Raw genomic sequence first — 70,664 nt, 5'->3', positions numbered from 1 at the left:
ACTGCCTGGCCAAAAAAAAGGTCACTGTTTGGATTTAAATAAGTAAATACTTAACAGCCTGTGATTGAATAATTACTGCAGTTATTAATATGTTTCAGCTGGCAACCATTCATATAACCCTAACTGAGTAACTTCTCATTTCTTAAAAAACATGTCGTAACACATATCCTATGATTGTGAATAGAATGTTACTGTGTTTCAGAAGGGTGAAAAAGGCCTGCATCAAGCAAAGAAAACAACTAAGGAGAGTGCTGAAATGACTGGAATTGGGTTAAAAACTCTCTAACGCAATATTAAAACCTGGAAGGATAATGATGAACCCTCAACTTAGAGGAATACATGTGGTCGGAAAAAAATCTTGAAAAACCATGGTCGGAGATGAACCATGGTCAAATTGTAAAACAACGTAGGTAGTACTCATGTTTAATAGACAAATAGAATTTCCACAAGCACAATGTGACAAGAACTCACAGGATTGGGACTAAAATTTGTGGCCACAAGGAAACCACTTGTTAGTGAGGCTAATCAAGAAAAAAGGATTTGATTTGTTAGGGAGCATAAAGATTGTACCCTGGAGCCATGGAAAAAGGTCACGTGGCCTGATGAGTCCAGACAAACTCTATTCCACAGCACTGGGCCCATTAGGGGAAGAAGGCGAAGAGCATTAAGCAATGAAGAAATCAACCCATGCATAGTGCCCACTTCACAAGACTCAGGAGGCAGTGTTTTGATCTGGGGTTGCTTCACTTGGTTATGTCTACGCTCAGCAATGTTATGTGGCAATAAAATGAAGTCAGCTGAGTATCTGAATGTACTGAATGACCAGGTTATCCCATTAATGGATTTTTTCTTACCTGATGGCACAGGCATATTCCAGGACAACAATGCCAGTATTCGTCTGACTCAAATTGTGCGAGAATGGTTCAGGGAGCATGAAGAATAATTTCCACACATTCATTGACCACCACAAAGTCCTGACTTTAGCCCCATTGAAAGTCTTTGGGATGGGCTGGAGAAGACTTCATGGAGTGGTTTGACTCTTCTGCCATCAGTACTCTGTACAGAAAAACTTTTTGGGATGTTGCATAAGGTTGTCTAAACGCCACGGCGAATGTGCACCATAATCACAGCTGAAGGTGGTCCAACGAAATATAAATGTACATCTTTTTTCAGCCAACCAGTGTATTTGCTTCATAGCCTCAAGTCCCTAGGATGCAGATACTGCTAAATAAATGAATTTTACAAAAGTATTCATCCTTTTGGACTGATCTACATTTTGTGACCTAATGAAATCAAAATGTATTTAATTATGAGCCTTTGCCACTGATCAACACCAAAAAGTGTATAATATTAAAGGGAAAAAACAAGATCTTCAAATTGTTCTAAATTAATCACAAATATAAAACAGAAAATAATTGATTGTATAAGTATTCCCCCCTTTACTCAATATTTTGTAGACAAAGTCATTTTTGCCCATTCTATTTGCAAAATATCAAGCTACATCAGATTGTGTGGGGACCTTTGATAAACAGCTCACAATCATAAATTCTGAATTGGATTGAGTTCTGGGCTTTGACCCTTTTTGTTTTTAAGCCACTTCAGTGTGGCCTTGACCGTATGTTTAAGGTCATTGCCCTGCTTATCAAACAAAAAGTAAAGTAATCAAATGAAACAAGTAAAAGTTTGAGTATCTCAATAAACCATGAACAGGGGATTGAACATTATAATTCACAAAAAACCCCAGGCCAGTTTTAGTCAGCTGATATTCACTTGATATTCACTGTGACATTTAAACTCTGGTTAAATGGATCTCCCTACACGTACAATACCAAACTTATTGGTACCAAATTATTTAATTCTCTATTAGGCAAATGCCCACCCTCTACCTTTTAGTTCACACCTGCTTCACTCAGTTAGATTTCACACTCTGTAAGTCACTGTATAAAAGCTACAGCTAAATTAATAAAATGTCAAATGTGATCATGTTTGATACTTTATGCCTACTGTAAATGCCACTATAATAAAGAACTGCAATTCAAATTGTAATATTTCAATAGCTGCATCAAAATATTTTGAGATAATGACTCTAAATATTTTGGAGTTATAGACTGTTAAGGCTATGAGATAGAGACCAGGTTTTTCAGGTAGAAAATTGCCTTTATAAGGAGCAGTGTTGGGATCAGTAGAAACAGCATATTGTGTCTGTATGTGGAGGCTGATCTGGGATCAGAACATGCCCTTCTTGTAGTTGTGGATCAGTTCTGACTGATCCACAACTAGTCCTCCTTACACACCTTTATCCAGCCATCCTTCTGCATGTGATACACTGGACACAGACACACACAGTCAACTCAAGAACTATTGTCTGCCTTCAGGAAATTGAGGAAAAGTGAATCCAAAAAATAAACAACACAAAAATCTGCCATATTTTGGTCTTGAACATAACTTTAAGAAAATATAATTTCTCACACAAAAACAACTTATTTTTCTGGAAAATACAGGATACAAAAGTATTGGGACCCGTATAAAATATTTTGCTGGACCGCATAAGCAAAAAACGACCAAGTAGAGTCGTAATTGATTTGATCATGGTAGACAAAAACTTTGTTGGCTAGAACCTTCAGTAGCTAAGTTATAGTAGGCCTAAAATAAAACTGTTGACGGTTATATTGCGACTATTTCTGGTGGGATTTTCGAAGTACGCATCCATGCATGCTTTTTGTGGTGATAGTCTATAGATCACAACCCCTTGTGCATTAAAAGAGTAGGGGTTTCTACGATTCTCTGTATTCACTTGACGAAATAGTCAGTTAACTTCACCTACATTGATAGTTATTTTATCAATGTAATTCACGAATGAAAGAGAAATGAACGTTGTGCCATGAAATGAAAAATCTTTAGCAGTGTAAACTTCATCTCCATCATCTGGTAAGGATGCCCCCAGGACGTCTCCCTAGGGAGGTGTTCCAGGCACATCCAGCTGGGAGGAGACCTCGGGGTAGGCCCAGGACTAGGTGGAGAGATTATATTTCGACACTGGCCTGGGAACGCCTCGGGATCCCCCAGTCAGAGCTGGCAAATGTGGCTCGGGAAAGGGAAGTTTGGGGTCCCCTGCTGGAGCTGCTGCCCCTGCAACCCGATACCGGATAAGCGGATGAAGATGAGATGAGAACTTCATCTTCAGTCTCACTAGCAATTGTTCAATTATTTTTAGGCCTATTACTGGCTAATAAAAGCAATACAGTTCATACATACTATTTGTGAGTGAAGTAAAGTTCATGAGAAACATTTAGACAGTTTAACACATTATTGATTGATTAGTGGTATCAAGCTAAATATTCAAACTTGGCATGATGTTAATGCGTGACAAAATGATCTCATGTCGAGACCATTTTCTGATGAAGTAGTATGTCCCCCGTGGTTCAAATAGCGTAGTGGTTAGCTACTCAACTGTTTTTGTATGGATGACCATCTACAGTAATCTTTTAACAAAAGTACACTTTTGTACAAAAAGTACAGTTCCGTTAATAAACTTTCTGTTGTCCACGTTGTTTCAGCAAAAATATAAGGGCTGGGATAAAAGTGGCATTTGGAGACCATAAGGATATGGACTGTCTATCAGCAAGCCCTGTGGTCTTGTGGCCTTATCCCTGATCTTCAATGTTTGGACCATGGTTTGATTCTCCTCTCAGACGTTCCAATATCTGTCTCTCAGAAATATTTATCCACTCTGTAATTTTCAGCCATCGCACAACAATATCCACCCTGTGAAACCACGAATCTCATATACTTAAAAGAGTAGTTGTATGACATGACCCTTTGTATACTGTTATTGTTTTCTAAAGAAACAAGCCAGCCATGGAGTGATTAGAGTCATTGTTTTTTATTATAGTTACTGTACTGTATAGCTATTAGCTAGCCATCTACAATAGTCTTTGTAGAATAATACATTTTAGTTTCATTAATAAAAGTTCTGTTGTACACGTTATTTCAGCAAAAATGTAATAGCTGGGATAAAATTTGCATTTGTAGAATATATGGAGGAGTACAGACCACCAGCAATCCCTGTGGTCTTGTGGGATAATCCCTGCTATTCAATGTCTTGACCCTGGTGCAATTCCCCTCTCAGGCATTGCAGTTTTAGTTTCTCAAAAATATTTATCCCCTCAAACCTTTTGGGCCATCGCACAACAGTATATATCCACTCACTAATACCATGAATACCATGAATCTCATATATTTAAAAAAGTTATTGTATTATGTGTGTGAGGTTCTGTTCCCTTTGGTGTTCTGTCTTTGCCTGTAGTCTGTTTTGTTTGGTTTTTGTTTTTCGTTTCTGAATGTGTTCTGTCCCTTCGGTCCTGATTGATTTAAAATGTTTGTAGTTTAGGTCTCGTTAGCTCCCTATAAAGTTTGCCCTCTTCTGTTAGCCCTTTGTCAGTCATTGTGTTTTTCTGCTAGGTTCATGTCAGGCTTGCCTGCTTGCTCGTTTCTTGTAGTTTTCTTGTTTTCGTTCCGTTATTAAAAGCCTATTTTAGTTCTGTTAATAAACGTTCTGGTGTCCATGTTATTTCAGCAAAAATGTAATGGCTGAGGTCAACATTGCATTCCCGCTGTTTAAATAGTGTAATGGTTAATGACACAATCTGCCACATAGGAAACCATGGATCAAAACCAGCCATGGACAACAACATTCATCTTTTCTAATCACAGGCTGGCTGAACTAGGCTTGCCTGGTTCCTTTTCTGGTTTAATAAAACCAAACAAAGTGGTGTCTGTTCTGAAATGCTTTTTAGGTGCTCCAGCTGTAACGTAAGAACATGGAGGCAGTAGACAAGCGCAGGGAGAAACGGAGAACATTTAAAACCTGAACCAAATAACAAAACAGAAAACAGGATAACCAACTGGGAACGACAGGAACAAAAGAAAACACAGGACGAACAATGTTATGTTTGGGGTAAACCAAAACAAAGACAAACAGGATTCAATGGGGAAGCAGGAATTTAAATGAGGTCCATGATGAGGGAAAATGGGTGCGGGCAATAATCAACGAAAACAGGTGTTGTTTATGAAGTGAGGGAGAGAGGGCGTTGGATTCATTGGCACGGCTAGCTGCCATGCCAGAACGAGACACCAGCAACTCTATTGATATACATTTTTGACACACAACCTCTGGCATTGCAAGCACCATGTTCCACCAACTGAGCTACACAAGCATGTTTGATGACCAAGGGGGACTGAAGGAAAAGCACCTGATACCCAAATTAAAATATGGTGGTGGATCATTGATGCTTTAGGGTTATTTTGCTACTAGTGATCCAGGGGCGCTTGTTCAAATTGATGGCATAATTGATTCCACTAATACCAAGATATTTTAGTCAAAAACCTGGTTGCCTCTGCCAGGAGATTGGGACTTAGCTGAAGATGGACTTTTCAACAAGACAATGACCTTAAGCACAAGGCTAAGTTGACCCTCCAGTGGTTACAGCAGAAAAAGATGAAGGTTCTGGAGCGTCCATCACAGTCTCCTGACCATAATATCATCTAGCCACTCTGAGGAGATCTCAAACGTGAGGTTCATGCAAGACCGCCAGACATTGCATGAACTGGAGGCATTTTGCCAAGATGAATGGGCAGCTATACCACCTGCAAGAATTTGGGGCCTCATGGACTACTATTACCAATGACTGCACGGTGTCATTGATGCTAAATGGGGCAATACCCAATATTAAGAACTAAAGGAATGCAGACTTTTGAACTGGCGTCAGTTAATTTTTTCTTTGTTGCCATGTTTTGTTTTATGATTGTGCCATTCTGTTATTATTACCAATATTACCAATTCTCCAAGGGTATGCAAACTTTTGAGCACAACTGTACATCCCAATCAACACAACTGGTTGCAGGAACACAAAATCAATCATGTTTTACAATGGCCATCTCAGTCTCCAGACTTGAATCCAATTGAAAACCTGTGGTATGAAGTCCAGAGAGGAGTCCACAAGTGCAAACCATAGACTATCAAGGATATAGAAATGTGCTGCATAGAAGTGGGGTCCAAGATCCCTCCAAAAGTGTCCGCCAACCTTGTCAAACTTCACACAAAGAGGCTCAGTGCTGTTTTCTACTCCAGGGTTAGCTTCCCAAAATATTGACTGTACGGGTGCATGTTTTTCTTAAAAATATATTACTTAAAGAAATGTTGACATAAATTTTTCAGCTCCCCTTCACTTTTGAGGCAAAAATATGACTTACTGTTTGTGTTGTTTATTTTTTGCAATCGCTTTTATTTAATTGGTATACATTACATGCATTTAAAATACTTTACAGCATTTTAATTCTATTGTATACTTCTTATCCATTTGCTGAAGCATTTGACTTATGAATGGAATAACTTTTTAAATAGATTTTACACTTTACTGGAATTGATATCACAAAAAACTATATTTCACACATCAAACTCCTTCCTGTATCTATGCTTTGCATGGTTTCGACACATCAATTAGAGTCAAATGAAAATCATTATAGAGTGTATATGGGTTCTAGACATGGTTACTCACGGTTGACCACTCCTCCAGAGTAGGCGTCTCTGTGCGTGGCGTGGGTGATGCCGCGGCGGCCCAGCTCATATGCCTCCTCTACCGTCATGTCCTCACGGTAACCGCTGTCAATCACTCCGTAAGCATAGCTGTTACCACAGCCGGTAGAGAACATTTGACCAGAGAGACGTGTGCCATTGTCATCCACATAATACAAACCAGGGCCCTGGATAGAAACAGACACAATACATTGATACTCATCCATCAACAGACATGAAAGACTGAGCCACCTTCCCTAGTGATGAGGCATAAACAAAGACTCTTTCCACTCTTCACTCCACCCACACACACCTTGTTGTCCCATCCAATGATCATACTTAGAGGCAGCAGAAACAAAGATCCTCTTCTTGTTCCTTAGTTTGTAAAGTTTGAGACACAATGGGCAGTCACTGTATAAGACAAGGTAGTCAGAGTGCTGGACCACTGATATATGTGCACATACATGTTACTCCTCCATACATAGGTATTAGTAGGGGTAGGAAGCAGAACAGGAACCCTAAGAAAGGGGCAGGGCTGGATTAGTCTTGATCAGGATTATAGCTAAAACGCTAAGCCACTACCTTATACTGATATGGTAGTGTGCTGCCTAAATTATGTCAAACTCATTTGTTTGGAGTGTATTGAAATGTGTGTGTATGTACATTACCTCACTTTTACCCTCCCTAGTCGTTCCTTTGCCCTGAAGCCTGGTTGACAGGCATTCAATGACATGTGATATTAACACCATGTAACTGGATAGCAGGACTCCATCCCACAGAGACAAGCACCAACAGACCTGCACTCCTTAGCCAGCAGTCTCTCCCAGTACTGGCAGTCAGCAGCACTACCAGACATGGTCCCCAGCAGGTAAGGATTGATCTCTATCACCTTGTTAGCCTCCTTTGACGCTACAAAGAAAATTCAGACACATGGCGAAATTGTGAGTGTGATTATCGTTTAAATTGTATTTTTTTGTGATTGTGTTTGCATGTGTGGAATGACAAATGTAAGACCCAAAGGGGGAAACACACTGAACGGTAAATAACATTAAAATGGATGTTTGGACATTTTAATTTGTTACTCACAACATTACCAGAGGTAGTAGTAAAGTTTGCGTATGCTTTTAATATTTTATCACTGAGTATTACTAGTTTATTACTTACTTACAGTATTGTCAGATGAATATAACTGTATGACAGAAAGGAAATTCAAACAGCTAATTCAATCAGAACAACATGTGGGTTATGTGCTTCAGTTACCAATGTAGCTTCCAGCTGAGGCTCTAGAGTCCACAGCCACAATGACACCATGACAAAATTTGAAGGCCAGTGTAATGGTACCATGGTTCAGATCTATAGAAACACCACCTTGACCCTCATGGCTGCATGACTTGAGGTACCCTGAGGGCTAGAGAGAGAGAACAGAGGAGAACAACTTGAAGAAATCCGTGCCTGTCTCTCTCTGGCTCCGTATATTTGCATAATGTACTTTCGTTTGAAGAGAGAACTTTGGACCACTGAGCAACAGTCCAGTTCATTTTCTCCTTCACCCAGGTAAGATGTTTCTGACATTTTCTCCGGTTCAGGAGTGACTTGACACTAGGAATGCAACACTTGTAGCCCATTTCCTGGACACATCTGTGTGTGGTGGTTCTTGATGCACTGACTCCAGCCTCAGTCCACTCCTTGTGAAGCTCCCCTAAATTCATGAATCAACTTTGCTTGACAATCCGCTCAAGGCTGCAGTTATCCCTGATGCTTGTGTGCCTTTTCCTACCACACTTTTTTCTTCCGGTCAACTTTCCATGAATATGGTTTTCAATGGGGGACAGGTCTGGACTGCAGGCAGGCAGTCCAGACCTGTTGTAATACGTGCAGAATGTGGTTTGGCATTGTCTTGCTGAAATAAGCAAGGCCTTCCTTGAAAAAGGTGTTGTCTGGATGGCAGCATATGTTGCTCCAAAAACTGTTTATATTGTTCAAGATTAAAGGTGCCTTCACAGATGTGCAAGTTTCCCATGACATGTGCACTAAAGCACCCCCATACCATCACGGATGCAGACTTTTGAACTGTGTGCTGATAACAAGCCTGAGCCCATGCAATGATTTCCACTAAAGAATCGTGTCTGTTTTTAATGCAGTATCGCCTGAGGGCTCAAAGATCACGGCCATCCAATATTGGTTTTCGGCCTTGTCCCTTGTGTACAGAGATTTCTCCAGATTCTCAGCATCTTTTAATGATATCATGTACCGTAGATTATGAGATTCCCAAACTCTTAGCAATTTTATATTGAGAAACATTATTCTTAAATTGTTGCACTATTTGCCTGCTCAGTCTTTCACAGAGTGGTGAACCCCTCCCCATCTTTACTTCTGAAAGAATCATTCTCTCTGGGATTCTTTTTTTATACTCAATCATGTTACTGACCTGTTGCCAATTTACCTAATTGACCTAATTGTGAGATGTTCTATCACGTTTTTTTTGCATGACACAACTTCTCCTGTCTTGTTGCCCCTGTCCCAGCTTTTTTGAAACATGTTGCTGACATCAAATTCAAGGTTGGCATATATTTTTCTCAGTATCAACATTTGATATGTTGTCTTTGTACTATTTTCTATTGAATATAGGTTTTAAATGATTTGCACATCATTGCCTTCTGTTTTTCTTTACATTTTACACAGCATCCCAACTTTTATGGAAGCAGAATTGTACATCGTTTGGTCTTGGAGGTACTGATTGTTACAATGACTAAACTGAAAGAATTGCACTACGTTAAGTTTTAATAGCTTAAACAATGTTAACAATGTACTAATTATTTCCCCAAAAACCTAGTGGCTGAATCAATGATCATGTGGTTACAAACCAAATGAAAGCAAAATCAGTTGTTCTGAATGCAAGATTTAATGGGTTGCAAGTGTGAGTACTAAGAGTTTTGAAAACCCACAACATACTGTTGATAATAGTACCAAAGTGAGTAATAAAACAATATGCATACTGAAACATGTATCAAACTCCTGTTGTATGACATTCCAAAAAATAATCCCAGAAAACATGCCTATTTAAACTTAACCAGTGGCCAAGTTAGTTTTTTTGTTTCTTTGGTACTATTATCAATAGCTTGCAGTGATTTTTCTAAACTCTTACATACAAAATGTATTCTAGGTTGTGTCTGACCCAACCATGGAGTATTTCCTAGCCATAAATTCTTGTAGTTCCTCGCCCTTTGTAGTTTCTGGGTGGTTATCTGTAAAAAGCACTTTGTGACAACTGCTTATTTAAAAATGAAATAAAATGTGATTTAGCTATACAAGAGTGTGAGGAAAGACCTTTGTGAACACATAACGCTTTGAATGGCTCGTGAATGGGCAACAGCAGTAGAAGATCATGTTGGGTTCTATTCCTGTCAGCTAAGACCAGAAAAATGAGGTTGCATTTGCCACTTGATTACACTAAAACAAAAGTTTATTGATGACGATGCCTGATATTAATGAAAAACCATGAATCTTATTTATTTTCATAATTATTTGACTTATTTGAATTAATGCATGTTATTGATGTGACTGTAAATGTGGTTAAAAGTGTCCAGGTTCACTTGTTCTCATTGTTAAAGCGGTGGTACAGGTCACCAACATCCTCTTGAGAAACTTTGACCCAACCAGTCTCTTTCATGTGATACACTGCAAAGAACAAAAATAAAGTCAAAACACACACACGTCCACCATCTTATCAACAAGTGAATACACTCAGACTTACTGTTAACTGTTCCCCCGGAGTAAGCATCTCTGTGTGTAGCATGAAAGATGGCCCTCTGAGCCAAATCATAGGCCTCTGGAACAGACAGGTCATATCTGTAGCCACTGTCCATCACACCATATGCATAGCTGTTACCAGACCCAGTGGAGAACATGTTTCCACACAGTCTCATGCCATTATCGTCAACATAATACAGCCCAGGACCCTGTAATCATGGATGGATATTAGTAGCAGACTAGTATTTAAATTAATCGATGTTGCTGAAGTCACCCATTTAAAGTGCAAACTTCGTAATTAAAACAAATACAAATACAAATGCCATTCAATTGATGATAATAGCTAAGTATGAACTATATCATTGACATGTCAGTCATACAGCAGACACTTTTCTTTGGAGCAGTTGCAGTTAAGTGCCATGCTCAATGGCAAAACAACAGATAGTTATACTGGGTCAGCACAAGGATTGACTACTTGTTTATTGTTAATCGACTACTTGTTAATGAAATTCTCACAGATAATCTATTCCAGCAGAGAAGTACACAAACCAAGCAACCTAACGGGCCCAACTTTTACTTGCCTTTTTATCACAGCCACATATCATTGTGCCCATGGAGAGACCCATCCCTCTGTAGTTGACCACCATGTTGGCAAGAAGCTTAGAGCCAGCAGACACTGAGAAAAATTGAAAAGATAGGTGGCTACCAAACAAAAAGACATGAGACCTGCATATCTTTCCAAATAATTTGAGATTGTGGAACGTGGGGAAATAAACTTTCCATTGCACCACATTTGATTTGTGACAGTTTCCTCTCACCTGCATTCCTTTTTTGCCGAGACTCTCTCCCAGTAGACACAGTCCAGCTTCAGGATGAAATGTCAGAGGGGGCATTTTTATAAATGAGGGGGCATATCTAATTTTTCAAAATATCTAATTTTGCATTCCGTTTTCACACTTCCCAAACTCTAGCTTACATTTTGTCATAGCAGACGTTCTTATCCAGAGTTCCACCCTATTGTTGTGAAGAGTAGGGTTTTGCCTTTCTGGGGACTATGTTTTGCGTTCTCTGACGCGCAATTCATAACAATATGAATGGGATATAATTTGTATTTTATTTTTTGCTATCATGTTAATTTACCATCACTGTGACATACCTTACCTGCAATTGCTACTGTTAAAGACATCAAATAGAAAAGCCATCTAAATGCATGATTCATCATTTAGGTTAACCTCCATTTACCTGAATGACACATCATATGTATCTCTCTCCTTGAGTGTGCATGTCTGGGCAATGCATGGTTGTATGTGTGTGGGGTTTTATCCACTCCTCTAGATTCCTCTCTGTCCTCCACAGTAGATCTGTCTCCTCAGACTTCCACAATGTCTCTGATCTGAGGGGTTTTATGCAGTTTGGATATGATGGAGAAGACTTCATAGCATTGGACCTAAAGACAAGGGCATGGATCGCTCCAAAACAACAGGCAGTCATCACAAAATTCAAGTGGAATGGATCTCCTTTTTTTACAGCGAAACTGGATATGATGGAGCTCCACTGACAAAGCAATGATGGTGTCATATTACAGTATTATCATATAATTGTTTATGCATTCTATTAAGATGGAATGAAAATTTGATATAATTTTCTACTCGTTTCCATATCTTTTTCAGTACCTCTCTCTTTCCCACCTTTTCTCCAGTTCCTCTATCAGTGTCTCTGCTCCAGAAGACCCCCTCCTCTCCAGTGACCTGCCACGCTACTGGTTTCTACCCAAATGGAGTCATGGTGATCTGGAAGAAAAACTGACAAGATCACCATGTAGATGTGGAGGTTGGAGATACTCTCCAGAATGATGATGGAACGTTCCAGAAAAGTGTCCACCTGACAGTGAAGTCTGAGGAGTGGAAGAACAACAAGTATCAGTGTGTGGTTTAGGTCTCAGGGACCAAGGAGGACTTCATCAAGGTTCTGACATAGAATCAGATCGGGTCCAACTGGGGAAAGACCAACAAGGGTAAGAAAGATTTACTGATTCAACATTAATTAGACCCAAATAACCTGAATACTGATGTGATAATACGCCTTCCTCAGGAACACTACCTTGTTGATTGAATACTATTTTCACATTGACAGTGGCCTCCTGAACTCTTAATTTGAAATGTATATAGAGGCTAGTTAAAGTTCATTAGTATGAAACTGAAATATTAACCACTGGGTGTGACAACAAGTCGAGTGAATATGAATTGCTGTCAAGTTTCATCCTGTCCTTTCCCCCACAAACATTCTATGACCCAAACATTTTAAATTAGATTAGATTCAACTTTATTGTCATTGAACAAGTACAAGTACAGTACAACGAAATGCGGTTTGTGTCTAACCAGAAGTGCAAATATAAGAGGGCAGAAAATGTACAAGAATTAAGTATGTATATGTACAAGATGTGCAGTTAATCAAAAGCATTTCATATGGCAATTCTAAATGTGCAGTGGAAGCAAATATAGGAGTGGCGATTCTCAATGGCATTCTGAATTTGCAAGCAAGGCAAATTGAAGGAGTAGGGTAGCATGTGTTACTGAAATGCAGGAATGGCGGCAATGAGGTTCCCGATGTAGAAATATATGTAACAATTGAAAATGCAAGTACAGTGGCAGTTCTAAATGTGCAATGAAGGCAAGTTTAATGTGCAAGTTGGCATGTGTAAATGAAATACAGAAATAGCAGCAATGACACGTACCTGCATACAACTGAAAACGTCCTTATCAGACTTTGTAAGGCAGTGACAAAGGGGGGTATTGATAATGATGGGTAACAGCGTTTAGCAGGGTTACAGATGGCCGAAAGAAACTGTTCCTGAGCCTGCTGGTGCAGGAACAAAGAGACCTGTACCGCCTGCCTGATGGGTGGAGGACAAACAGTTTGTGGCCTGGATGTGAAGCCTTCCGGTCTGCTACAGAGCAACCACCAAACCACACTGTGGTGCAGTTAGTCAGAATGCTCTCGACTGTGCAGTGGTAAAAGTTCACAATGATCTTAGAAGACAGATGGGCCTTCTTCAGCCTTCTCTAAAAGAGGAGCTGCCACGCCTTTTTACCAGGTGTTGAGGGTCCAGGAGAGGTCCTCAGAGATGTGGAATCCAGCTCCACCTCAGTGCCGTTGATGAGAACTGGGGAGTGACTGCAGCCTTTAGACTTCCCCCCCCCCCCAATTATCATACCAATTATCAGACTCAGTAACATCATGTTATTCTCTGTGTTTCAGGCTTCGTTCCAGCTAACAGTAAGAGCCTTCATGTTGTTTCTTATTCAAATGTTTTCACTTAAACAGAAATCAAATACATTACTGTGGAAATATTAACTATTTATTATAACTTTTTTGATGTATTTGGCTTGACTGTACCTGTTTTAAAGTGTAGTTTTGCCATGTTTGCTTAAAGCTTCTGATGATGGTTCCAACTCCTACAACAACTCTGCTCCAAAAGCATGAGGTCTCTATCTGTTACCAATATCAAACAGGTGAATATCTCATGGATGTCTATCTGTCTTTGAAATGTAAACTTTCTCCAACATCACTTAATTTCATGTAATAATGCTACAATAGTAAATAGAGAAGAAGTTAATAGAGAAGAATCTAGAGATCAAATCTCAAGTATTTGGGTGATTCCTTTCAGTCTATATTTCATTTTTCATACTGAAATAAGAGAACACTCTTCTGTCTTCACAGAGGAGAATCACAGACAAGAGAGAAAAGACCACAGTGAAAGTTGAAGTGACAAAAATAACATTGATCTTAAACAGGACAACCTTGTGATAATTTCTTTAACTAAAATCTATAATGACACAAAGTATGTTTATACAGTAACTGGGTATTGGGTTGTTTGTATATAATCTGAGAGGACAAAGCAAATTTAATTAATGTGTGTCTGCATCTTTTGGATCATTGGTATTGTTTGTTTGTGTATTTCTGTTTTTCTTATTTCCAATATAGTCATTGTAAATAGTATAATGTGAATTGTCAATTAAAATGTAATGATGTCTTCAAATTGCAATTAGAAGTTATTTACAGTGCCTTGCAAAAGTATGCAAGCCCCTGACCAATTCTCAAATGTTATTGAATTACAAATGGTTAATTGCAATTTAATATGAAATCACTGACACTCAAAATGACTTGGTTTTATGTTTGGAAATAATTGTAAGAAAGGTTTGAAGTATTCGACCTCTTTGCTGTGGAAGTTCCCAGGTTAGACAGATGAAACAAATAGCTCTAACATGGAACCAATTACCTGACTATTGGCTTCCACCTGTGAACCATTAAAGTGAATCTGAAGTATAATTAAGACCAAAGAGCATTGTACAGAAGGTAAAGATGAAGTACAAAATACTTTCCAAGTGTTTGGATGAATAATGGAAGGGGAGTGAAGTAATGATGAACCGGTCCACGATATCGTATTGGAGGATGGCTAGAAAAAAGCAGAGACTCAATAAGTATCAGCTGAAAGCATTAGAGTAGCCCAACTCTTCAAAGTGCTACTGTATGTATAGTGCCAACCTATGGAGGCCTATGCCTCAACACACACCATCCCCACAGGAAGTATGTTGGTGGCGGCATCATGCTGTGGGAAGTACTATACATCTTATTAAAATTGAAGGAAGAATGGATGGAGCAAAATACAGTGAAATACTGCCTAGAATCTGTTTCAAAACTAAAACTTAAGAGTATATGTACCTTTCAGCATGAAATTGATCCCTAAGATAAATCCAAAGCAACACTGGAGTGGCTCAAGAACAAAAGGTTTTAATGTCCTAGAATTGCCCAGTTAAAGTCCTGTTCTCAATCCCATTTTGAGTCTAATAAACACATTGCAGTCCAAAAAACATTATCTGAACAACCAGATTAGCTTAATCTGCCAAGAAGAATGGACTAAAATCACTGTGACATGGCAAAAGTGGTACATACCAAAAGACAAATTGCTTTGAAATATGGCTCTACCAAATGTTAATTTGTTGGGTTTGAGTACTTATACAAGCAACACATTTTCAGTTCTTTTTTTTCCTTTTCTAAATATTTTCTAACATGAACCATTGTTTTTTTTTAATACATACTCCATGGTGTTTATTTTCTGATTTTTTCTTTACAATGTTTTAAAAATGTTTTGCTCTGTTTACAGTTTTATAATATAAACAAATAGGAGGTAATGTAGCCTGAATACCGGTATGGTTGTGTTGTCATCGTGTCAAGAAGATGGAAAGAGATTAGAAACAGACAGACACACATATTTTTGGCTTCTGGAATGATTTTTTTTCTGGGCTGATATGGCTTCTGGGATATTTTTGTAGGCTGATTTAAGATAAATCTTGACGGGTGGAGTAATGTCCAAAATTCATTTTTTCAGAAATAAATGATTAGCTTAGTAAATGTCTAAGTGCTTATTGTTGTTATTAAGGTTTGGTATATTATGAACTCTACCATATATCTCTCAAATCCAATGCACATCTGGTAAACATTATTTAAAATTCTAAAGGTTACCTATATTTACAGGATTGTTCAATAGACAGACATGTAAAAGAGAGCACCAGGACCCCAGTGTTTTCATCTATGTGGCACCTGTATCTCACTGGGCCATGGCTATAATAGACCTGCTCTTTCCAGGGGCTAAGCCCAGACCACAGGTATTTCTCAGATGAGATCTATGTAACAGTGGCACCATGGGAGCATGGGTTAACACTAGTGACAGTCTCAAAGATGCAGGAGTTGAATTTGCTCTTCTCATGGATTCAGTGTCATTCCTAGCTATTGAAATACTGCTCACGTGAAAATAACACAAGAGCTGAAATTAACACTATCACAGGCACAAAAACAAATTTGTAATAGTAGTACATAACCCCTCCCAGGTTGACTGAACAGTGCTATCAAACCAATTCACAAAACCTGTCTGGTAACAGATGATATTAACATTGGTTAACTTTAATGGTCTTCTGTCGATCTTGAAGACTATTTTTTAGAGCTGTCCAGGATGTTGTAATCTTTCCATAAGTTCCTATTTGGACTGGTTGGATATGTAAGTTCGGCACCAAGGTTCATATCCACAGTGATGTATTTACCAAGTGGATAATTTATTAATGGGCTAATATAAGTTTAATGGCAAATGAATTCCAATCATTCTTACAGACCATGCGAAAGTCAAAATGTTGGCGTTCTTCCTGCCTGTGGTACATTGGATAAAAATACACACCAAGTTACATATGCATGTATGTAAGGTACATAACTGCATTTTATTAGTATTTTTAAAAGACTTGTTCCCTGAGGATGTCTTAAGAGACAAGATTATTACCTTCTGTGGTGAAAAGTTGTTTGAGTCTATCGGCTCAGATGCCATTGTCCCACCATGTAGATGACTTTGCATGTGGACATGAGAGCAAAATATTTAAATTAGCTGTATGTCTTTTTGTTAGGTAACATATTGTGGACATCATACATTTTTTTCATAGCATATGAAAGGCAATCAGTGTGTTTATATTATATGGTAGTATGAAAGTTGTCCCAACTGGGTATTCATACTTTCCCTCAACTTTAACTGAAATTATTAATTGTGAAAAAAAATATATGTATATAAATTGAATGTATTAATATGCTTTAATCTCTTACATTAAACTGAAATAATATATCCAAATACATCGATCTCAATCCTGCATCTATCATAATTACTGGTGACACACTGGTTATGTAATGGGAAATCCCACAGGAGTATTTTAGAGCTGACATTTGTAGTGCTATCAAAACCTGTTGCACTATAACCTGCCTGGTAACAGAGTACTTCACTGTTGGTTAGTTAGAATGCTGGATACTGTTGATACTGTTCAATAAAATACAATTTTATTGAATAGTGGTGCTGTATGGTATGTCAGTATTGGACCCACTGAGACCTATAGAATATTTTCTCTTTAATTACAGAACTTCTACACTAGCTAAGAAAATGGAAGTAAAGGGAAACTTTAATTGTGAACAAATTCATCTCAATAATTGATGTGCCTTATTTTAAAATGCTGGGGTACTAATTCATCACATACCACAAACCTAATGTTTGTAAAATTGTAGAATTGTACCATGATCTTTAATACTGAGGTGGAGGTTTATGGTACAATGCCAAATGGAAGATACCTGGTAAAACACTGCTGACTGGTTTGGTGCAGGTATTTGCTTCATAGCATCAAGTAATTGGGAAGCAGATACTGTATAAACTAACAGAATTTTACAATTCTCAAAAGTATTCACCAACTTTTCTACATTTTATTAGGTGACAACATAAAATAATAATGCATTCAATAATGAGCTTTTGCCAATGGTCAACACAAAAAGTCTATAATGTCAAAGTGGAAAATGATGTCTCAAACCAATGTAATTAACCCAGCAGCAGGACTGGTATCTGCTCCTTTGCACAAGGAGAAACAGGAGGAGCACTGCCAGAGCATTTGCTAGAGAACACCAGAATTGGCAGGTCCGCCATTAGTGCCCCGTTCTCTTCACAGATGAGAGCAGGTTCACACTGAGCACACGTGACAGACGTGAAGGAGTCTGTAGACATCGTGGTGAACATTATGCTGCCTGCAACATAATCCAGCATGATCGATTTGGTTATGGGTCAGTGATGGTCTGGGGAGGCATATGCTTGGAGGGTCGCACAGACCTCCATGTGCTAGCCAACGGTAACCTGACTGCTGTTAGGTACCAGGATGAAATCCTCAGACCCATTGTCAGACCTTATACTGGTGCAGTGGGCCCTGGGTTCCTCATGGTGCAGGACAATGCCCGGTCTCGTGGCCAGAGTGTGTATGCATTTACTGTATGACGAAAGCATTGATGCCATTGACTGGCCCTCACGTTCCCCAGACCTGAATCCAATTGAGAATCTCTGGGACGTTATGTATCGGAGCATCTGACACAAGTAGCGCCACAGACTGTCCAGGACATAACTTATGCCCTTGATCCAGGTCTGGGAGGACCTCCTCCAGGACACCATCCACCTTCTCATCAGGAACATGCCCAGATGTTTGTCTGGAGTCCATATAGGCACGTGGGGGCCATACACATTACTGAATCACATTATGAGTTGCCGAGATGAAATTCACGCAAGTTGAACAGCCTGTGATTTCTATTGTTTATTTAGATTTTCAGTGTGTGTTTGAATCCAGCCCTCAATCGGTTGGTGATTTTGGTTTCCGTTGACCGTTGTTTCATCATTTTGTTCTCAACGAATTACACAATGTTCAGTAAAGATTTTTATATTTCGTTCATCGAGACCCAATGTGTGATTTAAGCGTTAGCTTAATTTTTTTGAGCAGTGAATATTCTCAAAAGGATTGAGGTCTGTGTTTTGACTTTTTTGTTTTTAAGCTACTTCAGGGTGGGTTTGACTGTTATGTTTGAGGTCATTGTTCTGCATACCGTATCAAATAAAAAGTAAAAATGTAAAATAAAACACATAGAAGTTAAAGCATCTCAATAAATCATGTATGGGGGATTGACCATTATTATGATTTACAAAAACCTCCCAGGCCACTTAGTCTGCTGAAGTTCAGTTGATGTTCACACATCCCTGTGACATGTACACTCTGTTTAAATGGGCCTCCCTGTATATACAATACCAAACATATTGGTACCAAATTATTTAAGCCTGTATTTGGTAAATGCCCACGCCTCCTTTCAGTTCACTCCTTAACACCTTCTTCCCCCAAGTAGATTTTTCACTCTGGTCACCCCTAAAGCCTAAACTTTCATCATGGTCAACACACATCTCAACACAAGTGTCAAGAATCTTAAGTTTGACACTTTCATTTCTCCTCACTTAATATGTACTTCTAAAATAAAGTAACAAGAGCAGAACATTTCTGTAAGTCACTGGATAAAAGCGTCAGCTAAATTAAATAAATGTCAAATGTAATTGTCTATTGGTACATTATGCCTTTTACTGGAAATGACACTATAATATACAGTAGGGAGAACAAGTATTTGATACACTGCCGATTTTGCAGGTTTTCCTACTTACAAAGCATGTAGAGGTCTGTAATTTTTATCATAGGTACTCTTCATCTGTGAGTGACGGAATCTAAAAAATCAAAAATCCCAAAAATCTCATTGTATGATTTTTAAATAAGGAATTAGCATTTTATTGCATGACATAAGTATTTGATCACCTACCAACCAGTAAGAATTCCAGCTCTCACAGACCTGTTAGTTTTTCTTTAAGAAGCCCTCCTGTTCTCCATTCATTACCTGTATTAACTGCACCTGTTTGATCTTGTTACCTGTATAAAAGACACCTGTCCACACACTCAATCAAACAGACTCCAACCTCTCCACAATGGCCAAGACCAGAGAGCTGTGTAAGGACATCAGGGATAAAATTGTAGAACTGCAGGCTGGGATGGGCTACAGGACAATAGACAAGCAGCTTGGTGAGAAGGCCACAACTGTTGGCGCAATTATTAGGAAATGGAAGAAGTTCAAGATGACGGTCAATCTCTCTTGGTCTGGGGCTCCATGCAAGATCTCACCTCATGGGGCATCAATGATCATGAAGAAGGTGAGGGATGAGCCCAGAACTACACGGCAGGACCAGGTCAATGACCTGAAGAGAGCTGGGACCACAGTCTCAAAGAAAACCATTAGTAACACACTACGCTGTCATGGATTTAAATCCTGCAGCGCACGCAAGGTCCCCTTGCTCAAGCCAGCGCATGTCCAGGCCCGTCTGAAGTTTGCCAATTACCATCTGGATGATCCAGAAGAGGAATAGGAGAAGGTCATGTGGTCTGATGAGACAAAAATAGAGCTTTTTGTCTAAACTCCACTCGCCGTGTTTGGAGGAAGAAGAAGGATGAGTAGAACCCCAAGAACACCATCCTAACTGTGAAGCATGAAGGTGGAAACATCATTCTTTGGGGATGCTTTTCTGAAAAGGGGACAGGACGACTGCACCATATTTATGGAGGATGGATGGGGCCATGTATCGCGAGATCTTGGCCAACAACCTCATTCCCTCAGTAAGAACATTGAAGATGGGTCGTGGCTGGGTCTTCCAGCATGACAACGACCCGAAACACACAGCCAGGGCAACTAAGGAGTGGCTCCGTAAGAAGCATCTCAAGGTCCTGGAGTGGCCTAGCCAGTCTCCAGAACTGAACCCAATAGAAAATCTTTGGAGGGAGCTGAAAGTCTGTCTTGCCCAGCAACAGCCTCAAAACCTGAAGGATCTGGAGAAGGTCTGTATGGAGGAGTGGGCCAAAATCCCTGCTGCAGTGTGTGCAAACCTGGTCAAGAACTATAGGAAACGTATGATCTCTGTAATTGCAAACAAAGGTTTCTGTACCAAAGTTCTGCTTTTCTGATGTATCAAATACTTATGTCATGCAATTCAATGCAAATTAATTACTTAAAAATCATACAGTGTGATTTTCTGGATTTTTTTATTCCGTCACTCACAGTTGAAGAGTACCTATGATAAAAATTACAGACTTCTAAATGCTTTGTAAGTAGGAGAACCTGCAAAATCGGCAGTGTATCAAATACTTGTTCTCCCCACTGTATAACTGGTACATTTTCATGATTCAAATTGGAATATTACAACAGCTACAGCAACTTGTTGTGAGATAATGACTCATAATATGGAGTTATAGACTTTTGAGGATACAAAATAGAGGTCAGGTTTTTCAGGTTGAAAATGATCTTTATTAAGAGCCGTGTTGGGATCAGTGGAGATACATTCTGTCTGTGTGTGGAGGCTGATCTGGGATCAGAACATGCCCTTCCTGTATCGGTGGATCAGCTCTGACACGTCCTCCTTACACACCTTTATCCAGCCGTCCTCCTGCATGTGATACACTGGATAAACACACACAAACACACAGACAGATACACACATAGTCAACTCAAAGTATTAGCAGCCTTCATGAAATGAAGTGAATGCAATAAATAAACAACACAAAAAAGAGTCATATTTTGGTCTTGAACATTAGGAGGGGCTGTACACCGATCAGCCATAACATTATGATCACCTGACTAATATTGTGTGGGTCTCCCTTTTGCCACAAAAACAGCCCTGACACGTCGAGGCATGGATTCCACTAGACCTATGAAGGTGTGCTGTGGTACAGTGGGGCAAAAAAGTATTTAGTCAGCCACCAATTGTGCAAGTTCTCCCACATAAAAGATGAGAGAGGCCTGTTATTTTCATCATAGGTACACTTCAACTATGAGAGACAAAATGAGGGGGAAAAAATCCCGAAAATCACATTGTAGGATTTTTTATGAATTTATTGGTAAATTCCTCTGTAAAATAAGTATTTGGTCACCTACAAACAAACAAGATTTCTGGCTCTCACAGACCTGTAACAACTTCTTTAAGAGGCTCCTCTGTCCTCCACTTGTTACCTGTATTAACAGCACCTGTTTGAACTTGTTATCAGTATAAAAGACACCTGTCCACAACCTCAGTCACACTCCAAACTCCACTATGGCCAAGACCAAAGAGCTGTCAAAAAACACCAGAAACAAAATTGTAGACCTGCACCAGGCTGGGAAGACTGAATATGCAATAGGTAAGCAGCTTGGTGTGAAGAAATCAACTGTGGGAGCAATTATAAGAAAATGGAAGACATACAAGACCACTGATAATCTCCCTCGATCCGGGGCTCCACGCAAGATCTCACCCCGTGGGGTCAAAATGATCACAAGAATGGTGAGCAAAATTCCCAGAACCACACGGGGGGACCTAGTGAATGACCTGCAGAGAGCTGGGACCCAAGTAACAAAGGCTACCATCAGTAACACACTACGCCGCCAGGGACTCAAATCCTGCAGTGCCAGACGTGTCCCCCTGCTTAAGCCAGTACATGTCCAGTACAAGCCAGTACATGTACATGTCTGTCTGAGGTTTGCTAGAGAGCATTTGGATGGTCCAGAAGAGGATTGGGAGAATGTCATATGGTCAGATGAAACCAAAATATAACTTTTTGAAGAATTTCAAGGTCCTGGAGTGGCCTAGCCAGTCACCAGAGCTCAACCCCATAGAAAATCTTTGGAGGGAGTTGAAAGTATGTGTTGCCCAGCGACAGCCCCAAAACATCACTGCTCTAGAGGAGATCTGCATGGAGGAATGGGCCAAAATACCAGCAACAGTGTGTGAAAAGACAGAAAACGTTTGACCTCTGTCATTGCCAACAAAGGGTATATAACAAAGTATTGGGATGAACTTTTGTTATTGACCAAATACTTATTTTCCACCATAATTTACCAATAAATTCATAAAAAATCCTACAATGTGATTTTCTGGATTTCTCATTTTGTCTCTCATAGTTGAAGTGTACCTATGATGATAATTACAGGCCTCTCTCATCTTTTTAAGTGGGAGAACTTGCACCATTGGTGGCTGACTAAAATACTTTTTTGCCCCACTGTATCTAGCACCAAGACATTAGCAGCAGATTATTTAAGTTGTGTAAGTTGCAAGGTGGGGCCTCCATATATCGGATTTGTTTGTCCAGCACATCCCACAGATGATCGATTGGACTGAGATCTGGGGAATTTGGAGGCCAAGTCAACACCATGAACTTGTTGTGTTCTTCAAACCATTCCTGAACCAGTTCTGCTTTGTGGCAGGATGCATTATCCTGCTGAAAGAGGCCAATGCCATCAGAGAATACCGTTGCCATGAAAGGGAGCACATGGTCTGCAACAATGCTCAGGTAGGTGGAACGAGTCAAAGTAACATCCACATGAATGGCAGGACCCAAGGTTTCCCAGCAGAACATTGCCCAAAGCATCACACTGCCTCCCCCGGCTTGGCTTCTTCCCATAGTTCATCCTGGTGCCATGTGTTCTCCAGGTGGCGCACACACACCTGGCCATCCATGTGATCTAAAAGAAAATGTGACTCATCATACCAGGCCACCTTCCATTGCTCCATGGTCCAGGTCTTAATGCTCACATACCCATTGTAGGGCACTTTGGTAAGTGGACAGGAGTCAGCATGGGCACCCTGACTGGTCTGCAGGTAGGCAGCCCCATACGCAATAAAATGCCATGCACTGTGTGTTCTAACACCTTTCTATCAGTACCAGCATTAACTTTTTCAGCAATTTGAGCTACAGTAGCTCGTCTTTTGGATCGGACCACACGGGCAACCCTTCACTCCCTACGTGCATCAGTGAGCCTTGGCCACCAATGACCCTGTCGCCGGTTCACCGCTTCTCCTTCCTTGAGCCACTTTTTGTAGGTACTGACCACTATAGACCAGGAACACCCCTGTTTTGCTGTTTTGGAGAAGCTCTGACCCAGTCGTCAATCCATCACTCGTGGCCTCATATACAACTATAACAAAAGACTGCATGCTGTCATTGATCCTAAAGGGGCAATACACAGTATTAAGATCTAAGGGTATGCAGACTGTGGAATCTGAGCATTAACAATTACAATGTGAATGTACGTTTCACTGGAAGTGAATGTGCCTAGATAATGAGAACAACAGAAACCTCTCTATTTAGATTATCTCTCTGTAGGTTGTGCTCTGATAACCACAGGAATGTTAACATAGACCATTTGACATGGGGATTACTGTCTTGGAAACCTGATCTTTGCTAGGTAGACACACCCTTAAATGTATATATCAGCTTGTAACCAATATTACAGTGAGAAGAGAAGAGATTGTAAGAGCATGAGCTAATAGACTATCAAATGCTGCAATAAATAATTGAATTACGCTCTCCCTTGACAACTGGGTATTCGATAATTATTTCAACCACTATATGAAACGGCTGATTTCTGACAGTTTGGTGCCGTGACCGGATGGACAAGTTTTAACGATTCTACTGAACTTCGGCTGGAGAGCTTAGTGGCTCGATTTGAAATTGCGAGGAAAAAGTAGTTGTTCCCGGTTACTGGTTGTGTCACGGTCGTGGGATGGAAAGGACACAGGCGCAGAGTAGAGGTAGGGAAGGTAATCCATGTTTAATCAAAAAAAAGAAAGAAGGACCCCAACAAACAAAAGGCAGCAACCAGTGACGTGGGTCTTCCTTACACAGGATACACAAAACCAAAATGAACCACGCCTTGGGGCCTACAAACTAAACTTAAATAGGGTCCCCAATTGGAGGCAATAACTAACACCTGCCTCCAATTGGGGAAACCAAAAAAAGGAGTAGAGGTGGCTAAAGGCCACCTCCTGTCCTGTCCTGGCTATGCCCCGAGCCCAGCGCAGAGATGGCTAGGGGCACAGCCAGGACGTGACAGGTTGCTGAGAACAACTGAACATTGAGTCGTAAAACTATGCCATATAAAGAACTGTCAAGATTGCAAAAGCGTTTGGTAGTTAAAAAGAAGACCTGGTTACTCCCCGACTGGGCCGCAAATAAAATCATGTAAAATATCTCTAGGGGTGGATACATTGGAGAGAAGACCTGGTTTGTCCCTGACTAGGCCACAAACAAAATCATGCAAGAATCTCCAGGGGTGGAAAAAATTGGAGAAGCACTGAACTGTCTTTCGTTGACAATGCTATATTGCTTTAGGCAATTATACAGTGACTTACAAGTACAAGTAAAGTACAAGTAAAATATAATGCCGTCCAGTTGTATAAATACGATGGGAAGAGGAGTGCAGCCTCTGGCTTGACGCGTTCATATTTAAATAGCATGGTGCGAATAGAACACCATCAAGAATGAAAAGGATCATTCACAATGATGCCTGGAGTCGAAATGGACAGAGAGAAAAAGAACGTTTTCCGGCTGAACAAGATGGATTCCGAGGAAGTTGTATATGGACAGATGGAGAGTGTGGTACATATGAAGAGAGAAGACAGAGGAAAGTTAAGATGGCCGAGAAAGGACAACAGTCGAAAGGCGGGAAAGGAGACAATGGAAATGGACGAAGATTCATTCTGTTTGACCACCTGGCTGACCGACAGTAGTCTCAAGATGGAGTCTCTATTATGGGATCCTGGAATCATGGATGATACTAGGAACTGACGTGAGCTTTCATAATCATTAATTCAGAGTTATTAAATGTTTATTTTCTAAAATGTATTGTACCTAATCATTAAATGAACCTGGAACTTGTCAAGGAAACCTGATCACCTTCCTTGGTAACAGCCAAGCTTATTAAATTGAATATTACATGTAGTTTGAAAAGCACTTTGATGGTATATACAGTGCCTTGCGAAAGTATTCGGCCCCCTTGAACTTTTTGACCTTTTGCCACATTTCAGACCTCAAACATTAAGATATAAAACAAATTTTTTGTGAAGAATCAACAACAAGCTGGACACAATTATTAAGTGGTACGAAATTCATTGGATATTTCAAACCTTTTTAACAAATAGAAAAATGAAAAATTGGGCGTGCAAAATGATTCAGTCCCTTTACTATCAGTGCAGCAAACTCTCTCCAGAAGTTCAGTGAGGATCTCTGAATGATCCAATGTTGACCTAAATGACTAATGACGATAAATAGAATCCACCTGTGTGTAATCAAGTCTCCGTATAAATGCACTTGCTCTGTGATAGTCTCAGAGGTCCGTTTAAAGCGCAGAGAGCATCATGAAGAACAGGGAACACACCAGGCAGGTCCGAGATACTGTTGTCAAGAAGTTTAAAGCCGGATTTGGATACAAAAATATTTCCCAAGCCTTAAACATCCCAGGGGGTACTGTGCAAGCGATAATATTGAAACGGAAGCAGTATCAGACCTCTGCAAATCTACGAAGACCCGGCCGTCCCTCTAAACTTTCAGCTCATACAAGGAGAAGACTGATCAGAGATGCAGCCAAGAGGCCCATGATCACTCTGGATGAACTGCAGAGATCTACAGTTGAGGTGGGAGACTCTGTCCATAGGACAACAATCAGTCGTATACTGCACAAATCTGGCCTTTATGGAAGAGTGGCAAGAAGATATCCATAAAAAGTGTTGTTTAAAGTTTGCCACAAGCCACCTGGGAGATACACCAAACATGTGGAAGAAGGTGCTCTGGTCAGATGAAACCAAAATCGAACTTTTTGGCAACAATGCAAAACGTTATGTTTGGCGTAAAAGCAACACAGCTCATCACCCTGAACACACCATCCCCACTGTCAAACATGGTGGTGGCAGCATCATGGTTTGGGCCTGCTTTTCTTCAGCAGGGACAGGGAAGATGGTTAAAATTGATGGGAAGATGGATGGAGCCAAATACAGGACCATTCTGGAAGAAAACCTGATGGAGTCTGCAAAAGACCTGAGACTGGGACGGAGATTTGTCTTCCAACAAGACAATGATCCAAAACATAAAGCAAAATCTACAATGGAATGGTTCACAAATAAACATATCCAGGGGTTAGAATGGCCAAGTCAAAGTCCAGACCTGAATCCAATCGAGAATCTGTGGAAAGAACTGAACTCCTGTTCACAAACGCTCTCCATCCAACCTCACTGAGCTTGAGCTGTTTTGCAAGGAGGAATGGGCAAAGATTTCAGTCTCTCGATGTGCAAAACTGATAGAGACATACCCCAAGCGACTTACAGCTGTAATCGCAGCAAAAGGTGGCGCTACAAAGTATTAACTTAAGGGGGCTGAATAATTTTGCACACCCAATTTTTCAGTTTTTTATTTGTTAAAAAGTTTTGAAATATCCAATAAATTTTGTTCCAATTTTGTTCCACAAAAAATTACAGTTTGAAGTTATGTTTTATTATGTTTGAAGCCTGAAATGTGGCAAAAGGTCGAAAAGTTCAAGGGGGCCGAATACTTTCGCAAGGCACTGTAGCATGTTTTCTGTCATGCTTGAACATGTTTTAATAGGTATTCAAGAAATAACCTGTTTTGTTGTGCTTTGTCATGTTCACTATGTAATTTTGAATCAAACGTATTTATTGCATTGATGATAATGTTTAAAACCGTAAGGCCTCACGATAATGTGGGTAGGCCTTAACCAAGGGTACATCTGAACCCTAGTGATTAATTGGAAATTGGTACAATGATTTTCTAATTTGGTAAAATAGTCTCATGGTTGTCTTACAAAAGGTTAAAGTATTGTGTTTCTTTCTCCTTATATATTGTATAAGTGGCAGAATGAAGAATCCACATGGTGATAGTCTTTAATGTTAAGTAGACATGCTGTGTCCCATCAGGACTGAATTTGAATCCAATATTGTCAAAGCCTATAAAAGAGGGTAAAACAGCTAAAGCGAGTTTACTCCCCACAATAAAATTAGATGACCTATTTTTTAAATGCTAAATTGAGTTTGGTTACATAATATAGTTTCTCTTATTTGTATTTACAAACGATAACTGGGATAATACTTGTGTTTTTAAAACCAACGCCTGATACTTGTTAATGGAGTTTTAATTTTAAAATGGTAAATTTACTCATGGACAAATAGGGTATTGATGCAACAGTGTTTAAGGCCTACATTGAGTTTCCTTTGGATTGCTTATTGTACCTTAATTTTAGTGATGTCATAAATCTGTTTTCTGTCTACATTGCCATTCTTAAGAGTTTTCTTAATGTACACCCTAATGTTTAGTTGTTGTGTAGATAATGATAAGCACATTTGTACAAACTGCAAAAATATTAGATGGGTTGGACACAATCTAAATCTTCAGTTAACGAAAGATGTCGGCTAAACTGAAAGGATAGTCTATGGACCATGTCAGATTTTTGTGTGGGAATTTAAATCTCATATACTTTAAACAACACATTTGGCCTTTTAATGGCTCACCATTAATGGGTGGAGCTCAGAGCTTCAGGAAGGGGGGCAGACCCACTGGGATGGACCCTACCAACCTTTCCCATTAAATCAAAATAGCCTGTTACTAAGGGTTAGATTTGAGTGTTCAGTCTGGTATCATCTATGGTAATTTCACCAACACAAGCATATTCAGTTTTGGGATAATCAAACAATAAGTGAAAGCTAAATATATTTTCCTCTCAATAGCTTTAATGTTGAAATGTATGATTTTGAAACCAACTGAAGTGAGGGTAGAGACTTAAAGTCATCCACAATTGTTGATGATAGAACAAAGAAAATGCATAAAAGTTGTGATTTAAGGCATGGCTGACCACCACTATTTGGACTAAAAATTAATTTAAGTTTGTGAATTCCCAAAAATGTAGGAGGTTAATCAAGACACTGTTTGTGTTTTTGATGAGGTAGTTGGGCCGTTGCCTGTAAAAATGCTAAATTTGTGTGCTGTAGCTTTGCTAATACAATCGCCCTGGTGGTTGCAACAGGTAAACCACTCCACATGGGCTGGAGTTTTTCACTCCTATAATTTAGTTGCGCAGTTTATCCCCTAGGGGCCAAACAATTTAGTTAGACATGTGCCAAGAAACTACAGGATATTATAAATGCATGATAGCCAATTTCGCAGACCTGTGTGATGGTACTGTGGTAAAGTCAAATTTGAGAGCTGTTTAGCTATGTTAGACAAATGTGTTAATAGGTTATATGGTTTATAATTCCTTCGCACAAATGACCGTGTTGCACATTGATGTCTTTGATGGTGTTAGTGAATGTTCATATTTTTTAACATGTTCACTTGGTTTTGATGAATATACAGGATGCAATTCCTTATCGTATGGATTCCAGATCCATCCCTACTACCAATTCTATATTTTTCATGTCCTTCCTGAAAAGATGGCCAGTTGCAGGTTCAGGATGGCGCCTCCTGTGGCCGTATTTGTCATTGTTCTGCATTCACTCCTGGTGTCATTTTCCAATGACTTACTGAAGTGAAGGCAGGGGGGATGTATGATATGATAATTGATTATGATTGGAAAGAGTTGAGCTTAGGGCTCAAGGCAAATCAAATTGGTATTCATAAGGAGTTATGTAAAACATTTAGTTTTTCCTGTTTGCATAGTTATAACGGAGCATTAGCATTTGTTATGTTTTACATTTTCCATTTACAGGATGTTTTTAATTTAATATTTGGAAATTGTTTTGTTTGATGTAATGTCTAACATTTTAATGTTTGAATAGCATACATCTAACCATGTCTGATTTGGCTAAGCAAAGTCAAGTCTGACAATCTTATTCCACTACTAGCTGCTATCGGGCATTAATATAGCACAAGGAATCAAACATCAACCAAGCCAGTTCTGGATGGAAAATAAACTTTGACAACGACTTTTTGGAAACTTCTGAACAGGGTGTATGCTTCACTCTAAAGATGGAACTTCTGAGATCCACAAGTTTTCAGGACTGATCTATTGTCTTCATTGTTGGGAGTTGATGGAACCATAGCCAGTGGATGAAAGTCCGATAGACTGTTGAACCACACTAATCGTTGTTTTTCAGTTACACTTTCAACAGATCAGGACATCACAACCCCTTTTCTGATGATAAATCACATCACTGACTGGACACAGACAACTGAATGTGTGAGTACCAGCAACATGTTCAAGAAGGATTTCTACAACCACACTGGTGGAATCTGTTCCAAATCTTCCTGACCACTCACATGGCAGAACGATGCCAGGGTCAGATCACTTGGCTTCACAACTCCATTTCTAGATGAATCATCGACAGCGAGATGAGAGGAGAATCCATCCTTAAGGACTCCACATTCTACAGGTCAGAGTACCACGGGCCAGTTGACTGAAAAGGTCACATGGTTCCATCACAGAGGAAGACACTGTTGTGGTGCTAGTCTTGAATTAGTGAAATGTTGGAAACTCACTGTTCCATTACACACCTACACAGACTTGTTAGGACAACCAGGCAATTTTCTGGGTCCACATCACACTGACTGCAATAACTGATTTTGGAACTTTCATCACTGAGACAAAGAAAGACAAAGAAAACTGAAGACAAAAACTGAAGGACACTTGATTGGAAACAAACTTCTTTCCTTACAATCTAAGATTTTCCTAAATGAACTGATATGGTGATTTTGTATGTATGAAGGTTTGTTTCTCGCATGATAGGTGGGAAACTCTGTACAATGACCGTCCCAATATTGGACTTTGGTGTATTTTGTGATGATGCTTAATGATCTACATTATGACGGCTATCATGGTATGTTTGGACGGTGAATTGTTCCCTATTATAGGAGGTCTCTGTCAAAGGTAGATGTTTTCCCTATTTTAAAGGTAGAATCTGTCACAGGTACAACAGGATATGCATAAGTCTTTTGTATGATATTGTCGCATGGATCGTGATACGGACAAGGGGGGTCTTGATTGTTCAATGGACTTTGGGGGAAATGTTTTAATCATGATGTCATGTTGAGTCTGATTTTCTGCTGAATACCGTTAACACTGATAATAACCTGTTGATGTCAATATGTTTCTTGACCTTTATAATCTGAGGTGGGGACGAGATTGAGGACTGTCATACACTGAGTTATGTGTCGGAGTGTGGTGTGTCAATTGTCTTGTTTACATTAATTTTCATTTGAGGAACAATAAGACCTGATTGGTCAGATACTATTTTTGTTGTTTCGTCTTGGTCATTTGTAACATAAGTGTATGGGCCTTTTCATTAGGAATTGAATTGTACTTGTAATGTTTTATCAAACATGTAATGTTTTTCTTTAAATGTTTGATAGGGGAGGTTGATTGCGCTCTGATAACCCCAGGAATTTTTACATTGACCATTTGGCATGGGGGTTACTGTCTTGGAAACCTGATCTTTGCTAGGTAGACACACCCTTCAATGTATATATCTGCTTGTAACCAACATTACAGTGAGAAGAGAAGAGATTGTAAGAGCATGAGCTAATAGACTATCAAATGCTGCAATAAATAATTGAATTACTCTCTCCCTTGACAACCGGGTATTCGATAATTATTTCAACCACTATATGAAACGGCTGATTTCTAACAAGACTTTTGAACAGGGGTCAGTTAATTTTTTTTCTTTTTACCATGTTTTGTTTTAGGATTGTACACAGTCACTCACGGTTGACCACTCCTCCAGAATAGGCGTCTCTGTGCGTGGCGTGGGTGATGCCGCGGCGGCCCAGCTCGTACGCCTCCTCTACCGTCATGTCCTCACGGTAACCGCTGTCAATCACTCCGTATGCATAGCTGTTACCACAGCCGGTAGAGAACATTTGACCAGAGAGACGCGTGCCGTTGTCATCCACGTAATACAAACCAGGGCCCTGGACAAAACACACACAATACATTGATACTAAACATTGGAGGTTCCTTCTATAGACAAAGCACGAACATGGTACTCAAGAGTTTTTGGTACCCGTCAAGATGAAAATGTAGGTTGTAATACAAAGCTTTCAAATAAATATGCAGAGACAACCACCCACTCTCTCTCCACTCCCCCCACACCACCCACACACCTTGTTGTCCCATCCAATGATCATGCTGCCCATTGACAGCCCCATGCCCCTGTAGCCCAGCATCATGTTGGACAGCAGCTTAGAGGCAGCAGACACAGAGATCCTCTTCTTGTTCCTCAGTTTGTAAAGCCTGAAATACACAGGGACGGTCAGGGTGTCAGACAGGGCAGTCAGAGTGCTATATGTGTGTGTATACATTTAACACAGAGACACATAGATCAACCTAGATTAATATGGCGGGTCAGCTGACCAGGAACACCAAGCTAGGGAGAGGGTTGGTTTAGATGAGCACTATGTCTAAAACATTGATTAAAAGGTAAACCCAAAGTCGATGGTCAATACTAATATGATTCTGGGCTGTCTGCACTGTTCCACTCTTCTGAGTTTTTGTACAGAAAGTGATAGTACATTCTCGTTTTCCATCCCTCCTGAGCCCTCAAACCCCACAGACACACACAGTCAGTCAGACAGACACCATCAGACAGACAGATCTAAACAGACAGGCATTCAATGACATGTGATATTAACACCATGTAACTGGATAGCAGGACTCCATCCCACAGAGACAAGCACCAACAGACCTGCACTCCTTAGCCAGCAGTCTCTCCCAGTACTGGCAGTCAGCAGCACTACCAGACATGGTCCCCAGCAGGTAAGGATTGATCTCTATCACCTTGTTAGCCTCCTTCGACGCTACAGAGGAAAGTCAGAATGGGGAAATTGGTGATGAAATTGCATTATTTTGTGGATGTTTTAATTTGGTTCTAGTTTTCTGGGTAACGCATGGCGGTCCTGTGTCTTGTGGTGTCAAATGTGTCTGAGACCTGTTGCAACTAAATCTATGGCTGGACCACCTTAGGTTGACAAAGCTAACTCACTCTCCTTGTTCCAGTTGTAATAATACTAGTTTTAGTAGTAGCAGCAGTAGTAAAAGTAGTAGTACTAAAAAGCTCCTCAGTGTTTTGACCTACTCATTTATTAGCCATTCATTTGTACGATGTTACTGACACAAATTAGAGACGATAGCTACTCTTTAAGGTTATTTCTCAAAACCAGACTTGAAGTGGTTTTGGTATTTAAGGAAAGCAAATCCCTATTTAATGTGATGCTTACCAATGTAGCTTCCAGCTGAGGCTCTGGAATCCACAGCCACAATGACACCATGGCGGAATTTGAAGGCCAGTGTAGTGGTACCATGGTTCAGATCTATGGACACACCACCTTGACCCTCATGGCTGCACGACTTAAGGAACCCTGAGGGCTAGTGAGAGAAAAAGAGCAATTCAATTTCAAAAACAATTTAGCCAGCATCTCTTGTGAGCATAGAGTCAGGTGTGCAAGTGTGTGATCCACAAAGATAGAAAAACCTGAAATATCTGTTCCCACAATGTTCCCTGTCCGGTCCCAATTGGGGAAAATGCCTTTTCCGGCTAAGTGGTTAGGTTTAGGGAAAACGTATAACTGAGTAGTGTTAGAATATGGGTTAGTTTCAGGTTTAGCAGTTTGGTTTAGGGGTATGCGTTAAGTTTAGGTTATTGGGCTAGGTTCTTAAGGTTATGGTTTTGATTACAGTAAGGATTAGGTTAGGTTTAGGGCGAGGGAATTGGAAACATGTATTTTGATCTCAGGTCCTCACACAAATAGAATAACTGACGTGTGCGTGCGTGCGCGCGCGTTTGTGTGTGTGTGTGTGTGTGTGTGTGTGTGGATAAATGTGCTTGAGGTGAACGCTTTGACTGTATTTCACTCAACACAGGACATATCTTTTTATTTCTGAACCTCAAATGTAACAAAAAGAACCAAAATCTTAATTAAATCAAGACCACATTTAATTTTTCAAGAAGGAATAGCATACTCACATCCATTCCAGCGGGGACAGCAAATTCTTGATTGGTTGTTCCAAAATTAAAATGCCGTAAGCCTGTTCCAAGTGTCTTTCCACGAAGTTCCAAGTGGGATTTATAACCACTTACATCGAAAAGTGCCATAATGATTTAATCAAGTATAAAATCCTACTTCTAAAGTTGAAATCGAAAATATTGCTCGACTTGGCCCTCAAGCATCAAGGAAATATCCTTACAATGCATACGAAACCGAAAGTGCTTTGAGACAATTTCTTATTTGCGACTAATGAGTAACTTCAATGTTTTCATAATATGCGTAATAGCGGATTTTGAGTACTGCACACATATGAACATACAGATAAACTTGTTATTCCATTTTTCCAGATTTGATTAAACAGCATACAGCAAATTTACGGAAAACATATTTCGCCAATGGCAGATAATTCTTTGCACGTCGTCATCAGTAAATAAGAAGATTTACCTGTTGAAGGTTTCCAAGGACGTCACAGAGAGCTGGTTTATAACATATTTTACAGTTCACGTTATTTTTTGATCCGATTACATTTTTCAATATCTAAAACCACTAGAAAGTAGCAGGCATGTTAAATGGTAAACCGGTATTTCTGTATTTTGAGTATGTTTTAAATTGGCTTATATGGCAAAGTTTTGAAGTAAATGGCAAACTGTATTACGAAATATATTGCTAAATGTAATTTGATGATCTGGGGATGCTTCAGCAAGGCTGGAATTGGCCAGATTTGCCTTTATGAAGGATGCATGAATCAAGCTAAGTACACGTTATCCTGAAAGAACACCTGCTTCCTCCTGCTCTGACAATGTTCCCCAACTCTGAGGACTGTTTTTTCCAGCAGGAGAATGCTCCATGCCACACAGCCAGGTCAATCAAGGTGTGGATAGAGGACCACCAGATCAAGACCCTGTCATGGCCAGCCCAATATCCAGACCAGGACCCCATTTGAAACCTCTGGAATTTGATCAAGGCAAAGATGGATGGTCACAAGCCATCAAACAAAGCCGAACTACTTGAATTTCTGTGCCAGGAGTGGCATAAAGTCACCCAACAGCAATGTGACAGACTGGTGGAGAACATGCCAAGACACAAGAAAGCTGTGATTAAAAATCACGATTATTACATCAAATATTGATTTCTGAACTCTTCCTAAGTTAAAACATTAGTATTTTATTGTTGAAAAATGAATATGAATTAGTTATCTTTGCATTATTTGAGGTCATCTTTTGAGGTTCTGGTTATTTTGACCAGTTGTTGTTTTCTACAAATAAATACTCTAAATGAAAATATTCTTGGGGGGAATTTGGGAGTAACATTGTCAGTAGTTTATAGAATAAAACAAAAATGTTCATTTTACTCAAACACATACATATGAATAGTAAAACCAGAGAAACTGATATTTTTGCAGTGGTCTCTTAATTTTTTCCAGAGCTGTATTTCATGAAAATGTGTCTAAAGAACTACTATTATGTACAAGTAAGTTAAATAATTTAAATATAATTTAAACCCAGGTCTTGCAATAATATATTAATTATAATAATATATTTTCATATATAACATGAAAAGATGCTTTGAGAAAATGTAGGTGTTAATGCAAAATAATGTTTACACCTCAGGTGTTCATGAAAAATAAATGTGAGTTTTTATTCTAAAACATTCTTTCCAATATTTTGTTGCATATACAGACAGCTAATAAACTAGGCTAGAGTTAATTTATCTAACATGTTTTTTATGGCTTTGCATTCTTGAGTCATCTAGGAGTAGTGAAGTGCTGTTACCAGAAGCATCTTTAGGATCACAATACATTCGGGGCTTAGCCCACACCCCCGCCCCACCCGGGACATAAAGTACAGGGTTTTGAATGTACATGCAGAATATTTTGATGTACACCCTGGTGCCATACACCTCTACATTTTCATAACGTGCGATCGGAATTGTAGATGAATAGGGGCTATTATTATTTTTTGGGTCAACTTGAGATCCAGGGCAATTCATAAAAGAACCGGGGCTATAGCCCTGGATGCCCAGGCCTAACGATGCCACTGGCTGTTAGCATTAGGTGTGTTGTATGTCTGAATATTGTTATATGCCTCTGTGTGTCTGAATCTTTGCTGAGTGGTCCGGTTCAGGCAGTATCCATCCGCTGGACTGTCTCCTGAACTACCTCCATCTGCAGGGGAACTATTTTCTCTGTCAAAATAGGTGTTGTACCAGGATGATACTTGTATCTCATCTGCCTGAGGGAGAAGAAAGTGAGTGAAATTTCAGTTTAAAAAATGAATAATTGTTCTGGTAAACTAAATAGGTTTTGCAAATCTACTCAAGACTAATACCTCAAACACATTTACCTCTTGTCTTTAAACTCTGACTCCTGGTAGGGCCTGAGGTAGTCCACCCCCTGTTTGGTGATGACACAAATGTCTATGTTGTTGCCTGAGCCCAGGTCACTCATGATGCCAGAGTGGATGGCATCCCGGACCAACTCCTTTGCCTCTTCCAGCTATTAGAACACAGGTTTGGGGGTCAGTGGAAGGCTGGGAGGGAAGAATGTTGTACAGCTCTACATCCTAACCTGGAGGCCAGTCTATGTTCAGCTTTTACACCCCAGGATGTCCAGAGAACCATGACACAACCTCCTGACACCACCTCCTGATGTTCTAGTGGGCCTTTCATTGGTACATGACACACAGTACAACAAGTGTACTGTTACAGGGACTGGTAAGACAAAATACATCTTTCTTAAATAACCACAATGCTTTATTTGTGCGGACTGTGGACCTCAAGGACCTGAAACCTGTATACTATTAATGGCTAATCAGCAAAATGTATGACAAACCCTAGCCTGACTGAGGTAACGTCACTCACCTCCATATTAGGTTTAAATCTATCCTCCAGAATCCCCAGAGCAGCCAAGTCTCCAGAGCCTACACAAGAAACAAGCCAAACAGAAAGAGGCATCAAGAACCAGCTAATCATGGCCCTAACAATGACAATATGGGTGACTCGTTAGGTAAATCACAGCATGGGCAGTAATAGATTACATGTAACTGGAATTATACATGATAATTTCACAAAAATGAAGTAACTGTAATCAAGATAAACCATACAGCTTTTAATTAGGATTATAGTAAAGCCCTTAAACACATTTGGGATATTATTCAAATATCAACAGGAATATTTGGTCAAACTTTGTCAACATCGTTATAATTAAGCGCAACATCAAAACTTCTCACATGCTCTTGGATAGTTATATTTTCTTGCTGATTGCCCATTAACGGAGGTGGATAAATTATTTTGTATCCAACTGGTATAAAATCATTTAAGCAGGCCCACAGGTCAATCAGGCCAGTCTAGTTGCCTACTTACTGCTTTGTAGCAGCAGTGCAATGGTGGTAATGAGGAGTTTTGTCTAAAACAGAAGGATGTCTGTTGTGGCGTACATATGCACTGGAGTCAGCAGTCTAGACCACTGGATCACTGTAGACCACGTTAGAACCATTGATTTTCTGTAACTGTAATCAGTAACAGGTTTTTTGAGTAATCTGCCCAATGCTGCTTTATGATACGGGGGCAGCCTGTCACTCACCCATTGCGAGGTATGTCACTTTGTCTATGTCTCCATAGGGCCCCACTGTGTAGAGATGACTGCCAGTACAGTCCACCCCTCCTAGGATTAGATGGGCCCCAATCTGGCCCCGGTACCTTGGAGACAGACACAGAGACTGGGTGAGGATATTAGAAACATCAGACTACAGGAAATCAAATCAAGAGTTATTACAGTTAATGCATTTTGAAGACACCAAGTAAGTATCGAAAACATTAACAAGTTGAGATACTTTCATATTTTCTGCACTATATTCCAAGCTGTGGTATTCAATGGCATTAGTGGAGATGACACACACACACACAGCCACACACCTGAATAACATGTCCTGTAGTATGTTTGCTGCCATTACCACACGTGGGTTCCGGCCGCTGTCCATTGAGAAGATGGTGAGGTTGGAGGAGAGCAGGTCGGTGGTCTTCTCTGTGTCCGCAGCAGTTCCTGCCCCACAACAGCTGAGACAGGGAGTACGAAGGAGAGAGAGAGAGAGAGAGAGAGAGAGAAAGGAGAACAATGGTTTAACATCTGCTTTCAAACAATAACCATAATCAATGCCATACTACACATAAGACAGACATGGAATATACATTACATGAGGTGTAGGACTACTCACTAGATATTGGGGGCGATGTAGTGGATCTTGGCACACATCTTATCAGCCACCACTTCACTGGAGGTGGCCCGTGTGTCTGCTCCTAGAACAACACCATCCTGCACAAAAACAGACCCGAAGGACACTTCATTTAACTGTCAATGTACAAAAAATATATCAAGGGATTTTTTACAGATCGAATCCTCAACTGCATGTATTTTTAGACTTATGAATTGCTAATATACATACTATACAGTACCTGTTAATTCTTCAAGAATATCTTACGAAAGGCTCATGAATTAAGTTTGACTGGCATCACAAACCACAAGTAATTGTGTTACACCATAGTGTTTCTAAACACACTAAATGTAAATTAACACTGCAAAGCCTCAAATCGTGAAAATGGTCATCATGAACGTTCAGTCTTTGCATCCATAGCTCCGTCTAAACATCTGGGAGTGTTTTTCTAAATTTCTCCAGGCCCAATTCTAAAGTTCAGTGACCCAGTTTCTTTGTTATTGTATCAATGAAAAATTATAGCTATTATTATTATAGCAGTATTATATTACATGACTACATTAAGTCCAAAAGAAATGTCCCCACAGTATGGAATGCTTCACTTACAACACCTCTCACCTTGCACACTACTCCAGCTATGGTGGTCCCTGTCTTCATAGGTTTAGGTGCCTTAGTACGTCCTCCCTCAAGCAGACCCTCCAGAGCTACATTTCTTTTCAAAGGGATGATAAAACACACAACACCAATACACACACCAAAATTTTAAATCAACCCCTACATCTACTAGTAACCTGATCAAACTGTTAGTCAATTAACTCCTAGGAGTCTTTCTTTGTTAATAGAAACACAGAAAGAATTAAACACACTTTATAAATCATTTGGACGTGCTTTTTTTCCTAATATATATTTATCATTATGTTAAACGCGAGGGATTACTTTCACTTTTGATATATACTCGTTATGGCAAGAGATGAATAATTAAGAAGTTTACAATTCAGAAATCGATATTAGCCTATTATAAAAGCAAAATCTTACCTAAAAACATTCTCAAAATTAAATCCCGATGGAGGTGTTTCAAGAACATTTGGTAGCGCCATACCTGGAGGTTATTTTCTTTACTCACTTGGCACTTTCCTACAAGCACGAATTTCAAGTCGCATGGGGTCGCTATTTTTTCCTGATCTGATGTGACCTTTTGTGACAGAGGGAAGCAGTTCCATCCCTCCTCAATCGCTGTTCGATTAATAATGGAAAGACACTATATGGACTCTAAAATCAAAGGAGTTAGCACAGGCGTAAGTAATGTGTTTTCTTATTTCGGTACCTAATGATGTTATACAATTGTGCTTAGTTAAAGTTGCGATTGAATGTGCATTTTTCTACCATTTTACCAATATTTAATAACTTTCTGACGAATTAAATTCTAATTATTTCTTGTGGATTTAGTCATAATACATCAATACCCTCCACCTTAGTTGATATTTTGGGGAAACGTTTATACATTTGAATTAATGTACATGTTCTTGTTCGATGCGAGGGCTGGATTTACTTTCGTTTTTGAGTCCTTCGTCTATTCAACATCAGGATATAAATGATACTAAACTCGGACCTGGAATCAGTCTATTCAAATCCCATCCAACCCCTTTAGGAGGAAAAATCAAGGCTGACCTTAGATCAAATATGTAAAAACTGTAGTATACTACAATGGGAAAATATATTGTTATATTATCTATATGTGATAGGGAATGCTTTATTGTTATCCATCTGATGATAAATACATTTGGTTGTAATGCTCTGCAAATTATTTCCTACAGACCACCATCTTGGCAGTGACATTTAATGGAGGGGTCATCATTGGTTCAGACTCCAGGGCATCCATGGGAGGGTGAGGAGCCTATTTTCTTCAAGACATTACTTTTCACCTAGACATGACCTTTTACCTAGACATGTTTGATGATTGTTCTACTGTCAAAAGGCTGAGACATGCATCATATTGAATAAATCAGCCATAGCTGATAGCAAGATGTCCTGTATATTTAAAGATGTCATAAGGCTAATGTATTTCTGTCCACTTCACCTACAGAAACTATGTGTGCTCTAAGACCATCAACAAGCTGATCCAGGTTCATGACAGGATATTCTGCTGCATTGCTGGCTCCCTGGCAGATGCACAGGCTGTCACCAAGACTGCCAAGTTCCAGATCTCTTTACACAGGTATAAACCACCCTGTCCTTAGTCTGTCCCTGGCTTTTGTCTCTTCAGCCTGCCCCTGTCTTTGTCACTGAGTATGTCTCTCTTTGGGTCAGCAGCCAGCCTTGTGATTAAAGAGTCTGAGTAGTAACTAAAAGGTTGCTGTTGCTAGATGGAATCCCAGAGCCACCAAGGAGAAGAAGAAAATATGTAGTTCTGTCTTGGACAAGACAGTTAACCTTAATTTCTCCTTAAGTGGATGTCCAATTTCGGTTGGACGTTGTGTGCAATTCACAAATAACCCCTTCCCCAGACCACCTGACCAGTCCAGACCACATGACCAGCCCAGACCACATGACCAGCCCAGACCACTTGACCAGCCCAGACCACATGACCAGCCCAGACCACTTGACCAGCCCAGACCACTTGACCAGCCCAGACCACATGACCAGCCCAGACCACTTGACCAGCCCAGATCAATTGACTAGCCCAGACCACATGACCAGCCCAGACCATATGACCAGCCCAGACTACTTGACCAGCCCAGACTACATGACCAGCCCAGACTACATGACCTGCCCAGACCACATATCAACCTACATTTGACATGTGGGCTTACCAGTCATATGTAGCCAGTCTGCTGCCTCATAAACTACTATAGAAGACCACACTGAGGAACAATCTTGATTTTGATAATGAAAACATTGCCTTAACGTGCATCTGTCCTATTCGGTTAGTATCCAGATGGAGTCCCCTCCTCTGGTGAAGGCAGCAGCATCCGTGATGAAGGAGCTGTGCTACAACAACAAGGAGGAGCTACAGGCCGGCTTCATCACTGCAGGCTGGGACAAGAAGAAAGGCCCACAGGTGAAGCCGTGGAGAACAACATGAAGGCACACACAGGCACATACGTATAGACTAGCACATTAAAATGTGTGTAAATAGAACACACACACTCACTGTTGTCTGACCTGTAGGTTTACACCGTGGCCCTGGGCGGTATGTTACTCAGTCTGCCGTTCACCATCGGAGGTTCGGGGAGCACCTACATCTACGGCTACACCGACGCCAAATACAAACCTGACATGAGCAGAGAGGAGTGCCTGCAGTTTGCTACAAATGGTAAAAGTTGATGAACTTTACCAAATACAAGAGGGTTGAGCGGCGAAAAAATATCAGTACCCACAGAATAGCCTATCTTTAAAAAGGGAAATGTTTTGTATAAATGCAGGCTATTCTTTTGCAGGCTATTCTGCATGCTATAATGACATAGTAGGGGCTTAGCCTTCATTGATTATCAGGGTGACACTGTTTTCATAGATGATTGTAGATACAAATATTTTTACTGAATTAAAAACATGTTCCTGTGGAATACTACAGATGCTGGTCATATAATTAGAATATCATCAAAAAGTTGATTTATTTCAGTAATTCCATTCAAAAAGTGAAACTTGTATATTATATTCATTCATAACACACAGACTGATATATTTCAAATGTTTATTTCTTTTAATTGTGATGATTATAACTGACAACTAATGAAAATCCCAAATTCAGTATCCCAGAAAATTTGAATATTACTTAAGACCAATACAAAAAATTATTTTTAGAAATGTTGGCCAACTGAAAAGTATGAACATGAAAAGTATGAGCATGTACAGCACTCAATACTTAGTTGGGGCTCCTTTTGCTTGAATTACTGCAGCAATGTGGCGTGGCATGGAGTCGATCAGTCTGGGGCACTGCTCAGGTGTTATGAGAGCACAGGTTGCTCTGATGGTGGCCTTCAGCTCTTCTGCATTGTTGGGTCTGGCGTATCGCATCTTCCTCTTCACAATACCTCATAGATTTTCTATAGGGTTAAGGTCAGGCGAGTTTGCTGGCCAATTAAGAACCGGGATACCATGTTCCTTAAACCAGGTAATGGTAGCTTTGGCACTGTGTGCAGGTGCCAAGTCCTGTTGGAAAATGAAATCTGCATCTCCATAAAGTTGGTCAGCAGCAGGAAGCATGAAGTGCTCTAAAACTTCCTGGTAGACGGCTGAGTTGACCTTGGACCTCAGAAAACACAGTGGACCAACACCAGCAGATGACATGGCACCCCAAACCATCACTGACTGTGGAAACATTCATCAGAGAACATAACTTTGGACCACTCAGCAGCAGTCCAGTCCTTTTTGTCTTTAGCCCAGGCGAGACGCTTCTGACGCTGTGTCTTGTTCCAGAGTGGCTTGACACAAGGAATGTGACAGCTGAAACCCATGTCTTGCGTACGTCTGTGCGTGGAGGTTCTTGAAGCACTGAATCCAGCTGCAGTCCACTCTTTGTGAATCTCCCCCACATTTTTGAATGGGTTTTGTTTCACAATCCTCTCCAGGGTGCGGTTATCCCTATTGCTAGCTATCTTTTCCTTCCCTTCGCCTCTCTATTAATGTGGTTGGGCACAGAGCTCTGTGAACAGCCAGCCTCTTTAGCAATGACCTTTTGTGTCTTGCCCTCCTTGTGCAAGGTGTCAATGGTCATCTTTTGGACAGCTGTCAAGTCAGCAGTCTTCCCCATGATTGTGTAGCCTACAGAACTAGACTGAGAGACCATTTAAAGGCCTTTGCAGGTGTTTTGAGTTAATTAGCTGATTAGAGTGTGGCACCAGGTGTCTTCAATATTGAACCTTTTCACAATATTCAAATTTTCTGAGATACAGAATTTGGGGTTTTCATTAGTTGTCAGTTATAATAATCAAAATTAAAAGAAATAAACACTTGAAAGATATCAGTCTGTGTGGAATGAATGTATACATTATACAAGTTTCACTTTTTGAATGGAATTACTGAAATAAATCAACTTTTTGATGATATTCTAATTATATGACCAGCACCTGTAGGTGTGTGATTATAAAATTGTTTTTGCCATAACATTTTGGAAATGGAGGTTAGGTTTTATCAGAGATCTATGAGTTTTTCTATGGGATTGTTGACGCTGGAACACAAGAGAGCTGTTCCAAAAAGATGTAGAAAGATATGGTCTCATAGATGCAATCTGATATTTTTCTCTTTCTTTCCTCCCCTTTCTTTCTCCTCTTCACCCCCTCTAGCTCTTGCCTTAGCTATGGGCAGAGACAATGTCAGCGGGGGCGTGGCTCACCTGGTAGTGATCACAGAGGGAGGGGTGGAGCATGTGGTCATCCCTGGAGACAAACTGCCCAAGTTCCACGATGAGTAGAGGGACACTTCAATCAACCAATCATCTATGACATGACATCTGTAAAAATAATATGGAAGGGTCCAACTATTCCCTGTGTTCTTCGTATGTGCAGAACTCAGTGTTCATAGACCTAGCTGGGATCAGTTGTGAGACTGAAGTTAGAAATTAACACTTCAGGAGATCAGTATAAAAAACTTTCTCGCTGTGTTGACTGAAGATTTCTGTAGAAAGTCAATAAAATCAGTCTGACAGACATTTGGATGGAACATGCCCAATTTACTTTAAATCTCATTAGTAACAGACGATTAGTAAATGTAACAAGCATGTTATACCTAAAACTGTTTTGTAGTTATATGTTTGTATGCATTTGTGTCAGAGGAAGCCCATAAAAATATGAATGATGCCAGCAGTCCAAGCCACAGACTATTCTCTACACTAGAGTTAGCATGCTGTGGAGTTAAGTGCCTTAAATTTGTAACTGACAAGATCCCGTACAGCACCCAAGCAATAAGACTGTTAAACAAGACTGACGATTGATTACACTATGTAACACAATTTTTGTTCCTGAGTAGTAAGTGTTATTTCGTAATTGCTTATGCCTAAAAAGTTTTGTAAATGTTTTATAAACTATTCCCCAAAAACTTTGCTTTTGTGCTCAAGACAGTGATATTTTGAAATGTATCTATTTCCATTGAGATAGTGAATTTGTGTCTTTGTTCACATAAAGTCAGAAAACAACAACATATGAATCCAAATTAACATATCTGTATACTAAAGTAATACAAAAATGACTACAAAAGATTTTGAAGTGAGTAATTTTTCAAGATTTAAGATTATACTGTAAATCACTTTTACGAATCAGCCCCCAAATGTAGTCTCCCATCGTGTTCTCATCATATTGTCCTTGGTAGTGGCATTCAAAGTCCAGTATATGCTGACAGAAGCACTTGCCTTGCTCCTCCGAGTGCACATCCATGTGTACTCGGAGGAGCAAGCCTGAACCACTGTGACAAAGCTGTTTCAAGCCATTTTCTCCTTACTAGTGAATTTCTTGGGGAATTCACTGCACTAAAGGATCTTATTTATCTGTGGTTTTGCACTGGCTTTGACCTTTGCCTCAGGCAGCTTAGTGTCCTTGGTGTCCCTGCTGTCCCAAAGGCAAAGATAGCAGGGAAACTTGGTAAAACCGCCTTGGAAAGTCTCTTATGACCTCCCAGTCGTACTCAGTACTCAGTACTCAGTCCATACTTCCATGTTGTAATCCTGTATTTATACTACTTTTGAGGCATAAACAATTACAAAATACTTACTACCCAGACCAATATATATATATATATATATATATATATATATATATATATATATATATATATATATATATATATATAATTGTTGCACGTATTAAATGGTTATCCAGCTATCTGCATTTTCCAAAATGTTTTGCACTATTCCTGTATATGCATATACTTTGTATAACTATTCAGATTTTTCATTTGCAATCCTGTTTTCAAAAAAAGTTGGGACTTTGTGTAAAATGTAAAGAAAAACAGAATGCATAGATTTGCAAATCGTTAAACCATATATTTAATAGAAAATAGTACAAAGACAACATATCAAATGTTGAAACTGAGAAATGTTATTATTTTTTGAAAAATATATGCCCAGAATTTGATGCCAGTAACACATTTCAAAAATGCTGGGACAGGGGCAACAAAAGACTCGAAAGGTTTTGTAATGCTAAAGAAAAAAACTGGTGGATCATTTCACAAATTATGTTAGTTGGCAACAGGTCAGTAACATGATTGGGTATTAAAAAAACATCTCAGAGATGAGGAGTCTTTCAGAAAGAAAGATAGCAAGGGGTTCTCCACTCTGTGAAAGACTGCGCAGGCAAATAATGCAACAATTTATGAATAATGTTTCCCAACATAAAATTGCATAGGGTTTGGGGATCTCATCGACTACCGGAGATAATATCATTAAAATATTCAGAGAAGCCGGAGAAATCTCTGTACGCAAGGGACAAGGCCAAAAACCAGTATTGGATGGTCAGGATCTTTGGGCCCTTGGGCATAAAATCAGATTATGTTTTGTTGTGAAATTTGATCAGCCTCTACCTGGCTGGTCCAGTAACTTTCATTTTCACTTTTATCCGGAAAATGGTGAACTCCCAGAAATGAAGGCTGCTTTCTAAAACACATTTTAGAGTTAATTCATCCAAAATTGTTAACTAATAGCAGTAATTCACATGTATCATACATGAGGCGTCGTTTGGTGTTCAATTACAAGATTTATTTTCATTTGGTGTTTAATCACTAGGATTTTTATATAACGTGCGCGCTGCACAAGGACCAACGCTACGGCAACTTATCTTGCGTGAAACTAAGGACGTCAAGATGTTAGAAGAATCTACAGAGTCAGAGTGGCAATCTGAAGTAAAAACAGGGGTGAGTAGGCTATATGTATAGAGAATTTGTGGTAACCTACGAAAAAGTTCGCGTCGTATAATGGTTGGGTGTGCATTCTGGTTTTATTTTTGCCGGACCGCGTAAGCAGAGCCAGCCAAGAGAGCGAATGTCTCTAGTGGCTGAGTGACGGACTGACCCTTGTTACATAGCAAACCAGAGGTCCCGCGTTTGAGTCTTGTCACAGTCAAAATAAAGTATGTATTAGGATTTGTTCAGGATAGTTAGAAACCTCACTGGCTACAACCTTCTGTTCCCATATACAGTTAACCCAAAATAAAACTGTTTACGGTTATATGTCGACTATATTTCTTATGGATTTTCGATGTACGCATCCGTGCATGGTTTTTGGGGTAATATAGGCTAGATCACAACTCCTTTGCCAGTAAAAGAAAGGGGTTTCCACGATTCTCTTGTTTTTTCACTCGAAGTGAAAGTTATCGTCACTCCATACTAGCTCTGGAAAAAATTAAGAGACCACCACTCCTAATTTTTCTTAAATCAGCTGTATGGCAGCCATTCCATTCCAGTGTCTGTTAAATTCCAACACACACACCTCATTTTATTTAATGAGGTACTGTTTAGGTGATTACTTGAACCAAATCTAATTTAACGGGGAACATTATAAAAACCACTGCTGTGGTCATCACTATCCTCTTGCAATAGGACCAGCTGGATGGCAAAAACAGTGCAGGTAGTACCTCAAAGGGATATTTGAATTAAAAAAACTATTCAGCATGACAAAAGAGCTGAAAAGAAAAGCTTTGAGCTTTGACGAAAAGAAAGGTTAAATTCTGGCTTTACTGGCAGAGAGATACAGTGAGTGTCAGGTTGCTTCCATCCTGAAAATTTCAAAGACGGCGGTTCATTAGAACAAGGTCAAGCAACAGACATTGGGGACAACAAAGCTACAGACTGGCAGAGGGCGAAAACAACTGTCCACTGACCGAGATGACCGTCAACTCATTCAAATGTCACTCAACAACCGTAGGATGACATCAAGTGACCTACAAAAAGAATGGCAAGGGGGGGGGCGCTAGTGAGCAGCGCATGGAGTAGACGTGCTTTCAGGGGCTCCTCCTTGCCAATATTTAAAATCGTTATTTTGACAGTCTCGTACTTAATTTTATCAGCCTCAGGAATAACTTTACATACGAGGGGCTTAACCAGTTAAGTGTATGCAACGATATGCCGAAGAAGCCGGTCAAAAACGTCGAGTTATCTCGACCATCCTCAGCTTCTGCTAGCGCTGATGCTAACAGTGCCAGCGGTAGCTCGCCAGGTCATGACGACAGCGACACGGAGCATCTGCCTTTAATCTATGAGAAAGTTTCCGACAAGATCCTTGACCACATCAACGGCAGGTTTGATAAATTAAAGCAGACACTTAAGGAGGTACAAAGCTCGCAAAGGGAACTATTGGAGAAGGTAGAGTCGGTGGAAGAGCAAGTGCTGGACCATGAGAACCGCATGACCTGCTTGGAGAAGACGGTCGCTAGCCTGAAAGACCAGAACAACGCACTCAAACTAAAAGTGGACGACCTCGAAGGCCGGTCGCGTCGCAATAATATTAAGATTATCGGCATACCTGAGCAGGAAGAAGGGGGCAAACCAACAGAATTTGTCGAGGCATTGATTCCGAAGCTTTTCGGCGACGACGGGTTTCGGTCACCGGTGGTTATTGACCACAGTCGGAGCTAAATCTCGCGCCATCATTGCCAGGGTCCACTTTTATCGGGAGAAGGAGCGCATACTTCGCCTCCGGAGGGAACGACAACTGGAGTATAAAGGCAACAAGGTGCTTATTTTCCCGGACTACACGCCAGAGGTGATGCGGCAACGGCGTGAATACACCGAGGTCCTGAGGATGCTGCGGGAGCTGAGGGTGGAGCACAGCCTACTCTTCCCTGCGAGGCTCCGGATAAAGCACAAGGATCGGTTTAAGGTTTTCAGCACACCGAGTGAGGCAATTACTTTTGTGAACACTGACTTAAAGGCTATTGTGGTCCCTTAGTGTATACTTACACAGAGGGCTAATAGCATTATTTTGATGCTGCTTTTCTCATTTAGATAACTGTGTTCAACATTTTGAGAGACTGTCATTTTGATTTCTCTGACTTCGGTCAGGTATGCTAGGCAAGGGAGCCGGGCTAAGTTAGCTATCACAGCTTTAATAGCGAGTTACAGGTTTGAAAGCGGATTTTAGCCGTGCGTGTAGTGGTCCCGGGCATGAAGGGATGTCTGTGCTTCATTTGGGGAAATGCTTGTGGGCGGGTAGGGGACATGTTCAGGTTCATGGGTTTGTTTGAGTGTGTTACCTCAGATTAAAAGGTAGATTCTTTATGTGTCTTGTTTTATTGTGTTTTGTGCACTTTTGAGAGGATACCAGATTGCTTTTATTCCAGAGATGATGTCAGTATCCGATAGAATAACCCATAGCAGTATAAATGATAAGTTTACATTGGTCACATGGAATGTGAAGGGGTTGGGTCATGTAGTTAAAAGGGGTTGAGTCTTCTCGCATCTCAAGTCACTAAAGCCAGATGTAATTTTTCTTCAGGAAACGCACATTAGGGTAAATGAGCAGTGCAGATTGAGAGCGAATTGGATCTCCCAAGTCTATCAAGCACCTTTTACCCGCAAGTCTAGGGGGGTTGCTATTCTTTTCCGAAAAAATTTACCATTTCACCTTGATTATATGACAGCAGACCCATATGGCAGGTATTTGATGGTATCTGGGCATATTAACTCCCTCCCGATAACGATGCTTAACATCTACGGTCCGAATATTGACAATCCTGATTTCTTCCGTAAAGCATTTGATTTGATACCGGCTTCTGCCTCTAATGTTATTATTGGAGGCGACTTTAATTGTTATCTTGACACGGTCCTAGATCGACTTTCTACATAACCACCTCCTGCAATAACCTCAGTGGGAATTCTGAATGATTTAATTAAAACAAGGAACATGGTTGAAATATGGTGACTGCAGCATCCTACAGATAGGGGATTTTCTTTTTATTCTCATGTCCATAAGTCTTACACTAGAATCGATTACTTTCTGATAGCTTCTGAATTACTGCCTAGTGTTACTACTTCTACTTATCATAATATTTTAATATCTGATCACAGTCCAGTCTCTCTTAATTTCAAAAATATCCTGTCAAGTCCAAAATATAGCTGGTGCCTCAACCCTCTTCTTCTTGAGGACCAGTCTTTTATTGAGCACATGTATGCACGTATAGACGAGTTCCTTGCTACAAATGATAACGGAGAGGTCTCTGATTCTATTTTGTGGGAGACCTTTAAAGTAGTTATGAGGGGCCACGTTATTTCATTTGAATCAGCCAAGAAAAGAGAACTTAACAGCCGCCTCAGGGACATTGAAAAAATGCTTCCAGTACTGGAAGAGACCTATAGATCTTCCCTCTTAGCCGCTGATTACAACAAGATCTTGAAATTAAAATGTGAATACAATACCATTCTTAATAAGCGTGTTGGTAGTCTTCTATTGAAAATTCAACAGAAATATTTTGAACTTGGAGATAAACCGGAGAAACTGTTAGCTAGCCAACTTAGGGGCGAAAGGGCTAAACAGGCTATTCACAGGATAAAATCCAAATCAGGCAGACTCCTAACCAATCCGAGAGAGATAAATGTTTGCTTCAGGGACTTCTATAAGGAACTGTATTCTAGTAAAGTAAAGGCCACTGAATCAGATTTCTGTAACTTTTTTGCCAATTTAAACGTTCCCCAATTAGATAGTGCAGCAAGAGATGACATGGAGGCCCCAATTTCTAAAACTGACCTTTTGAATGCTATTCAAGCCTTCCCCTCTGGAAAAACATCCGGTCCTGATGGCTTTAGCTGTGAATTTTATAAATCATTTCATGACAAAATAGTTCCACTCATGCTGAGAATGGTGAACGATTCTATGAGAAATAAGACGCTTCCCAGTTCATTATATGAAGCAAATATTTGCTTGCTTTTGAAAGAGGGAAGGGAAGAGGTTGATCCGGCAAGTTACAGACCTGTTGCTCTCCTAAACTGTGACTTAAAAATACTAACTGAAGTTTTGGCGACAAAATTAGGTAGGCATATTTCCACAATTGTACACCCTAATCAGACTGGATTTATCCCGGGTCGGTTTTCTTTTAGTAATGTCCATTTGCTTTTAAATACAATATATTCAGTGCAGGGGAAGAATACACAGGCTGCTGTTTTATCCCTTGACGCCCAGAAGGCAATTCGATCAGATTGAATGGCCTTACATGCTAAAGACACTAAAACAATTTGGATTTGGCAAAAATTTCATTGAATGGGTAAATATAATTTATCTTAAACCAGTATCCTCTATTCTCACAAATTCAGATAGATCCCAATCTTTTGAATTGAAGAGGGGTGTAAGGCAGGGCGACCCTCTTTCTCCTCTTCTTTTTGATATTACCTTGGAACCACTTGCAATAGGCATAAGGAGTCACCCAGGCATTCATGGGGTAAAGCTTGGTAATGTTGAAAGCCTTGTTAATCTGTATGCTGATGATTTATTGATCTGTTTATCAGACCCAGTGGTCTCAGTTCCCAACCTTTTGAATTATATAAAATCATTTAGTAAATTGTCTGGGTATACAATTAACTGGGACAAATGTGAGTTCATGCCATTGACAAACATGTGTCCTACTTTCTTGAAATCTTTGCCATTTAAATTAGTTACTACCCACATTACGTATCTTGGCCTCAAGATTTCCAGAAACCCCAAACTTTTACTGAAATTGAATTCTTTGGATATGATGGATAAACTAAAAGCTAATATTAGGAACTGGAAGTTGCTCCCTCTGTCAATGATCGGCCGCATCAATGCTGTTAAAATGGTTGCACTTCCGAGATTCTTGTATCTTTTTCAAAACCTCCCTATTTATTTGCCACTATCTTTTTTTAAACAACGACATATGCTGTATACCCATCTTGTATGTAGGTTTTTTCTATTTTTTGTAAAAGTTTAAAAGAAGTTAAAATAAAATATAAAAAAAAAAAAAAAGAATGGCAAACAGCAGCTGGGTTGAAGTGAACGGCGAGGACGGTTTGAAACAAGCAACAACAATCATCTCTGTTTAATCGCGGGCCAGCTGAACTAGGCTTGTCTGGTTCCTTTTCTGGTTTGGTATTAATATCAAAACAAAATCTATTGTCTTCCCAAATAGTCAGTCTCCATTTTAACTTACCATCTTGTACTGTACTTTCAGACCACCATCATTGCGGTTGAGTTCAATGGAGGAGTGGTGTTGGGCTCTGACTCCAGAGTGTCAGCAGGGTAAGTCACTGTACCAAGTCTTTGGGACAGTTATTTAATGTGTTACTCATTTACATAAAACAATTGATGGCCCACCCTCAATCTTGGTTTCTTTCTCCATCTTTCCTATCTCTTCCCTCTATCAATTCTAGGGAGACAGTGGTCAACCGGGTGATGAACAAGCTCTCACTTCTCCATGACAAGATCTACTGCGCCCTGTCAGGCTCAGCAGCAGACGCTCAGACCATCGCTGAGATGGTCAACTACCAGCTGGATGTGCACAGGTATCTCACACTACATGGCTATTTACTGTGATTGAAACATAGCTTGTGTAATATGTAACACGTTAAGTTGAGGGAAATGTATTGAAAAGGTACAGGTGCTGGTCGTATAATTAGAATATCATCAAAAAGTTGATTTATTTCAGTAATTCCATTCAAAAAGTGAAACTTGTATAATGTATACATTAATTCCACATAGACTGATATATTTCAAGTGTTTATTTCTTTTAATTTTGATTTTAAACTGACAACTAATGAAAAACCCAAATTCTGTATCTCAGAAAATTAGAATATTACTTAAGACCAATCCAAAAAAGGATTTTTAGAAATGTTGGCCAACTGAAAAGTATGAACATGAAAAGTATGAGCATGTACAGCACCCAATACTTAGTTGGGGCTCCTTTTGCCTGAATTACTGCAGCAATGTGGCTTGGCATGGAATCGATCAGTCTGTGGCACTGCTCAGGTGTTATGAGAGTCCAGGTTGCTCTGATAGTGGCCTTCAGCATTGTTGGGTCTGGCGTATCGCATCTTCCTCTTCACAATACCCCATAGATTTTCTATAGGGTTAAGGTCAGGCGAGTTTGCTGGCCAATTAAGAACAGGGATACCATGTTCTTTAAACCAGGTACTGGTAGCTTTGGCACTGTGTGCAGGTGCCAAATCCTGTTGGAAAATGAAATCTGCATTTCCATGAAGTTGGTCAGCAGCAGGAAGCATGAGTGCTCTAAAACTTCCTGGTAGACGGCTGCGTTGACCTTGGACCTCAGAAAACACAGTGGACCAACACCAGCAGATGACATGGCACCCCAAACCATCACTGACTGTGGAAACTTTACACTGGACTACAAGCAACAGGGATTCTGTGCCTCTCCTCTCTTCCTCCAGACTCTGGGACCTTGATTTCCAAACTAAATGCAAAATGTACTTTCATCAGAGAACATAACTTTGGACCACTCAGCAGCAGTCCAGTCCTTTTTGTCTTTAGCCCAGGCGAGACACTTCTGACGCTGTGTCTTGTTCCAGAGTGGCTTGACACAAGGAATGTGACAGCTGAAACCCATGTCTTGCATACGTCTGTGCGTGGAGGTTCTTGAAGCACTGAATCCAGCTGCAGTCCACTCCTTGTGAATCTCCCCCATATTTTTGAATGGGTTTTGTTTCACAATCCTCTCCAGGGTGCGGTTATCCCTATTGCTAGCTTTCTTTTCCTTCCCTTCGCCTCTCTATTAATGTGCTTGGACACAGAGCTCTGTGAACAGCCAGCCTCTTTAGCAATGACCTTTTGTGTCTTGCCCTCCTTGTGCAAGGTGTCTATGGTCGTGTTTTGGACAGCTGTCAAGTCAGCAGTCTTCCCCATGAATGTGTAGCCTACAGAACTAGACTGAGAGACCATTTAAAGGCCTTTGCAGGTGTTTTGGGTTAATTAGCTGATTAGAGTGTGGCACCAGGTGTCTTCAATATTGAACCACAATATTCTAATTATCTGAGATACAGAATTTGGGGTTTTCATTAGTTGTCAGTTATAATCATCAAAATTAAAAGAAATAAACACTTGAAATATATCAGTCTGTGTGGAATGTATACATTATACAAGTTTCACTTTTTGAATGGAATTACTGAAATAAATCAACTTTTTGATGATATTCTAATTGTATGACCAGCACCTGTATATAGAACATGCACTTTTTGGATTTCCTTGAATCGATTATGGTAATGAGAATTCTAATATTATACGTCTTGTGACCTATTTAACTCAGTATTGAGATAGGAGAAGATCCCCAGGTTCGTTCAGCAGCCACTCTGGTGAAAAACATCTCCTACAAGTACAAGGAAGAGTTGTCAGCACATCTCATTGTTGCCGGATGGGACAGGAGAGGAGGGGGTCAGGTCAGTCATCAAATATTTAAATGACACATACACTGTTCATAAAAATTTAGGGAATCACACATCTGGTCTTGATGAACAAAATATATTAAATATCAAAATCTTTACTGTACATTGTATAACTTGTTGAGAACCAAATGATGTAACAACGGTCAATGGAAAGCAAAATCACCAACCAATTGAGGGCTGGATTCAAACTCACACCGAAAATCACAGTAAACAATTGAAATCACAGGCTGTTCCAACTTACGTTAATTTCATCACTGCAACTCATAATGTGACTCAGTAGTGGGTATGGCCCCTATGTGCCTGTATCCGCTCCGACAACATCTGGGCCTGCTCCTGATGAGACGGCGGATGGTGACCTGGGAGATCTCCTCCCAGACCTGGATCAGGGCATCAGTGAGCTCCTGGAAAGTCTGTGACGCTACTTGGTGGCGTCGGATGCACTGATACATAACGTCCCAGAGGTTCTAAATTGGATTCAGGTCTGGGGAACATGAGGGCCAGTCAATGGCATCAATGCCTTCGTCATCCAGGAACTGCCTATACACTCTGGTCACATGTGGCAGGGCATTGTCCTGCACCAGGAGGAACCCAGGGCCAACTGCACCAGTGTAAGGTCTGACGATAGATCTTAGGATTTCATCCCGGTACCTAACAGCAGTCAGGGTACGGTTGGCTAGCATGTGGAGGTCTGTGCGACCCTCCAAGGATATGCCTCCCCAGACCATCACTGACCCACCGCCAAACCGGTCATGCTGAATGATGTTGCAGGCAGCATAACATTCACGGTGCCTCCAGACTCATTCACATCTGTTACATGTGCTCAGTGTGAACCTGCTCTCATCTATGAGGAGAACGGGACACCAATGGCGGACCTGCCAAATCTGGTGTTCTATGGCGAATGCCAATCAAGCTGCATGGTGCTGGGCTGTGAGCACAGGGCCCTGATACTACCCTTATGGAGTTTGTTTCTGATAGTTTGGTAAGAAAAATGCACACCAGTAGCCCGCTGGAGGTCATTTTGTAGGGCTCTGGCAGTGCTCCTCCTGCTCCTCCTTGCACAAAGGAGCAAATACCGGTCCTGCTGCTGGGTTGATGCCCTTCTACGGCCCTGTCCAGCTCTCCTTGTGTAATGGCCAGTCTTATGGTATCTTCTCCATACTCTTGAGACTGTACTGGGACATACAGCAAACCTTCTTGTGACGACACATGGATGTGCCATCCTGGAGGAGCTGGACTACATGGGCAACCTGAATGGGCTGCAGGTACCGCCTCATGCTACCAGTAGTGACAAGGACATTAGCCAAATGCAAAACCAGAGAAGAATCAATCAGGAAGGATAAGGAGAGAGCAAATATCTGTGGCCACCACCTGTAAAACCATTCCCTTTTTGGGATTGTTTTGCTTTAGCCTCTACAGTGCACCTGTTGTCACTTTAATATGCACCAAAACAAATACATTGATTCACAATCGCTTATTCTTCCTAACTGGAAAGAAGGATATCCCTGAAGTTTGATTGACTTGGTGTTATACTGTGATGATTACATGTTCCATTATTTTTTTACATATTCTACACTGATTACATATTCAGTGTATAAACACAAGTCACATTTGTATTATTATCTTTAGTTGTGATTATATCTTTTTGTTGTCTTCGGGAAATAGATGTTTTATTTCATTTAATGGATGCTTAACTAAATGTACTTGATGTAATCACATGCATCAGACTCAAAGTTTTTATCTAGTCTGCATAATATTTTAGTCACCTCAGAGGTTGCTATAGGTTGATGTGCTTTACCGGTCCTCTCTGATTAACTCTTGCAGGTGTTTGTGACCCTCAACGGCCTGTTGTCCAGACAACCGTTTGCGGTCGGTGGCTCTGGAAGCTCTTATGTCTATGGGTTTGTTGACGCAGAGTACCAGAAGGGCATGAGTAAAGAGGACTGTCAGCAGTTTGTTGTCAACAGTAAGTGACCAACAGAGTAAAAACAAATGTGTGGATCTAAATAAAGAACATTAAATAGAAACTATAAAGATATGTCATTTGCTAATAATATGCTCTCTATCCTATTTCACCACTGTTCTTCTTCCTCAGCAATTTCTCTGGCCATGAGTCGAGATGGCTCCAGCGGAGGAGTGGCCTACCTTGTCACTATCGATGAAAAAGGAGCTGAAGAGAAATGCATTCTGGGCAACGAGTTGCCAACTTTTTATGATCAATGAAAATTGCATGGAACAAAATCCAATCTTAATACTGGCACATAAACATTTCAACAAGCTCTATATTTATAACAGAACACTTTTAAGTTGTTATGCAGAGTAGGCATAGCCTCATTACAAACAAATAGGCCTAATATTTACTCTTGTAATGTTAAGATTGGTATTTGAATCATGCTTACACCATGATAAATATTCTGATCTCCACATAACTACGCATATAACATTCAGAATGTTTAATTCCACTAAAGGCCTCATTAATGACACATTTTGACCAGCCAAGGACTTTTATGTTGGAAGTTGTATAGCCTATTTTGGTGATGTACATCTCAATAGATCACCTGTCAATTAAATATCCATTGGATATTTGCCTTCATGTAATTTTCCTCAACAATTTAAAGTAACGGAATTGTTACTATGAAAATGTCTACTGGTGGAGTAAACTGTTGCCCACAGTTTCTTGAAACAGGAAATGTCAATAATAATGTACAATAAAATGAATGAATTGTAATGAATACGACATGGGAAGGCAGAGTACTGGGTTCAAACGCAGGGCGCTGCAGATGTTTATCCAAAATGCAGTAGGAGCAAGAGGTCTTGTGGTCTTTATACAGGCAAATAGGTCTGCAACATGGGTTGTCGGTACAGGAAAGAAATCCAAAGTGTTAGGCGTGAGGTGTATCCCAAAAAAAACAGGCAGAGTTCAGATGGCCAGATCAACTACAGTAAAGAAGGGAATGGACATGAAAATCAATAAACGAGTAAACACACTAGGGTCAGTACATGATGGGCAGGAATTATAGATAGAAGATTACTCAAACATGCTTAATAGAATCCTACCACGAAACAAAACCTCACAAAGAACTAACAAAGACGGCCTGAACATAGTACTGTGCTAATGAGAGCACGTGGGAAGAAGCACAGGTGCAACCACTGAAACATAATGGGACACAGAGAGCGGGCTGCGTTCAGGAACGACACTAAAAGAAGACAATACATAATCATGATGAAAAAAACGGAACTGCACAGAGATAACAGTACAAATGGACTGGATGGGGCAACAAGTAGGGAAAAGGAGCCTTACATGAATACTATAAATAGTTGTTTTTATATCCTTTGATAACATTTTCATTGGGGTAAATAAAGTACGATCTTTTACAGTGTAATACACTTTAAAAGCCTTCTTTAAAACTACCTACACACTTGCAATTCCTGCAAAAACTGGATTATCCAATTAAGATATCAGTATAAAGCCAATCATATTACTTTAAGCCGATGCGTCATCAGTTACCAAGTGGACAGGAAGCCAGCAAGTAACATTTTACCATCTACGGTCATGTTTATTTTCTATGAATTAAAATACATTTAGGCTAGCCTATGACAGACTTAGTATCTATGAAACTGTCAAATCCTAGACAATTTCTACATACGTGTGTGTGTTACGTCTTTGGGTCAAATATGGTCACCTGGGATCTGTAACCTTAACCTCTTGAAGTGAGCGTTTTGGGAACAGACAATATGTGCGAAACCTGTCACGATTAACTGGTGGTGGAGTAGCATTGTCTTATAATGACAATCACCAAAAACAGAAAATGCTTAATAAATACCAAGGTGCATGATATTTGGGAGAAGAATGTCCTTTCTAATTGGAGGAGATGGGTAACAGAAACCGAAACAACTAAAAACGCTGCCTCAGATTGACAAACAACCACAGCAGTTAAGCCCAAACGGTCTCTAGATGTCCGGAGACTTCGTAGGACTAATGAAAATGATAATTAAAACGTGCTTGTTGGCTATTGCTCTGGGTCTTGACATAACCATATTTTCTGCACCGGGTTTTGGAGCATCTATTTCAAAAATTGGACAAATAACTTATACTTTCGGATATATTGTAAGCGTATGGATTGTAGCGGTGATTCGGTTTGTTTTCTTAGTCAGCGTATCCGTAACCACACTAGAATCGATAAAACCGATATTCAAGCGCTGGTTAGCGGCCCATTGTCTGCTGGTCCCAGTCTACGAGACTGGGCGACTGATACTCCATGGACGTTCACTGGAGAGCTCGTGTGGACCGTTGGGGGGTCCACGTTTGTGGCTAGTGTGTACCGTGGCAGCAGCTACAGCAGCATTTTTTTGGGAGACGACCTTCCCTGACAGCAATGGAGAAAGTAACGAGAAAGAGAAGAAACAAAAGGCACGAGTCCTATTCCTGAGAGTCGTCCGCTTTTGCAAACATGACAGCCTTATTTTGATTTGCGCGTTTATATTCCTATCACTAGCTGTCCTCTGTAAGTATAGTATTGTTGTTTTTGACGAAATTACAGAGTAGCATATACAATGATGATTAGTAATGATGGTAATGATAATTAGGATGATTACGATTGCAGTGATGATGGTGATGATGATAATGGTGCTGGTGTTCTCAGGTGAAATGTTTATTCCAATCTACACTGGAAAGGTAATTGACATATTGGGTACCAAGTACATGTGGAATGACTTTCGTACAGTTATCATCTTCATGGGGCTTTGCTCTTTGGGAAGGTAAGTATTGAACAGACCGCTAAAGTCTCCATTAATATCTCACCATCATTGTAGTTGGAGTGGTTTACTTTAGCAGCATTATTTAAGTACACCACTGCGACCTGAAAGTCAGAATTATTATTTTACCGTTTTTTGTTGCAGCTCTTTTAGTGCAGGCTGTCGCGGAGGCCTCTTCATGTGTGCTATCAACAGCTTCACCTGTCGAATAAAAGTACAGCTGTTTGGAGCCCTGGTGAAGCAGGAGATTGGCTTCTTTGAGACAATTAAGACAGGTCCAAACATGTTTATCAATATCCCTAACAGGAATCACCAGGATGCGATCTGTTGTCTTGTATAATGTGGAAATCTAGTTTTTTCATTACATTGTTGAAATAAACTTTATTTTGAAGTTGTTCAATTTACTTTCCTCTAATGCATGACAGAATATCTCCCCCAGTAAGTTTTTCTATGCTACTTGGTTATTGGATGAAAATGTGACAATAATACTGTAACCTTTGGACTCTGGTAGGTGATGTCACATCCAGGCTGTCCACAGACGCCCCTAAAATGGGCCGGGCAGTGGCCCTGAACGTTAACGTCTTACTGAGGACCGCAATTAAGACCGTGGGTATGCTGTCACTCATGATGAGCCTGTCCTGGAAACTCACCCTGCTGATGCTGATGGAGACGCCCATCACCGGCCTGCTGCAGAGCATCTATGACAACTATTACCAGGTATCATCAGAGAAACTGTGACCTGAACAAAACAAGCTGAAAATATCTACTATAGTCTCTGAAGGCCCTGAAATGGTCTAAAGCAGACAGCTTTGAAATGACCTCTTTGTGTTTTTTAGTTGGTGTAAATAAACTGAACATTAAATAGTGACTGCTAAGTACACTGAATTAGTTTTTTAAACCGGGTTCTGCTTAATTCTTCTGTCGATTTACGGGTTGCAGAGGCTCGATAAGGAGGTGCAGGACTCTCTTGCCAGAGCGAACGAGACAGCGGGGGAAACCGTTGCAGGAATCCGGACTGTACGAAGTTTCAAAACTGAGCAGATTGAGGCTGGTCGTTATGACAACAGGTTGATGGACACCCACAATATCAAGACCAGACGGGACACAGTCAGGGCAGTCTACCTGCTCCTGAGGAGAGTGAGTATGGAAACTCCTTGTTCCTCTATGACTGTTCACAGTTGACTATTTCTAATTTGAAGTCAAACCAAACCAGATTTATTGTGTGTCATGGGGAGTAACTGAAGAAAATGTAGCTGACATTTTGTTAATTGTTTATTTAATTGTTTGTGTTTTACAGCTAATAGCCCTGGTAACGCAAGTGGCCATGCTCTACTTTGGCAGGCTGTTCGTCCAACAAGGTCAGATGACCACCGGGAACCTGGTCTCCTTCATCCTCTACCAGTCTGACCTAGCAGACAATATCAGGGTAGGCAACTATGAACATGAGGTCATCCGTTTGAGCATGACAAGGCACAGAATCATTAAATATAGGGCATATAAATAATAAAAAGTTTGACATTCTACATTATATGGTGAGTTAATACTCCAATGTGTAGTTAGGACATTCTTATAGTTATTGCATACTAGATTAAATAGTGATTATACGCTTTATTGAAGTTATTACACACTCCATTATTATAGTTACATCCTCCGCTATTATGTTATGACACACTACATTATTATATACACTGCTCAGAAAAATTTTACGAACACTTAAATCACACATCGGGTCTCGATGAAGGAAAAATATTAAAGATCGAAACCTTTGCTGTACATTGTGTAATTCCTTGAGATCAAAATGATGTAACAATGGTTAATGGAATGCAAAATCATCAACCGATTGAGAGCTGGATTCAAAGTTAACATTTGAAATCACACGCTGTTCCAACTTGCGTGAATTTCATCACGGCAACTCATAATGTGACTCAGTAGTGTGTATGGCCCACACATGCCTGTATGTACTCCCAACAACGTCTGGGCCTGCTCCTGATGAGACGGAGGATGGTGTCCTGGAGGATCTCCTCCCAGACCTGGATCAGGGCATCAGTGAGTTCCTGGACAGTCTGTGGTGCTACTTGGCGGCGTCGGATGCACCGATACATAACGTCCCAGAGGTTCTCAATCAGATTCAGGTCTGGGGAACGTGAGGGCCAGTCAAGGGCATCAATGCCTTCATCATCCAGGAACTGCCTACACAAATCCACATGAGGCCGGGCATTGTCCTGCACCAGGTGGAATCCAGGGCCCACTGCACCAGCGTAAGGTCTGACGTTGGGTCTGAGGATTTCATCCCAGTACAGCAGCCAAGGTACCGTTGGCTAGCACATGGAGGTCTGTGCGACCCTCCAAGGATATGCCTCCCTGGACCATTGCTGACCCACTGTCAAACCGGTCAGGCTGGATGATGTTGCTGGCAGCTTAACGTTCACCACAACTCTTTCAAATCTGTTATAAGTGATCAGTGTGAACCTGCTCTCATCTGTGAAGAGTATGGGGTCCCCAATGGCAGACCTGCCAATTCTGGTGTTAGCTGGCGAATGCCAATCGATCTGCACCATACTGGGCTGTGAGGTCAGGTCCCACTAGAGGACGTCGGACCCTTATGCCACCGTCATTTAGAGTCTGTTTCGCACAAAGGAGCAGATACCGGTCCTCCTGCTGGGTTGATGCCATTCTACGGCCCTGTCCAGCACTCCTCATGTAATGGCCCATCTCCTGGTATCTCCTTCATGCTCTTGAGACTGTACTGGGAGACACAGCAAACCTTCTTGCGACGGCACGTATGGATGTGCCATCCTGGATGAGCTATCCTGGATTAGCTGGACTCCCTGTGCAACCTGAATGGGCTGCAGGTACCGCCTCATGCTACCAGTAGTGACAAGGACACTAGCAAAAAACTAGAGAAGAATCAGTCAGGAAGGATATTGAGAGAGCAATTGTCTGTGGCCACCACCTGCAAAACCATTCCCTTTTTGGGGTTGTCTTGCTGTTGCCTCTCCAGTGCCCCTGTTGTCACTTTCATTTGCACCAAAACATGGACAGATTGATATCCCTGAAGTTTGACTTGGTGTTATACTGTACTGTGACAATTACCTGTTTCCTTACATTTTTAGAGCAGTGTAGTTATTACAGACTATATACATTATACCCTGTAGGATAACATACTCCATTATATACTAATTACATACTACATTATATAGGTATTTCCTACTCCAGTTACTTTCCCCATGCTTTGATCCATAGCAATCGACTATTAAGACTCCTCACATACAGCCACCTCCCTGAATCCTGATTTATACTGTACTGAAACTGTACCCATTAACTGTGATTCCCTCTATATTATATACTCACCACTCAATTGTATTAACGTTATGTCAGGTTTGCATCCACATTTTGTCCATGCCATTACACCAAGTAAAATTATCAGTATGTACAACCCTGTTTCCAAAAAAGTTGGGACGCTGCTCAAAATGCAAATAAAAACAGAATGCAATGATGTGCAAATAATTTATCCCTATATTTAATTGAAAATAGTACAAAAGCAACATATCACATTTTCAAACTGAGAAATGTTATTGTTTTTGGAAAAATACATTTTGAATTTGATGCCAGCAACACATTTCAATAAAGTTGGGACACGGGCATGTTTACTACTGTGTTGCATCACCTCTTCTTTTAACAATACTCTGTAAGTGTTTGGAACTGAGGAGACCAACTGCTGTAGTTTTGAAAACAAAGTCATTTCTTGCTTGATATAGGATTCAGCTGCTCAACAGTTTGGGGTGTCCTTGGTCGTACCTTTCGTTTCATAATGCACCAAATGTTTTCAATGGGTGACAGGTCTGGACTGCAGGCAGTCAAGTTTTTGTCAAATGTACCGAATAACACAGCGTCATCCTGCACAATGTAATTCTTTTGACATGGCACCCAACATCTACGTAGTAAGAATAAAAAATATATAAAGCAAAATATATAGCTAAAAATAAAGCGATAATATACATAACAATGTATAACTAGCAGCAATTTAAAGAGTATTGTAAACTAGCAGCATATGGGTAGTAGTATTGAATAATATAGATATGGCAAGTGTGGCAATAATATACATAACAAAGAAAACAAGCAGCAATTTAGAGTAGGATTGGGAAAATGCACAATATGGTAGAAATATTGAATATAATGGATATATATGAGTGTAATATGCTTATGAATGGCACATGAAAGATAATATAGTAGTGTACATTGAAAGTACCTGAAAAGACATCAGAGCATCTGGGATGTTCATGTGTGATCAGTATGATTATGAATCAGAGTTGTTGGTTGAGGAGCCTTATGGCCTGATGGCTATGAGTGAAGCAGCTGCCGTACCAGGCAGTAATGCAGCCTGTGAGTATGCTTTCAATGGTGCTGGTAGGCGCACCCCCTGAGGACATGGCCTGGAATGCCATCTGGTCCTGGTGACTTCTGATGGTTCACTTTTTTTAAGAGCTCTCCTCACGTCGGCCTTGGTTAGGGACAGAGTACATTCGTCCTGGTCCTCAGCAAGCCTCACCGAAGGAATTGTGTTGGTTGCCTCAAACCGTGCATAGAAGGTATTGAGCTCTTCAGGGAGCAAGGTGATGGGACGAGCATCATTGCTATTTCTTCCTTTGTAGTTTGTGATGAATCGCAGTCCACGTGTCTGGGGTCAGAGCTGTGGTACTTAGACTCCAACTTATCCCTGTAGTCTCTTTTTCCATCTCTGATTGCCTTCCGTAGGACATATCTGAATCTCCTCAAAGCCTACGGGTCCCCAGAGCTATAGTCAGAGGACCATGCTCTGAGCTTAGCACGGGCATTAATATTCACCCAGGGCTTTTTGTTGGGGAATGTCCTGACATTGACCCTTTGGACAACATCATTGATGCACTTGGAGATATATGCTGAGACAGAGTCTGTGTATTCATCAATGTTCCCATCGGCTGCATCACAGAACATCTGACAATGGATCCCTAATTCCAGCATTGAACTGTCTGACAAACTGGTTTATACTTTTTTGGTGTTGTCTATAGGATGGGAGGAGCAGAATCGATGTATGATGTGCCTTACCAAAAGCGGAGCGGGGTATGTGTTTGTAGTCATTTCATATTTGTGAATAACAATGGTCGAGAGTCTGATCACCACGGGTAGGGAAGTTAATGTGCCGGTGGTATTTCAGCAAAACTTTCCTCATACTTGCCCTATTGAAATTGCCAACAACATTGAAAACTGCCTCAGGGTGAGTGTCCTCTAGACTATTTATTACTCTGTATAAGTCTTCCAGCGCGTATGTTTTATCCGCCTGTGGGGGTGTGTAGACTGCAGTGATTATAGCGGGTTGAATTCCCACGGGAGGTAGAAGGGACGTACCTTTACAGTCAGTAGCTGCAGGTCTGGTGAACAGTGCGTAGCAAGAATTGCAACATCCGAGCCCCAACGAGAGTTAACCATAATGCAGACCCCTCTGCCCTTACATTTCCTGACTCTGAAGATCTGTCCTTCTGGTAGATCACCAGCAGTGGTGATTGCTGGATTGGATATTGGGAGATCCAGCCAGGTTTCTAGAAGTTCTAGCACACATCGGTTCGCAATGTCTTGTTGGAAGTTAATCCATGCCTGTAGTTCGTCCATTTTATTGTCCAGGGATTGAACATTTGGGGAGTAAAAAACTTGGTTATGGTGGATTGCAGTATCTCTTCCGAGATCTACATAGGATACTGGCACACCTGCCTCTCTTTTTTTCTCCTCCGCCGGCATATTGGTAAACAAATCGGCGGCAGGACCAAGGAATCACAGCAGGCTCTTCGGTGAGTAGTGTAAAAGATATATTAAATAATGAAGTTTTAACTTGCATTTGTGGATGCAGCAACGCACTGTGTCCACAGACAATGGTTTTCATAAGTTTTCCAGAGCCCAAGCAGTGATTTCCACTACAGAATTGTGTCTGTTTTTAATACAGTGCTGCCTGAGGGCCCGAAGATCACGGCCATCCAATATTGGTTTTAGAAATCAACCATTTCGTAGAGTGGTTGAAATAATCATTATGTACCTGGTCGTCAAGGGAGAGTAATTTAATTATTTATTGCAGCATTTGATAGTCCATTGTTCATGTTACAGACTCAATACTCAAGCTCATCTCACTCAATCTCAAAGAACTTCCGGTTGTCCCCTACTTTACAGACATCACAGGACAGAATTGCTGTAAGAGCGTTGGCTAATTACTGTCGCGCTTTGACTGGACATGACTTCCTGTGTACGGATATTCATTTGTTATCTAAACATAACAAGCATACGTTCATACACTTCAACAGTAAAGAGATTTCTCTAGATTATCTGATGAGATCCCCAAACTCAAAATTAACAAAAATTTTGCTCTTTTTGCCTGAGCAGTCTTTCACAGAGTGGTGAACCCCTCTCCATCTTAACTTCTGAAAGACACATCCTCTCTGGGTTGCTCTTTTTAGCATTACACAACTTTTACATTTTTTGTTGACCCTGTCCCAGCTTTTATGAAACTTGTTGCCCAGCATCAAATTCAAAGTGTGCGTATATTTTTCAAGAAACAATAACATTTCTCAGTTTCACCATTTGATATGTTGTCTTTGTACTACAGTTTGGAAATAATTGGACATTGACACAAGTTTTATTTTGTCTGTTTACCAAAATATATTCAAGTTAGTTAAATAATGAATATGGGCTTAAAGTGCAGTCTATCGGCTTAATTTCAGAGTATACACATCCAAATTGGAGGAAGGGTTTAGAAATTACAGCTCTTTAATATGTAGCCCCCTCTTTTTCATGGGACCCAATTAATTGTGCAATTGACTCAAAAGCTGTTTCATGGATGTGAAACATGCAAAAAAAAAAAAACAGAGGGATAGCAGGAACATTGGTGAGACTGGTGAGATCTGCAACACAAAATGCCTGGACGTCCACGGAAGACAACAGTGGTGAATGATGGTAGGATCCTTTCCATAGTAAAGAAAAACCCCATCACAACATCCAGCCAGGTGAAGAACACTCTCTAGGAGGTAGGCATATCATTATCCAACCAAGTCAACCATAAAGAGAAGACTTCACAAGAGCAAATACAGTGGGTTCCCCACAAGTTGCAAACCATTCATAAACCTCAAGAATAGAAAGGCCAGATTAGACTTTGCCAAAAACATCAAAAAAAAAAGCCAGCCCAGTTCTGGAACAGCATTCTTTGGACAGGTGAAACTAAGATCATCCTGTAACAGAATGATAGGAAAGTCTGGAGAAGGCTTGGAACGGCTCATGATCCGAAGCATACCTTATCATCTGTAAAACACGGTGGAGGCTGTGTGATGGCATGGTCATGCATGGCTTCCAAAGGCACTGGGTCACTAGTGTTTATTGATGATGTGACAGAAGACAGAAGCATCTGGATGAATTCTGAAGTGTATAAACATATATTGTCTGCTCAGATTCAGCCAAATTCAGCCAAGTTGATTGGACGGCGCTTCACTTTACAGACGGACAGTGACCCAGAACATACTGCGTTAGCAACCCAGGAGTTTTTTAATGCCAAGAAGTGGAATATTCTGCAGTGGCAGAGTCAATCACCTAAAGTTCCTAAAGTGGCTGGTATGATTTATGTTAGGGAATACATTTAAAAAAAACATGGTAGTTATTGTTGAAAATGAAAGCATCTTAGCTGTATTGAGTCACGATATCTCAGTGGTGATTAATAAATCTGTCCTACAGACGTTGATTTACGTCTACGGTGACATGCTGAACTCAGTCGGTGCAGCTGGTAAGGTGTTTGAGTACCTGGACAGAGAGCCCCACGTCAGCACCAAAGGAACCCTCCAACCAGAGACTTTGACTGGACACATCTGCTTCCACAACCTCTCCTTCTCTTACCCCACCCGTCAGGAACACAAAATACTGCAGGTAAGTTCTTAATGTTCAAGAATTTAATCTATCGTCCTTTTATCACCAAAGAGGACATACAATAAGTTAGCTGAACATTTTCATTGCCCACCTACTACCCACGGGGAGCAGTTCAATTGGCCAGCACCTGCCAGCTTTGAAGGTTTAGTCATATAATTTGTCTGCCTTGCCTCATTGCACTTTAGTGAGTCCTAATAACAGCTTAGGTGCCTGTAAGCTTAATCGATGTAGAAGACTGGAAGGTGCTTTCCATCCAGTGCATAAGAATTCTGGTGTTAGGCAGCCCTCCGTAGTAGTTTTGTCATCACCACGTTATGCAGTTTCCCTGTGCTGTTGCTGAGGTATAGCTGCCTTGTGTCATTGGCTCCCTACTTGTGTCAGGACTTTTCTCTGGAGTTGAAGCCGGGGAAGCTGACTGCCCTGGTGGGGCCGTCCGGAGGGGGGAAGAGCACCTGTGTCAGTCTGCTGGAGAGGTTCTACCAGCCTCAGCAGGGAGAGATCCTATTGGACGGACAGCCACTGCAAAACTACCAGCACCACTACTTGCACAGGAAGGTAACGTAGAAGCTAGCACTACCGCTCCCAACATGCCTGGACAGCAAGGTCATGAAAAAATAACACAAATACTGCCACGTTAAATCTCTACAGAAAGCTTACTTTACCGTGCTTGTATGGTTACCATCATTATAGGATTTTTAGAAGAAATAGAAGCAGTTTTTTATTGGTTGATGGGCTGACTGTCTTTGCCCTACCAGGTGGCAATGGTGGGCCAGGAGCCTGTTCTGTTTTCTGGATCCATCAAGGACAACATCGCCTATGGCCTTAAAGACTGCTCTCTGGAAAGGGTACAGGAAGCTGCTTGGAGAGCCAACGCCCATGGCTTCATTAGTAAACTGGAAAAGGGCTATTACACAGGTATACCGGGCTATGCAAAACAATAGGAACTCGTCTGCCCTTTGGGATCACTAATCACCAATGGACAAGGGCCCTTAAGTCCGACATACATCCACTGATTGAATAAAGGGGAACTGATTATTGATATATCTGTCCATATGTCTGTCTGTTAGATGTGGGTGAGCGGGGTAACCAGCTGTCTGGCGGTGAGAAGCAGCGTATCGCCATCGCCAGAGCTCTGATCAGAGAGCCACAGGTCCTCATTCTGGACGAGGTCACGAGCGCACTGGACACTGAGAGTGAACACATGGTACTATACCCTTCCTCACATCCACTAGCTAGCTTTAGCATTCCATATTGTCAAAACCTTTAACTCTATCTGTTTCACGACAGTGTACTACTCTCAATAATGTTAGTGCAAGCTAGCGGTTTCACTCAGATGTTCCCCGTCTCAGGTCCAAGAGGCACTTGCTAGCTGCCCCTCCCAGACCGTGCTGGTGATTGCTCATAGGCTGAAGACCATCGAGAGGGCGGATCAGATCATTCTGATTGACCAGGGGACAGTCCTGGAGCAGGGCACTCACAAGGTCTTGATGGAGATGAAGGGGAGCTACTACAAACTAAGAGAGAGGATCTTCACTGAAGACGACGTCCCAAAGTGATCAAAGCTGTTCTTTGAACAGTAGTGATATTATGCTCACTCAAATTCTGAAACATTTAGTCACTGTAAATCACAACCACATCATTACAGTTGACATATATAAACCAAATGTATGTAAATATGGAATTATGTTCTATGTATTGTTTTCTCATCAGAGATACAACTTCTGTTAGTTACATTTTGGTATGTTGGATGAGTTGTTTTTGATTTTATTAGTATTTTACTATTTAAGTTCTGAATCTATTGATTAAGAGAAAAGGGCAGTGAGTGGGTCTGTTGACCTGTTGTCATTGTGTGACCTCAGTTGACATCAAAACCATTAATTGATGTTCTGATGCAAATGTGTATTTATAATGTTACCTATCCAGGAAAATAAAATATGTTTTAAATATTTAAATATCACACTAAATCACCTTTAATTTTATTTGGTGCATGTTTTAGAATTATAAATTATTTTGTCTAAGAGTAGCACCAGTTCCATTTTATAGCTATGTGCAGCCTAATCATTGCCATCAATTTCTATTTGACATTTGTGTTGTCTCATTCACATGAGTTCTTTAAGACATTTTATTGTAGCAAGAGGCAAATGTTTCAGTCTTGGAAAGTCCCTGAAGACTGTCGCTTGTTTTAATTGCCGATGTCTTTGTCCGTCTGCCTAGTTTCACCAAAACAAAATGTCAGTACTGAACACCCCCTACCGGAGAACATTGACTTTAGGCGTTAAGTTTACCGGCAACCATTTTAGCAGCGACTGAAGCCTTCAGCATCATCACGAAATGGTGGTCAAGTGTCACAGTCATGTTGTGCCTTCGCTTTTAGGAATCCAACCTTGAAAAAAAACTAACACTTTTTGCTAAACTGTCCTGCAGCCTGTTGTCTTTTGCCTTTTGTGAACTGCAGCACTGATGCAGATATTCATCATCACGTTATGTTGACCATTTACCTTTATTACAAATATTGAAAAGAAGTGTCTGGATTATAGTTATTATATTTCTTAGAGGGCTCCTGAAATATGGAAGACAGATTAAATAACTTATGCAGAATTGGTTAGACACAGTAAGTAGTCAGTTGTCTCCGTCCCTCTTCCAACACGTTAGTGACTTATCAATCCATTTTCCTGGTGGCAGGGAGAAAACAAACGGGTAATACCAGCGGCCATTTCAACTCAAACCCTCCTGGAATCACAAAATGGCAGACACTAACATGCCAAATGCCAAACCTGTTGGCTTGCAATCACACCACGTTGGAAATCCCCTTCTGTGTGTGCTTTCACTTTCACCTGTACACCAAGCCAACGCCAAGCCCTGGGTCCTGAGTCTTGATACACAGCTTAGCTGTTCAACAAGGATGCTGTGTCTTGTGATAAACAATAGACTAGATTGGGTTACAAGGACCTGCTGTGTGAAGTTATCTGAGAGCAGTGGGATATCCTACCATTCTGTGGCTATGGGTAGCCTAATTATTGGCATGGAGATCAAATGTTTGCCGATATGTTTGCAGTGCATTCAATTAGATTAGATTCAACTTTATTGTCATTGAACAGTACGAGTATAGCACAGGGACGACACTTCAGAGAAGACTAAGATCTGTCATTTGTAATACAAATAAAAAAATCTATTATAATGTAATTCAATGACATAGTAAGATGGCCAATAATTGGGGACGGTGGCTGATAATATTGGGTTGTATTTTCTTTGTGACAACACTAACCAACTACTGAAAATATGAATGTACCATTAATGACATGCTAGCTAACATTTGTATGTCACTAATAATCATCAGGAACACATTTGCAAAACTGCATGTTTCACAGATTCATGTTTGTTAGGGTTTGAAGTTAACGTATTGCAATGTATTCTGTTCAGAGGAAGGGAGATCCGGTTGTTAAATGTTTCTTTTTTTAATTATGATAAAAAAATGTATGACTTTATTCCGAGATGAATAGGCAAATGACTAAATCTGTTTTAGAAATTATTCAGAAAAATCTCGCTTAGAAACAGAATATACTGTATATGTTCATTTACAGTACTATAAATTATAGTTGACCAAAGTATTTCGGTTACATCGTACAGCTGTTTTTGTGACTTTTGATGGTGTTGGTTGGATGAAGACATAGTGGACTTTAATTTCTTTATTTAGATAGAATTTAAGTCATATTGGATCAGTGTCTAACACAAACTATGAAACAGGTATACGTTTAGCCAAGCTGGACCAAAAAAAAACTTATTTTGATAGATTTTAGACCTGTTGTTACTCTAAAAATACATGATGAAAAGATGTTTTGGGGAATATGCCCAGACACCCCAAAACGAGGCTTAGCCCGCCCATCGAATATTTTCTAGTGACGTCCCGGTACAGCACAACGAAATAAAGTTAGAATTTAACCAGAAGTGCCAATAGAAGAGGGCAGGACATTTACAAGAATTAAATATATTAGACTTTCTCCCTTTGCGTGTTATCTCATCCATTTGAGTTTCTTGAACACATTTTATTGTAGCAAGTGGCAAAGGTTTCTTATTTTACCACACAGAGCACAAAGTCTTGGGAAGTCCCTGAAGGCTGTCGGCTGCTTTTGCCAGTGTCTTTGGCCGTTTGCCTAGTTCCAATAAAAACAGATGTCAGTACTGGACCACCCCCTACTGGTGAGTGCTAACTCACATTGACTTCAGGTGTTAAGTTGACCCATAACCATTTTTTCACTGACTAAATTCCACAGTATTACCACCAAATGGCGGCCATCAAGTGTCATCCCAACATTGTGCCTTTGCTTTTGGGAATCTGGTCTTGAAAAAAACATACCCTCTGTGCTAAACTGTCCTGCACTCTGTTCTCATTTGCCTTTTGTGAACTGCAGGACTGATGCAGGTATTCATCATCACGTTATGTTGACCATTTACTTTTAATACAAATATTTAAAAGGCGTGTTTGGATTATTATAATATTTATTCTAGGTCTCCTGAAATTTGGAAGACTGGTAAAATAACTCATTCATACCATTAATTAATTTGATTATTTTTATCACAAACATCTCACTAGAAAACATTTACAATGTTCAGAAGTCACAAACAGTAAATAGGCTGTTGTCTCCATTTCTCTTCAAATACATTAGTGACTCATCAATCCAATTTCCTGGTGGCAGGGAGAAAACAAACGGGTAATACCAGCGGCCATTTCAACTCAAACCCTCCTGGAATCACAAAATGGCAGACACTAACATGCCAAACGCCAAACCTGTTGGCTTGCAATCACACCACGTTGGAAATCCCCTTCTGTGTGTGCTTTCACTTTCACCTGTACACCAAGCCAACGCCAAGCCCTGGGTCCTGAGTCTTGATACACAGCTTAGCTGTTCAATAAGGATG

General features: G+C 40.4%; 6 protein-coding genes and 2 pseudogenes across 7 annotated transcripts; 4 read left to right on the top strand and 4 right to left on the bottom strand.

Annotated features, from left to right (window-relative positions):
- Nucleotides 1-2,033: 2,033 nt before the first annotated feature.
- Nucleotides 2,034-9,775, bottom strand: LOC105009105 (annotated as a pseudogene).
- A 282-nt stretch (nucleotides 9,776-10,057) lies between these two features.
- Nucleotides 10,058-11,000, bottom strand: LOC117594963 (proteasome subunit beta type-8-like). The gene is made up of 3 exons (XM_034294693.1): nucleotides 10,906-11,000; nucleotides 10,329-10,533; nucleotides 10,058-10,252 (listed from the first exon to the last, which is right to left on the bottom strand). The coding sequence occupies exons 1-3, from the start codon at nucleotides 10,969-10,971 to the stop codon at nucleotides 10,164-10,166; spliced, it is 360 nt and encodes a 119-aa protein (XP_034150584.1). The 5' UTR covers nucleotides 10,972-11,000; the 3' UTR covers nucleotides 10,058-10,163.
- Nucleotides 11,001-11,216: 216 nt separating this feature from the next.
- On the top strand, nucleotides 11,217-13,966 carry LOC105009106 (annotated as a pseudogene).
- Nucleotides 13,967-21,029: 7,063 nt separating this feature from the next.
- psmb8a (proteasome 20S subunit beta 8A) lies at nucleotides 21,030-33,897 on the bottom strand. The gene is made up of 6 exons (XM_010868508.5): nucleotides 33,510-33,897; nucleotides 32,764-32,911; nucleotides 32,232-32,343; nucleotides 31,651-31,780; nucleotides 31,254-31,458; nucleotides 21,030-21,199 (listed from the first exon to the last, which is right to left on the bottom strand). The coding sequence occupies exons 1-6, from the start codon at nucleotides 33,636-33,638 to the stop codon at nucleotides 21,111-21,113; spliced, it is 813 nt and encodes a 270-aa protein (XP_010866810.5). The 5' UTR covers nucleotides 33,639-33,897; the 3' UTR covers nucleotides 21,030-21,110.
- Nucleotides 33,898-35,144: 1,247 nt separating this feature from the next.
- On the bottom strand, nucleotides 35,145-38,915 carry psmb13a (proteasome 20S subunit beta 13a). 2 transcript variants are annotated; one of them, XR_004576248.1, is made up of 9 exons: nucleotides 38,775-38,915; nucleotides 38,358-38,451; nucleotides 37,743-37,840; nucleotides 37,444-37,584; nucleotides 37,112-37,227; nucleotides 36,391-36,449; nucleotides 35,874-36,025; nucleotides 35,597-35,762; nucleotides 35,145-35,564 (listed from the first exon to the last, which is right to left on the bottom strand). XR_004576248.1 is itself a non-coding variant. In XM_010868505.5 (8 exons), the coding sequence occupies exons 1-8, from the start codon at nucleotides 38,834-38,836 to the stop codon at nucleotides 35,651-35,653; spliced, it is 834 nt and encodes a 277-aa protein (XP_010866807.2). In that variant the 5' UTR covers nucleotides 38,837-38,915; the 3' UTR covers nucleotides 35,145-35,650. The 2 variants fall into 2 exon arrangements, 1 of the variants encoding a protein (XP_010866807.2); XM_010868505.5 differs by having other exon boundaries at nucleotides 35,145-35,762.
- A 31-nt stretch (nucleotides 38,916-38,946) lies between these two features.
- psmb12 (proteasome 20S subunit beta 12) lies at nucleotides 38,947-43,801 on the top strand. The gene is made up of 6 exons (XM_013133075.4): nucleotides 38,947-39,034; nucleotides 39,554-39,624; nucleotides 39,823-39,954; nucleotides 40,668-40,797; nucleotides 40,908-41,052; nucleotides 43,022-43,801. The coding sequence occupies exons 1-6, from the start codon at nucleotides 38,987-38,989 to the stop codon at nucleotides 43,147-43,149; spliced, it is 654 nt and encodes a 217-aa protein (XP_012988529.2). The 5' UTR covers nucleotides 38,947-38,986; the 3' UTR covers nucleotides 43,150-43,801.
- Nucleotides 43,802-45,514: 1,713 nt separating this feature from the next.
- On the top strand, nucleotides 45,515-55,790 carry psmb9a (proteasome subunit beta type-9). The gene is made up of 6 exons (NM_001310873.1): nucleotides 45,515-45,578; nucleotides 50,840-50,907; nucleotides 51,039-51,170; nucleotides 52,928-53,057; nucleotides 54,885-55,026; nucleotides 55,156-55,790. Exons 1-6 carry the CDS (start codon nucleotides 45,528-45,530, stop codon nucleotides 55,281-55,283), a joined length of 651 nt encoding a protein of 216 aa, NP_001297802.1. The 5' UTR covers nucleotides 45,515-45,527; the 3' UTR covers nucleotides 55,284-55,790.
- A 949-nt stretch (nucleotides 55,791-56,739) lies between these two features.
- Nucleotides 56,740-67,705, top strand: tap2a (transporter associated with antigen processing, subunit type a). The gene is made up of 11 exons (XM_034294876.1): nucleotides 56,740-57,565; nucleotides 57,704-57,818; nucleotides 57,960-58,090; nucleotides 58,327-58,532; nucleotides 58,755-58,952; nucleotides 59,113-59,241; nucleotides 65,559-65,747; nucleotides 66,129-66,302; nucleotides 66,503-66,662; nucleotides 66,815-66,951; nucleotides 67,097-67,705. The coding sequence occupies exons 1-11, from the start codon at nucleotides 57,016-57,018 to the stop codon at nucleotides 67,301-67,303; spliced, it is 2,196 nt and encodes a 731-aa protein (XP_034150767.1). The 5' UTR covers nucleotides 56,740-57,015; the 3' UTR covers nucleotides 67,304-67,705.
- Nucleotides 67,706-70,664: the final 2,959 nt, after the last annotated feature.

The sequence above is a fragment of the Esox lucius genome, chromosome 10, assembly GCF_011004845.1.
Source record: "Esox lucius isolate fEsoLuc1 chromosome 10, fEsoLuc1.pri, whole genome shotgun sequence".
NCBI classification, from domain to species: Eukaryota; Metazoa; Chordata; class Actinopteri; order Esociformes; family Esocidae; genus Esox; species Esox lucius.
This window is presented reverse-complemented; position numbering and strand designations above follow the sequence as displayed.

Excerpts from the sequence above, each read along its gene's own strand:
- LOC117594963 (XM_034294693.1), bottom strand. The coding sequence starts at position 10,971 with ATGGTGGTCAACTACAGAGGGATGGGTCTCTCCATGGGCACAATGATA. Across the intron at positions 10,534-10,905 it reads TATGTGGCTGTGATAAAAAG|GGTCCTGGGCTGTATTATGT; the intron begins GCAAGTAAAAGT and ends CCATGATTACAG. Across the intron at positions 10,253-10,328 it reads CTCCGGGGGAACAGTTAACA|TGTATCACATGAAAGAGACT; the intron begins GTAAGTCTGAGT and ends TGTTCTTTGCAG.
- psmb8a (XM_010868508.5), bottom strand. The coding sequence starts at position 33,638 with ATGGCACTTTTCGATGTAAGTGGTTATAAATCCCACTTGGAACTTCGT. Across the intron at positions 32,912-33,509 it reads CTGTCCCCGCTGGAATGGAT|CCCTCAGGGTTCCTTAAGTC; the intron begins GTGAGTATGCTA and ends TTCTCTCACTAG. Across the intron at positions 31,781-32,231 it reads CTGCTGGCTAAGGAGTGCAG|GCTTTACAAACTGAGGAACA; the intron begins GTCTGTTGGTGC and ends TGTGTATTTCAG.
- psmb13a (XM_010868505.5), bottom strand. The coding sequence starts at position 38,836 with ATGGCGCTACCAAATGTTCTTGAAACACCTCCATCGGGATTTAATTTT. Across the intron at positions 36,450-37,111 it reads AGTGACATACCTCGCAATGG|GCTCTGGAGACTTGGCTGCT; the intron begins GTGAGTGACAGG and ends TTTCTTGTGTAG. Across the intron at positions 35,763-35,873 it reads TCAGAGTTTAAAGACAAGAG|GCAGATGAGATACAAGTATC; the intron begins GTAAATGTGTTT and ends CTTCTCCCTCAG.
- psmb12 (XM_013133075.4), top strand. The coding sequence starts at position 38,987 with ATGGAAAGACACTATATGGACTCTAAAATCAAAGGAGTTAGCACAGGC. Across the intron at positions 39,035-39,553 it reads TCAAAGGAGTTAGCACAGGC|ACCACCATCTTGGCAGTGAC; the intron begins GTAAGTAATGTG and ends TATTTCCTACAG. Across the intron at positions 40,798-40,907 it reads ACAAGAAGAAAGGCCCACAG|GTTTACACCGTGGCCCTGGG; the intron begins GTGAAGCCGTGG and ends TCTGACCTGTAG.
- psmb9a (NM_001310873.1), top strand. The coding sequence starts at position 45,528 with ATGTTAGAAGAATCTACAGAGTCAGAGTGGCAATCTGAAGTAAAAACA. Across the intron at positions 45,579-50,839 it reads AATCTGAAGTAAAAACAGGG|ACCACCATCATTGCGGTTGA; the intron begins GTGAGTAGGCTA and ends CTGTACTTTCAG. Across the intron at positions 53,058-54,884 it reads ACAGGAGAGGAGGGGGTCAG|GTGTTTGTGACCCTCAACGG; the intron begins GTCAGTCATCAA and ends TAACTCTTGCAG.
- tap2a (XM_034294876.1), top strand. The coding sequence starts at position 57,016 with ATGTCCGGAGACTTCGTAGGACTAATGAAAATGATAATTAAAACGTGC. Across the intron at positions 58,091-58,326 it reads CTTTGAGACAATTAAGACAG|GTGATGTCACATCCAGGCTG; the intron begins GTCCAAACATGT and ends GGACTCTGGTAG. Across the intron at positions 66,303-66,502 it reads ACCACTACTTGCACAGGAAG|GTGGCAATGGTGGGCCAGGA; the intron begins GTAACGTAGAAG and ends TTGCCCTACCAG.